The sequence below is a fragment of the Antrostomus carolinensis genome, unplaced genomic scaffold, assembly GCF_000700745.2.
Source record: "Antrostomus carolinensis isolate BGI_N321 unplaced genomic scaffold, ASM70074v2 scaffold2251, whole genome shotgun sequence".
Taxonomy (NCBI): domain Eukaryota; kingdom Metazoa; phylum Chordata; class Aves; order Caprimulgiformes; family Caprimulgidae; genus Antrostomus; species Antrostomus carolinensis.
The window spans coordinates 1-72,089 of NW_010294616.1; the positions used below are offsets into that span (position 1 = coordinate 1).

The 72,089-nt window shown below is 37.7% G+C and overlaps 1 protein-coding gene across 1 annotated transcript; it reads right to left on the bottom strand.

The window, feature by feature from the left end:
* Positions 1-733: 733 nt before the first annotated feature.
* LOC104517553 (diacylglycerol kinase eta) lies at positions 734-57,031 on the bottom strand. Its single transcript, XM_010177663.1, has 23 exons — positions 56,921-57,031; positions 55,084-55,164; positions 38,142-38,246; positions 37,691-37,823; positions 33,021-33,127; positions 31,809-31,934; positions 30,532-30,634; positions 28,660-28,822; positions 26,139-26,247; positions 25,694-25,833; positions 24,008-24,092; positions 20,682-20,767; positions 18,518-18,617; positions 16,967-17,243; positions 16,389-16,517; positions 11,687-11,821; positions 9,724-9,841; positions 8,694-8,804; positions 8,442-8,538; positions 5,939-6,046; positions 2,583-2,696; positions 2,159-2,293; positions 734-904 (listed from the first exon to the last, which is right to left on the bottom strand). Exons 3-23 carry the CDS (start codon positions 38,193-38,195, stop codon positions 734-736), a joined length of 2,601 nt encoding a protein of 866 aa, XP_010175965.1. The 5' UTR covers positions 38,196-38,246; positions 55,084-55,164; positions 56,921-57,031.
* Positions 57,032-72,089: the final 15,058 nt, after the last annotated feature.

Below are 72,089 nucleotides of genomic sequence, written 5' to 3' on the forward strand. Positions count from 1 at the left end.
AAACTGCAGCATAGGAAGTTCCACCTGAATAAAGGAAGAATTTCACTGTGAGGGTGACTGAGCACCGGAACAGGCTGCCCAGAGAGGTTGTGGAATCTCCCTCCCTGGAGATATTAAAAAACCATCTGGACAAAATCCTGGTTCATGTGCTCTGGGAGTCCCTGCTTGAGCCGAGTGGTTGGCCTAGATGACCTTCAGAGGTCCCTTCCAACCTCAACCACTCTGTGATTCTTTGAAAAGTGCTCATCTTTTTAAAAATGTGAGTAACAAGGCTTTAAGGAGAAATAAGGTCAGGAGAAGTTAAGGTCAGATGGATACATCTACACTGTTGGCTTCTAAAGTTAACTTTTAAGGGGTTTTTTTTTTTTTTTCAATAAATACATTTTTGCTTTTGCATTAAATGAGAAGTTTCAATCAAAAACATCTCTGCAAAGAAGCTTTTCAATTTTCCATTTCCCCTGCTCCTTCAGAAAGTCATTTTTCACATGAAAAAATATCCAGAAATATACAAAAATAAAATTACAGAAATAAATAAAACATACATAAACAAGTATTAAAAATAAAATAACATAAAATTAAATTAAATTTCAAAAATAAAATAAAAAAACTGATAAAGTAGCAACTAAACATTAATCAAAAACCAGAGAGAATACACATGCCTAAGTCTATGTATGCATTTGCATGAATTTAGTCCTGCTGTCTAGGTTTCCAATGCAAACTTATTAATTTTGTTCTACCTGGTAATAAGTTCTTCTGCAGCTTGTGAGCACAGTTGGATCTGTGCAACTTCTTCGTCTGTAGCCAACTCAACAGCCTGCTGAGGGTACAAGGGAGATCGAATGACAGGTTTACAGGAATCATACTTCTGTTTGTCTTCCCAAGACTTCAGGGTGTTTTCAAAGGCCTAATCAAAATGAAATATACATTCAGTTCACAGCACTTGGAGTATTCTTATTAATTTTAAAATTTAATTTCATATAATTTTTAATTTTTATACTATTTTAATTAAAATTAATTTAACAAATAACTTTTAAATTTCCTTTTAATTTTATATAAATAATACAAGCTCTATAAATAATGACATTAAATTTAATTTTTTAAAAACTCAGTATAGAGAATAAGTCACTTCTGAAAGCTCACTTTTTCCTTCTCCCTCTTTTATCCTCAGTAAACATCTTTCAAAACACAAAGACAGTGATAATACAAGCATGGATACTAAGATCCAAATTTGAAAGCAATACAAGACTCAAACCTAAAAAATGGTGTCAAAATTTACTAAACTATAGTTCAAATGTCATTAACTGCACCCTAAATTTGCCATCCAGTTAGTGGATGGAGAACTGAGGGGCAGTTACACCTTTCACACAGTAATCCTAGAAAAGTGTGAACTCTCCAGTGGCTTTCTGACAAGGTTCTCCAAGGAAGAGATGAATGAGAAGGAGGAGAAGAGAGGGGGAAAGAAAGAGAGGGGGAAAGAAAGAGAGGGGGAAAGAAAGAGAGGGGGAAAGAAAGAGAGGGGGAAAGAAAGAGAGGGGGAAAGAAAGAGAGGGGGAAAGAAAGAGAGGGGGAAAGAAAGAGAGGGGGAAAGAAAGAGAGGGGGAAAGAAAGAGAGGGGGAAAGAAAGAGAGGGGGAAAGAAAGAGAGGGGGAAAGAAAGAGAGGGGGATCACACAGTAATCCTAGAAAAGTGTGAACTCTCCAGTGGCTTTCTGACAAGGTTCTCCAAGGAAGAGATGAATGAGAAGGAGGAGAAGAGAGGGGGAAAGAAAGAGAGGGGGAAAGAAAGAGAGGGGGAAAGAAAGAGAGAGAAAGAGAGGGAGGGAGGGAAGAGAGAGAGGGGAGGGGGAGAGAGTGGAAGAGAAGAAAGAGAGAAAAAAAGACAAAAAAATTTGACCATTCTTCTTCTTACTATATATTAATAAGAATACAGGAATAGCACTAATAAAACTGATAAAGCTAACAAAGAACTGTCACACAAAATAACAATTCTCTAGCAGGCTTATTATAGAAATTATGCAACTGTAAGCAATCATATAAATTATATACACAGTTATAAAATATTTTTATAAGCACTGTTTTGTTCATGTTATAATGGAATTAAATTATGACAGGAACCAATCTTAGTAATGGTATCTCATAACACATTTTCTGCAACATACTCTGTCTCGTGTTAGCATCTGAGCTCTGTTTTTATGTATGATTTTAATAACACCCGGGGGCTGGATCCATGCCTCTCCATCGACTTGCACTGGAACCCCTTCATCACCAAGTATGGTGATCTTTACTGACCGACACTGGAAAAGAACAAACACGTTATTTTACAGAGCAATAAATACTAATGAAACTGATGGGCCACCTGAAATATGTTGATTACTAGGAGCTGTGGCTTCCCTCCAGGACTGTCTCAAGGATGAAGCACTTTTATACTTCATTCGTCATTGAAGACAATTTGTTACCCGTTAAAATTAAAACAATGTCAGCACTTTATTAATGTACAGGGTGGTGGTCATCAAGAGTACCGCTACTTGCCAGCGTCCCAAATTGCTGCCAACCATGTTGTGTGCTTTCAAGTATGAAACAAACCTGAGCTATCCTGTGGTGCTGCAGTTTGATGACTCTTGAAACTGCCATCTGCATGCTGCCAAATACCGCAACAACTTCTAAGATTTTATCATCAAATGATGGAGCCCCAAATATCTGAAAGGAAAATACAATATTCCAGTTTTGATGGTAAATCTAGTGCTCTGATTACATGTTCAATGAAACACAGATCCATTTACAGATTTGACGTTTAAATGCTCTAATTTATGTACTGTAGAATAACTACACTGTCTTTTAAAAGTCATAGGAGTGAGATAACATAGAGAGTAGGCAAATATTTTCAAACAGCAATGCTAATAGCATTTCAAATATCTGAATGAGGAGTTATATCCCTATATAGGAAGGATGGCATGTTTCAGCATGCAGACTAAGAAATGTTTTTCAAGGCAAGATGAAAGGCCAATTCAAATCTCTGCTTGGTATTTAATATCTAAGAGGTTCTTGAAGTTAAGAGGAGTAATGGTGTCTTTTTTCTCAAAAGTGCTTATCTTCTTATATTCTGAATTCTCTGGAAATCAACATCTGAGTCCACGCTCGGATTTGTCAAGCACAGCTTTCATACTGAAGAGAATCTTGTTTGTGCTGTATACAATTATCCACTATAAATATGAAAATCACTTCTGTATGGAACAAATGTCCTGATCCAGCCAAGATGTTGAATTGTCGTGAGTTTCCACAAAGCACAGGAAGACTCGCGTGTGCCATTGCCACCTGGTGTCCTGCAGGGGAATTCAGCCATGCCACAGGACAAGTCTTGGGCTGGAGTTCAACTGGATCTGGCAGGAGACACCATACTAAGGTCACCTGAAGCTTGACCTTTTCATCCCGATATGCAATAGGGAGCAACGAGGGAGAAAAATCATCAGGAGAAATCACTCCAGTAAGAGCTTAATTGGTAGAGAGATCACCTCTCTGAGACGTACTCAGTTGACACCTTGGGCAGTGTAAGCTCCATCAGAGAAACCTGATAACAGACCAGAGAAAATTCCTGAAATGAGCTCAAAAGCCACAAGTAGTTGGGTCCTGTCCCCTGATAGAGGACTTTCCTGGAGGTGAAGAATAAGAAGGTGCAGATCCAGGACTGTGTAATCCAGACAGTATCTGCAGCAATGGCTCAGGGAACGAGAGGATGGCGATCAGGGTGAGGGACTTTGGGCAGCTCTTGCTGCCCACCAAGCCAGCAGGAGCTTTCACGCCAGTGCAGTGAGCAGTAACTTTGGCCAGGAGGCTGAGGAGGGCTTCTCAGGGAAAGGGCTGCACAGCCTTGTTGCCATAGTTTAGTGTCACATTCTGGTGGCACTTCCCTTCAGAGCATCCCAGGATTGCACAGATAGGTCATGAGTAGATAAGTATCAAAGAATGAAAGTCCAATTTTACTGGGTCTAGAGTGTTTTGAAGCAAAAGGTTTCTCCATCTGAATTATTCCAATTTCTATGGAACATAGGGATGTGAATGTCTTGAAAAGAGTAAAGATGTTAATTCTATTATTCTAAGGTAAAAAGTCTGGAAAGTCCTTGATCCAGCTTTAACAAGAATAACTGACATCTACAGGGCTAGTTCTGCATGGGTTAAGAAAAAGTAGTTGTAAAATGTCATTTATTTTTTGCTTCCATTTTAGCAAAACAAAGGGCAAACCACAATCCAGTCTGCTGTGTGTCTCCACCAGTAAAACATATCTGTACTGAAAACCAAACAGATTTTTTTTTTTTTTTAATAAATGCAACCAAATCTCCACAGAACAACGTTCAAGAAACAATTCCCTCCTTTCCTGTTGCAGGTCATGTTTCCAGGCTGCCTTCTGGACTCCAAAAAAGCATGGCTAAACAAGCCTCCCACAAGTCAGTTGGTGTGCAGCTGCCCTGCTTGGCTCACCAATAATGTTTCAGGAATAGTCACAGCTGTCGAGGCGACATCTTTCTTTTGTCCAGAGAAGCAGAACTAGCAGCACTCCAGACCACCACCACCACCTCTAATGATCAGTCACTCAAGACTGCACTAAAGCAGCAAATTATGCTCCTAACTCTGTCCAGAACAAACATGTCACTTTGCTGGCACATCTGACCACCAGAAGACTAAGAGTATCAGTAAAACTGCTCCAAGACACACACATTTGCTGTATCCCAGCATGACAGCTAGGACAGATCTTCTCCCTCAGTGAGGCAGTCCTGGGAGAAAAGTAAACTCTTGAAGGGGATGTTAGAGATGCTTTCAAGTTATGAATATGAACATGGAGTATATAAAAACTTTAGATATCTACAGCCAAATATAAACACAACAGCCATCCTCTGACACGTACCAAAAATAAGAAAAGAATATTGAAACATGTTTATATATTTTTGTGACTTTAATGTATATGTGTGTATATATCTATCTATCTATATATATCTATATATATATATCTAAAAGCAAAGGATAATAACTGATGAGAAACCAAAAGCATTTTGGCAAAAAAAATCCTGGATTGTCTATATTAAAATCACAGACTAATTTGCAACTACAGTTTTAGTTGATGCAGACCTCATACACACTAAATCAGGACAGGCAGAAGCAGAATAATCTGGTAGCAATTACAATTGTTGCACTGTGCATGAAGTGGATGGCAGCAATAAGACTGCTCCAAGTTGTAAGACATTTAGGTATCCATATAGTGTAACGTTTCTTCAGAGATGCGAGGAAGAAGGGGAAAAAAGGTATCTTAAAATATTTTAGAAGCTCATTGAAAATAGTATTCAAAAACCAGATTACTACCCCCACTAAATTATCAGTCACTAAATGCATCAGTTCTCATTTTCCAAATCACAATCCCTTGGGCGAAAGCTGTTTGAAGAACAGGAGGAAAACAGAGGCATCTCTGGTTTGAGAAACCCTATTTACAGGAGTTTGTAAAACAATATAGAGATTCAGGTATAAACTGTGAGTGATTATCCTTGTCCACCTTGCTTATTGTTAGAATATAGGAAACAGAGGCATCTCTGGTTTGAGAAACCTTATTTACAGGAGTTTGTAAAACAATATAGAGAGAAACTATTTGTGTCTCTGTTTATAAAATTAGTTTCTAAAAACGTCATAGAGCCATTTAAAAAAAACCCCACTAAGCCTAATTATGAACATTTTCCTGGAATGGACACAACAGAAGGCAACAGACAGTGAAAAATCGTGGAATATATTTTCAATAGAAAAATCAATGCCACAATGCAGTTTAAATTGAAACGGTCTCCTTGAATAAGAATTGCTATCCAAACTATACATTACTACTATTAAGATTAAACGAGAAGAGCAGTTCATGGTACTTAGTGCTGGTTTCGCCCAGAAGGTTTCTTCTCTTTAATGTTACTCACATCATCTTCTTTGGTTCCACCCCAGAAATTAGTCCCACCAGCATAGCTGGGAATGTTTAGCACAGCTATGCCCTGCAGACTTGGAAGGGGGATGTACTGTCCGTCACACTGTAATGGATAAAAGTTCATTCAGTATATAAATAATGTGATAAAAGTAATCAGCCATTTTCAACACATGAAGCTTCAACAGAGTGGCAGGGGAAGACAGAGTCATTAATAGGTTTGACACAAGATACTTCCCTCCATGCTGTGAAGCATCTCTTAATACAAACCCCTCTTCCCCTATCATAGCACCAATTTTTGCAAGCTGAAAAAACACTAGTATCTACAGCAGAGGTGTGCCATGACTCTTCAAAGAAACATTTTTACAATTTCACATTTGGTTGAGTCTATTAAGCAGGGGAAAAAAAAAAATAAATTCCAAGAATATTTCTGGCATAGCCACAAATATGTAGTTAAATGTAAGTGTTGTTGGCACTTGTATACTTGCTTTTCTGTAAAAATAGCTCACTTTCCTCCCAAAATTGCAAAGGCAAATCTAGGACTGACCCCACAGCTGCTATCCTGGCCATGGCTAGGAGTTGTTGACTTCGCAGGTAAGAGATTGCTCCTATGACTGACCATTTATTCCCTCTTTCTTACCTCTTTATCTTCCAAAACCCATAAGCAACTCAACATGATCTTCAGGTCCTACTCAACACGATCATGGGATGACATAGGTCAGTCTTACCCTACTTATGGCCAAGAGTAAATTTGCAGACTTCAGTGAAATCACCTTTCACTGACAGCAGTACCACTGTCTGCAGAGGTGACCTCTGTGATCCCAAACCATTCAACTGGGAATCAAAAGTGCAGTCCTGCAGCAGTGCCACAAGTGTGGATTTGAAGTTGGAAATCAAAGGTCATAAATGCTGGATTCAGGTGTCACTTTGGGAATCATGAATTTGCAGGTAAAGTTGCCTTTGAAGAAGATTGCTAGATTACCTCAAGTTACCAGTCCCACAAAAGAACCTTAAAATTATACAAATGAAATAGAAATCCTCAGGAAGTAAGGAGAAAATCTGTACCAATTTTATTCGGAGGACAGATGAAAAATTATTTACAGAATGTGCTTAATGCTCTCTTTTTATGATTTAATTTCAGCAACAAGACAGAATTTAACATTTTAATCAAAATGTGACAGTATCCAAAATATGCTGTGATATTAATAGATGCTGCACAGCCATTTGTATTATAGTAGAGGTCTGCCTCCAATTCTTGAAATTGCTATTTTTAATTTTCCAGTGCCATGCATCTCATCACACATATTAGCATAAGACTAATATTATGCAAAGCAATACTAAATATGAAAATTCTACTTGCTGGTTTACTTCCAGAAATATTCAAAAATAATTACAAAAAGGTCACATTTGAATGCCTTATTGAATCTTATTTGAATCTTATTCGAATTTTATTCAAAAGATCCTTAAATTAGAATTATATCTGCAGCATACATAATGTTCTTTCCTGTCATTATATTCACTAACTCCTGCATAATTCCTTGATAATTACTCAGTTCTTTGAAAACAGCAATCTGCTGCTACCAGATAAAATCACCCTAAATCTCAGAGGAGTGAGAAAGAGTTCCAGTAACTTAAAATTATTCTTTCAACTTAGCAAGTTATCTTCATATAAATATCATGAACCTTCCTATGAAATGGTTACCATGAAGTAAAAAGAGAAATTATGTATGTTCTTGGTCAAAATCCAACCTAGATATTCTTTGGGTGAAAAAAACCTGTAACCATGCCATAGTCCTTTTTTCCATTTGGTATCATTTGTATCTCTTTTAAGTTCCCAGTAACATGAAGAAGACTTAGTTTTGGCATTAGAACTTAAAAGAAAAAAAATAACCATCTTTAGATAATTTATACTGCATTTGTTGTTGCTGTGATAATACCTTGCTTCTTTTGTATGGCAGTCTCAATCACATAAGTGAAGGTCTCTACTGGTGTAGCTGGGCTTCTTGGGATGCACATTTAGAACTTCCCCTCTTCTGTCAGGAATTTTTGACTAAGAACATCTGTGTGCTCTCTCTAGATGTGTAATCAAGCTTTCAGATAGTTTAAAATGAACCTAAGGGATTAAAGCTTCTTATCTCTTTCCTTCAGTTTAGTGCATGTTCATTTCTCTTATTGTCCTTAAAAACTGGTCTCCATCTCTGATGCAGTGAACACTAAGAATTATACCCTTTATATATTATATATGCAAGAAAATTTTTGAAAAAAAACCCCACAGTAATTACAGGAAATATTATACCAGGTATTTTGGGATATTCAGGCACTGACGTTTTACTCCAAGAAATCACCTGGGGAACCACCTCTTACATAGCGTTTTCACGGGGTCCCTTTGAGACCAGCTTGGGTTGACACAAGAACTCTAAGAGGTTTCAAGAGGAAGCCCAAATTATTCACTACACGTTGCAGAAGCAAAAATATTCATTCCACCCATAAATAAAATTTACCTCAAGTTGAACTTTTTGTTCTAAGTTCTTGTACGTTCTCTGCAGTAGCTCTTTTGTGCCAAGAACTCCATACCACATCATGTTTTTCGTCCGACTTCTGAAAACAGGTAAAGCAAGTTTCACATATTGAAATACACACATTTTTACATCTTGTATTTGTAGGATGAGAAAAACGTTAAGAAATTAAAATAAAGAGATAAGGGAAACAAAATAATGTCAATGTCTTGGCTCTGTCATTGACAATTATATTACCTGCACTTTTCAGGGTGTTCTTCTCGCTTGTTATTAAATTCTAGTGAAATTTTTGCATCTAACCCAATTCCAAAGTAGTTGTTCATGACACATTTTTCTGAATATCCCTCCCTGTTACAAGAAAAGAGATAATTAGGTGTACATTTGTACAGTACTTGGATACACAGAGCTTTGACCAAGACTGTGGTTGGTCTCAGAACAGGTGTATCAACCAAGAGACGTCAAGAGATGTCTCCTCTGAATCTCCCAAGGAAACTAAACAGCAGTCAAAGAGACAGACTGGCTGCTAGGTCCTTTGCAAAGTGCAGGTTACTTGCAAGTGCAGGGCAAAGAAGAAACTGTACTGCATCCCCATCCAGCACTATCTCCACCATACCCAAAATAACAGTGAGGTATGAGGAAAGAGTTGCCCTGGGCATGGCTCTGAGAGAGCAGCACGACTCCAGGCCAAGCACCCAGGCTGCGTTTAGGCATGCTGGTGCTAGATGTGTGGCTGATGCTGCTGGCACAGCAGTGCTTTATTTTAGGGGAGCCGTGGCCCACAAGCCAGATACCATCCATAAGTCTCTGCCAATCCTACACCCATTTCTGGGAAGCAGAGACAGCTTAGTACATAAAACTTCCATTTCACTGTTCCAGTCCTTAGGAGAACACTCTTCTTCCTCCAATATAAAGTACTCAGACTTGCTTCAACATCTTGCTGGCTGCTGAGCTTGTGTTCAGACCAGCGGTTTGGGGAGGAAAACCCAGCCCTGAGGGACTGCTGGCCTCCTCCTCCCAGAGCCAGTAGGCAAGGGTTAAATGAGCAAATGTCTCCTTTTAATTCTGCTGCTGCAAGACACTTTTCTACTACTCCTAACTAAAACAGCATGATCCAACCTGTCTTCAGACCTTGACATCTGCTGCCAAATGATAGCAAACAAGAATTTCACAATGAGAAAAAAAATTACAAAAAGGTTAAAAAAAAAAAAAAAGCTTAAGAAAAGCAAACTAAAGCAAAACAGTAAATTTGGAAAAAAAAATTTCTTACAGGGAATCTGGATCCGGGTCAATGAACGGCGTAGCACCAAATGGATCGATGTTTGCTAGCAACATTTTACTAATAATTGAACTTCCTGCAATAGAAGCAGCTAGACCAGCCCTCAAACCTGATTAAAAAAAAAAAAAACAGAAAAAAATAACAAAAACCAATTCATATTTGATAAACAGAGAAACTTATATTGTCATAATATAAGCCACATACTGAAAGACAAAGTTCATTAAGTCTGTATAAGGAATGATTGTGTTTCTATCTCATTTTTTACCTACATTGGTTATCTTTTCAGGTCTCTGGCTCTCTTGAGCAGAAAGGCAGCTATGCTGCTGTACAGTGGCTGACTAGCTGTCACCATTGAGAAAGAAAAAAAAATAAAATAAAAAAAATTAGGATTTCAGGCCAACACTCACTGGCTGGCATAGTAACCAAGTGGGTGACCTAACATCCTAAAAGGCTACTATTTATTTTTATTTAGTTTAATCTTCATCTCCAAATTGTCCATGATTTTCTTTTGGTCCTTTCCTTTCAAAATATTCCTAAGCAATATCCTTATCATTTTTACAACTGGTAGAGTTATAGTTTAACTTAATTTAATTTGTGGAAAGATCACAGCCTTCCCATGCCTACCTTGCTAACATTGATGCTACTCTACAAAACGCTGTGTAATGCATGTAAACAAAGAAAAGTACTTTCTAAAAGCTTTCACTTAAATTGACCTAAAGAAAAATGTAAGCACAGATCCATTATGTTCTAACTATACTACAGAAGTTAATTAAAACAATGTTTTACTGGTGCCCTATTGTATTAACTGCATCTGGATAAGAACAGATTTTTTTCAACTGTTAATTGCATTTAGTAAGAAGAGATTTTTTTTTTACAACTTTTTACTGCACAGCAGCTTTGTGTAGGTTCAGTTATCTGCCTCCAGAGAAGTATCTACAGGCATCTCTTATTCAGAGGGTTGAGCTTTATGTGGCTCTGTCCTTCAGCCCATTCATAGCCTCTATTGATTAGGATGAACAATAGAAGGACTTGGGGGTGCTGGCAGATGAAAAGCTGGACATGAGCCAATGATGTGCACTCGCAGCCCAGAAGGCCAACTGTATCCTGAGCTGCATCAAGAGAAGCGTGGCCAGCAGGTCGAGCGAGGTGATTCTGCCCCTCTACTCTGCTCTGGTGAGACCCCACCTGGAGTACTGTGTCCAGCTCTGCAGTCCTCAGCACAAGACATGGACCTGTCAGAGCAGGTCCAGAGAAGGACCACGAAAATGGTCAGAGGGTTGGAACACCTCTCCAATGGAGAAAAGCTGAGAGACTGTCCTGGTTTTTAGGGGTTGCTCAGCCTAGAGAAGAGAAGGCTCTGGGGACACCTTATTGTGGCTTTTCAAAATATAAAGGGGGCCTATAAAAAGATTGAGACATTTTTCGTGAGAGCCTGTAGTGACAGGACAAGGAGCAATGGATTTCAACTCAAATAAGGTAGGTTTATATTAGACATTCATTATGAGGGTGGGAGACACTGGAACAGGTTGCCGAAAGAACTTGTGGATGCCCCATCATTGGAAGTGTCCAAGGTCAGGTTGAATGGGGCTTTGAGCAACCTGATCTAGTGACAGATGTCCTTGCCCATGACAGAGGGTTGAACTAGATGATCTTTAGAGGTCACTTCCAACCCAAACCACTCTGTGATTCTATGATTCTAAGATCTTGAATTTAATTTTCCATCCTCCAGAATCAAATGCAACACTTCTGCTACATCTGGTGTTGTGCCAAATGATCAGGAACCTTCTACATTATTTTGCATTTCCTACTATATGATAGAACACAAAGATGTGTCAGTTCAAAGAAATTTAGGGTTCTTGGCATGAAGTAAAAATCTTTATTTGACAGCAAGCAGGGGAACAGAAGGCAATATTAAAGTAGTGTAAAGAACAACAGATTTCAAAATCATAATTACCTGGGCAGATAATCCTAGTGTTAAGCACTGGGAGGTTTTCCTTACTTGCAGCCAAAGCTGGAGCAGAGAAAGAGCCTGTCTGAGAATGGATACCTCGGCTTGTACGTCGATCGGGAGATCTCGGTGCAGTTTTAGCTGTGTAGAAGAAGTAAAAGTAAGAGCACTAATTAGACTTATTATGACATTACCAAATACATGTTTGTTACAGCTCTGAAAATATTTCAAAAGCATTAATTTAATCTGCTACATTCTATGACAAATGTCCTTCCCCCTCACACCACAGTTTTTCTCCTAAATACAAGGAAGAAAACTCAGAAACAGATCAAGTGACAAGCACAAATTAAAAAGAACAAGTGTACATGGCATTCAATATGACGAGTTCCCAACTTATGCTTCAAGCTACTAGCAAAAATTGAATTATATCTACTTTAAAATGCAATGGTATTTAATGCTCTAGTAAGCTTCTGATAAATATGTTAATGAAGCATTACAAATTTAAACTTAGATTCAATGTATATTTACTTATAAATATAGCTCATTATTATTTATAACAATTTTAATATAGGTAGCTATTCTAACCCATAGGGCCTGGAAATACCTGATCAACAGCCATGTTATTTGCTTCAAGCAGCTAAAATGGCCCCCCTACCTGCTTCAGGTTTCTGAAAACCTCAGACAAAACTCTGACATCTTTATCTATGGCTAACCTGAAAACTGTAGGGGAAGACAAAGCCACGTTCAGACATTCTTGCCTTCTGCAGTTAAAGAGATCATGAGGGAGATCGGCTCACCATCACCTTTTCTTTTTCACAAAAAACCAGAGCAATTCCCAAAATAACTTAAATAACTTATTTGTTAAAATTCTCCAGAAGATGGATCAATAAAAACTTGTGACAGATGATAGCAGTTTGGTAGCTGATCAAATTGTTGGTGGCAAAGGCAGGTAATAGCTCAGGAAAAAGAAGGAGAAGAAAATCAAGGGGAAAGAGAAAATTTTCACAAAGAGGAACTGGTAGCTCAGTGAGGCCAGTTATCCCTGGGGCTGCCTCTGGAGGTGATGAAGAAGAATAGGCTTTTCAGAGGGCAGACCTCAGGTGCTGTAATTTACTCTCCTAGCAGAACTTGTTTCATCCAGACTGAGAGAATATGCCAGTGCTTGCTTTAGCCTGAGGAAGTTAATATTTGTGAAATTCAGCCCCATCAGATGTAGCCAGAAATTGGTGCCCCAGGGAAGAAGTTTGGGTATTACTGAATGCTTTGCTATAGCATTTCCATCTGCACATAGAAAGCTTTTGCACACCAGATGATGATAAGATATTTCTTGGCTACCTCTGCTCCATATTATATCCATGTTAAAACTATTTCAGCTTAGAACAATTTCAACCTTGACTATCTGAAGAAGCTCAGAACAAAAAATCAAATAATTTCAAAGTGATCTGATACATACCTCTCAAAACCTGAAAACTAATTCAGCAAAAATAGAATGATTAGAACTGGCACCAAGAAAGCAGAAGAAAAACACCACCAGGAATGTGATGGGAAGGATAAAATACACCCTTTTTTGTGGCAGGAGGAGGACAGATCAGTTCACATCAATCATGATAACTCAGCCTGAGAGGAATGTGGGTGTACTGTATGAAGACATTAATGGAAAGAAAATGCAGAGTGGGAAAACCTAAAGACAAAGGTAATAACAAGAATCATGGTTTAGAAATTATTGTTAAAACCAATTCAGGCCAGGATTTGGGCATTCACTTTTTTTTAAGTGATGATAATCTAACACAGAACAGACAATGAAATAGCAAATTCTTCACCCTCTTGTATCTGAGCATTAAATTACACACCTTTCTGGATGACTTGCTTAAGTAAAATAGATATTATTAGATGCAGGACAGGGACAAGTGGGTGAAATTTTCTGGGCTGTTTTATATGAAAGGGCTGATTGAGTGGACTAACAGCTCCTTCTGACTTCAACATCTGTGTAATGGCCTTAGCAATTATCACAAAATGCTATAGTATTGCTTGATAACAATACAACACAATGATTTGTATCTGTGCATGACAAAACACTGTAATATGAAGTTAAAAGAAAGAAAAACTGCAAGTGATATCTATGAATTTATTAAATATTTAGATGAAGGTAATTAACATATGGAAAAATATTACCAATTACCAATCATCCAATGACCAGGAAGATTCTCAGAGGGTAAAATATAATATTCAGAACAAAATTAATAATTAATTTTTCATAATGCTACTGAAAAATTCACAATCCTGTTCACACAGTCTCTACTTGGGAACATGACAGTTACATTAAACAGGAAAATCAACAGAGCAGCTACTCTTTGACAGATGAGACTCATGGGGATAACTGCAATAAAGATAAACTTTTGCTGTTCATGCTCTGATAAAAACAACAGAGCCCTAATGAGTAAAACTGATGTTTCATTGCAGATAATTGAATTCATGTTTCATGCTTTGTCCCTAAACACCTATCTTCCACTGCCAGTATTAATATGCACTCTATTTCACACATATCAGATATATGAAGAGTAATACAGTTCCCCAATAAATACAGAAATTGTATCACCAAGAAACAATTTATATATATTTCTACATATGAATACACATATTTGTACATTTTCATTTTATTGTATATTTATAACAGTAGGATTGGGTCATCTGTAGGGCCAACATCCTCTATGAGCTACTACTGAAACTGGACAACCAAAAAGCATTGATTCCTGTAAACAAGGGAAAAGGGGAGGGGCCATTGAAGAGACAATCACTGAAGAAAGTCTGAAATCCTTTTCTGGAGAAAAGGAGTCTCCTTCTCTGGAGACATTCAAAACCCGCCTGGACACCTTCCTGTGTGATGTCATTTAGGTTCCTGCTCTGGCAGGGGGATTGGACTAGATGACCTTTCGAGGTCCCTTCCAATCCTTAACATTCTGTGATTCTGTGATTCTGAATCAAGAAAAGCCCCAACAGACTAATGCAGTAGCTACCAACACAGTCGCTAGCTTCAGTGCAGAGCCTCATGAGGACAACACGAGGGTGTTGGTGTCGATTAGGGTAACAGAAGGAGATGCGAATCCCAAACAACTTCGCTCATTTTGCCACAGGAAGTTGCTCACCAAATATCTCAAGGATGGCTTTTGCTGTCCACCAGCCACCACTGTTTTTCCACTACTTGTAGATCATCTGAAGACCTCACCTGCAGTGCATCACTGTCCACTTTGGTAACATAGCAAAGACTGAAACTTCCACATATAGTAAGAAGAAGCTTTTCTAAAATTGCTACACCGCTTGAGACTCTTGAACAACCCTGGCATATGAACTGCCAGTCAACGCAAAATGCAGTACTGACATCTGTGATGGAAAATGTCCAAATATGACCTCTGTCTGGATTGGCTTGGTGCCAAAACCAAGCAAGGGAGGAGGTAAGTGAGGGTCCCATATAGACAAATTGTCCTTCCTTCTTCCACTGCAGCCAATCACTGGCAGATTTCATGAAGGACATACAGAGAAGAGATTTTACCCCATCATTTGAATGTGGGAATTAGTACTACGCTATTTAAGGAAATGACTATTCTTTCAATATCATTTTACGCACAGTAACCAAACACTGAAAAGCCGAACGGAAAGCTTAGTGACAAAATGGGCTATTACTTTATGAAAATGCTACGTTTCAAGCAAGTTGCTTTAAACTCAGATCACTCAATATTCTGTTTGCTTTGTACAATTATTGATACAAATAATACAACTGGGTTCTTTTTGTTACATTCTACCTTTTTTTGGAACCTGCAAAGCCCCACAGTGAGGACAGAACGATGCTCCCACAGGAAAGCAGGACCACTCGGACAGCAGCAGCTGACAAAGAACATCTGACCAAGGAAAGAGCGGGTAGGGGGTTCTACAGCTTGGAAAGCAAGAACAGCTTGGTATAGTGGCTTGCCATATATATAGCTTGCTATAAAGCAGTAAGTAGCTGCATGGAACTAGCTGGTTCTGGGACAACAACACAAGAAATTTTTCATGGGAAGGAGCCCTAGGTTCTTGAAGACTTTGGTTCAAATTTCTGCTCTGGATTAGGCAAATAGAGGGGGTGATCTTAGTACTGCCACTTCTCAGAAGACTTCCATGCTCCAATGTCTGTTATTTTATTTCCTTCTTTATATTGTTCCACTTCATATAGTGGATACAAATATTCATTCTCTCTGTCTCCCAATAACTGTCTCAAGGTAAGTTCCCAGCAGAGACATCAGTTTGGTTGTCAATACAATGAATAAATACATCTGTTCCACACAATTTGAAACCCCTTCAACAGAAATGGTTGACAGAAATTCCTATAATGTACCCTAAAATGCCTACAACTGATACATGCTATTGCTAACATTACCCAGGCTCTAGTCCCTGCTCAGGGTCATGTAGAAAGGTGAGTGTAAACACTGGATTAAATGCAGGCATTTCTCTCCTCAACAAATATCTTCTCAGCTTTGCAAATCCTTTCCATAAGATTGTTGATCTCATCTCCCACATTTTTCCCACAAATTTTATTTATCCAAATCTATTAAAATCTGTGACTAGTTTTCAATGAAAAAGTATGCTAGTAATTTTAATTATCGAGCCAAATATGCTCCATAATGTAACTATAAGAAAACAGCATAATTTTAAATTATTTTATTCCTAATTTACTCACTTGATGGGGACTCAAGCTCCTTTGTATCCTCCTCTTTTTCCTCTTCTTTGCATTCATCCAGTTCTTTGCTATATTCTAGTGGAGACTGGTTCAGTTGTTCTTCACTATGAGCATTCTGCTCATCCACAACTGCTTATTAAAAAGAAGGACAGTGAAAGTGTCAAGATGTTTAAAGAAAAACTGGATACATGGAAAATTAGCTTATTTTTTTTCTGTAGCTTTAAGTTTAAAAATATTAACAAAAGACTTCTATTGCCAATTCAGTGAAAAAGAGTCTAGCAGTCCTTTGTCCATTGATAAAGATTTGCTGCCAGGAATTTTCATTTTGTGGAAGATAATAGTTAGAAAAGAAGTGCATTATTATATGTGCATACATGTACATAGATATGTATTCATATATGCAGTCTTCAACCTCCAAACAAGCTGCATTTCTTTTCCTTGCAGCTTGTAATAAGCATATAATTTTATCTGTGTAATAATGCAGAAACCAAACATTAATAATGAAACTTTATGCTAGTTTAAAGAAAAAAAAGTATCATTATTCTATCAGTAAGGATCAAAACGTTGCTGATACACACCTTTTTCTGCTTGTTCAATGATCTGCCTCACAGCCTTTTTCAAGCTGTTTGCCCGGAGCATTAACTGTTCCCTTGGTCTGAAAAGTTTCTGGGTGGAAGACTTTGAGACACACTCCACTAATTGCTCTTTACTTTCACACAAGGATTCTTCACTTGAAAACTCTTCTGCTTCTTCTTCTACAATAGGGGGAGTGATGCCTGGGAGAACGGGAGCAGCCTGGGCTTCTGTTTGAAGAGCCTGAAGCAATAGGTCTAATTTCTCATTTAACTCAGAGCACTAAGACAAAGTGGAAAAGAATACACACAAACAAAAAAAACCCAGTGAACATTTTCATGAAATTAAGTACCAGATTATATTTTAAATTGTCAGTGTCTTAAGGGGGATTGGACTAGATGATCTTTTGAGGTCCCTTCCAATCCCTAATATTCTGTGATTCTGTGAAGTGTCTATGTAATTGTTTAGGTAAAATCCAAATCTGGGTTCAACATTTTAAAATATCAGATTATGAGTAGGTCTGCATGGTTTAGAGCAATTATAACAAAAAATCCCTACAACTCAGATTAAAATAAGACACCATGCTAAACTCAGCCTGACACATAACTAGGGTACAGATTAGATCTTACTCCTCTCCCGATGGCCTGCAGCGCACCACGGACTTGCCCTTACCATGCATTGTAAGAAATTATGGGTGCTTAGTACTCCAGTTTGGAGATATAATCCATGGGGAAATGTCCAGCTGTTAGACTGAGACACATGGGGCTGGTTTTGCAAGACAGCTGTACATTTAAGCAAGTGAGCTGTCACAGAGCAAAGAGGCTCAAGCTAGAACCAAACACTGTCAAACACATCTACCCATCATTAAGCAGTTGGTCTCTCTAGGTACACTGGAAAATAGGTGATTTTCTGTGCTTAAGTGAAAAGAAACCAACACTGTCTGGCACTGGAACAGTAAAAAAGAAAAAAATCATTCTCTAAAATGCGCACTGAATAGAAATGTGAACCAGGAACTGCCACTCAGCAAGTACATTTCCTGTCTCTGGGGTTGTTAGTGATTTTGTTTTCTTCTTTTCTTTTCAGCTCATGTAAATTTTGTGCCTCATACCAAATCCTTCTGATTTTTGTTTCAATGCTTTTGCAACATGACCTCTACAATTTGCACCTTAAAGTATTATTTTTAACACTGTAGTCTCGCTTCCCTTCATTCTCCCAGCATCCTCTCTCTTCATTATCTCATTGTCTTTCTGTAGCCGACTTAATCCCTAAAAGTATAACTCCTAATGTAAAAATATTTCCTTTTATCTCTATGTACGTTACTGTGAACTTTATCCTTTATGAAGGAAAAAAGTGTAAACAGAGTTCACAGAGATCTTAGAGTTTAAAGATGGTTAGGAAATAATCATTCTATGCAATAAGAAGAGAAAAATTTTAAAGTCACTGATTGAAATAAAAGCCAAGCTGGGCAGCCTGCAACAATCTGAAAATTAAACACCCATGAGCTATAAACTTTAAAAAACCTGCAACTTTAAACCAGAATATAGTCATAGTCTTACTTTAATGGCCATGGCATCAGCTTCCTCTGCATTTTCCATTGCTTTTTCATAAGTCTTCCCTATTTTGGCAACAAAGTCCTTTACTGTTTCACATAAAATTCTTGAGATAAAAAAAGGAAAGGGGAGAAATCAAATTGAATTAAACAGATATGTTTTGAATATTAAATTCTTACAGCAAGTTATTTATATACATACTGCTACACATCGTTCTTGTTGCAAACTGAACTCTGTGACCATACTTGCAAAGCAGATGATATTCTTTTCTATGGCTTGCAATACAATTTGAAACAAAAACTCTTCCGCATTTTTATTTAAGCCTTTGCACACATTGTATCTAAATCTCTTTTTTCTAAGAACTGAAATTATCACAACTAACTTTATCCATTCCCTTGCTTGTATATCTTCCATACCAGAGGAGTTAGCAAACTTGCCTTCACTTTGAAAACTTCAAATACTGTCTTGCAAACTCCATGCAAAGGTGGAGCCTAAAAACCATGGAGAAAAATCTACTGACTTTAATGGAGTATATCATCACACACGTCCCATTGCACCGCTCCTGCTTTTCAACCACAGCCAAACCTGAGGTGTATGTATCTATGAAAACTACAGTGGCTGCAATGAATTTTCAGCATGTAAATCAGAGAAAGACTTAGTTTTTATTATTTGCATTGCAGACAGACAGCAAACTTAATAACAAGGTGTTGATAATTACTTAACACTGTTCATTTAGTTGGAATTTATTTGACAGAAATAAAATAGATTTAACAAGATACAGACCCAATTTAGAATGTGGAGTTATAATAATATCCTGCAGTTTAATTTTCAACATGTGCAATGAATACTTTAAAAATGAAATTTTATTAACTTGCTTTTAGCAGGAATAAAAAAAAAAGAGATGTAAAGATATTCAGCTGTTATTTTGAAGATTCTATGACTGGTCTTTTGCATATCACAAAATACAAGATGTTTTTTCCACAGAGAAGGTATACACAGAATACTTCTGACTTCAGATTATGTCCAAGATTTGCCAATGCTGATCCCTCATTTTTAAGTGTTTCTATTTGGGGAAAAAAAACCCTGTTGTCTGAGACTACTATTTATTGAACTGATACAGACAGAGCTATGACAAAGCTACCTAGCCTGAAGTTTGCCTTCACATTGGTGAAGTTTCTTGTCCTGTTAATGATATGGATATGAAAAAAACAAAACATAAAAAATGTAATGTGAATTAGATCACATATTGCATCAGTAATAGTAAGTTTCATATTTAAGCTGCATGTTAAAATCACTTTATATATTAATATTATTTGGTATATTTTTTAAATGGTGATCATTTAGAATTAAGCTATCCATTACAACTGTACCATAAAAAAATTTTGCAGAAAAAAACATCCCCTCTAAAATATATAAATTAAGGTATATCAAGCCAAGCAAGCCAGGCCAGCCATAAGAAAATCAGGCTCACACAGAAGGTTATTATGGTGATGATTTTACACACGGGATTTATCCCACAGGAGCCACCAATGTGTATCTGCAGCCCAGAAGGCCAAGCGCATCCTGGGCTGCATCAGAAGAAGTGTGGCCAGCAGGTAGAGAGAGGTGATTCTGTCCCTCTACTCTGCTCTTGTAAGGCCCCACCTGGAGTACTGTGCCCAGTTCTGGAAACCACAACACAAGACCTGTTGGAGCGTGTCTAGAGAAGGGCCACAAAAATGATCAGAGGGCTGGAGCACCTCTCCTATGAAGATAGGCTGAGAGAGTTGAGGTTGTTCAGCCTGGAGAAGAGAAGGCTCCAGGGGGACCTTATAGCAGCCTTCCAGTACCTGAAAGGTGTCTAGAAGAAAGCTGGGGAAGAACTGTTCACAAGGGCATATAGCAATACAATGAGGGGTAATTGTTTTAAACTAGAAAAGGGTAGATTTAGGTTGGATATTAGGGAAAAGTTCTTCAATATGAGGGTGGTAGATCATTGGAACAGGTTGCCCAAAGAGGTGGTGGAGGCCCCATCCCTGGAGATATTCAAGGTCAGGCTTGATGGGGTTCTGAGCAACCTGCTCTAGTAAAGATGTCCCTGCTTACTGCAGGGGGGTTGGACTAGATGACCTTTGAGGGTCCCTTCCAACCCAATGTATTCCATTATTCTAATTAAAAAGAATCAACTCACTTGGCAGATGATATGACAACTGAGTGCTGATCAGAATTGAGAATTTTTGCAAGATGAGCAGCAACTGAGTCCTCATAAGCAGATATCTGAAAACAGAGAAAAGAGACTTAAATTTCCACACATTTCAGCGTTTTAACACCTACTAGTGAGTTAAAACACCTCCAAAAATAGCAGGATTTCCATTTCAGATCTAAGGACAGGCAGCTAGCCATGCAGATGCTACCTGCATACTATATTTTATTGTGCCAGATTTTTAATATTCAAAGTAACACTGCATCTGAGAACTTGGTCCACAGCTCTTTTCTTCCTGTAGAGAAAACAGCAAGTTATTTCTAGGCTAAAAATAGTCCATGAGGGAGAAAAAAAAAAATCTACCTTATTTTTAGATTTATAACAACCTAAATTATTATAATCTAATATCATATTTCTAAAACAAGCGATGTTTCCCTCAAACTAAGCTGCTCAACTAAGAATAAATCAAAAGTTTGCAGTTATAATCCTGAATTTTCTTTTTACTGTCAGATGAGATCTTACTCCCCAAGTACCCCTACAGACAAAGGATGCTGAATCAAAACCAGTCCTTAAGGAGTTTAGTCTTTACAAGAAAGTCTGGGAGAATGAATGTGTGCACTGTCCATCTCTTCTTGCATAGAAAATACTGAAATACTCAGGCAAAGATTTGGAATAGATCAGATTCACATCTTCACGCACTGTATCCTGCCTTAAAATAGGCATGGATCCAGATCTCAGTTTTAAAAGAAAATTCTCACCAAATTTCAAATCTGAAGCTAAAAATAAATGCAGTTCTGAAGTTCTGAATTTTTTTTATGGCTTCTTTAAGAATCTCCTAAAACCTCTTAGTGTGTTTTTGCCCTTGATAAGGCACAGGTAGATATACCACCTTTTTTTTCTCCTAAAACCCAGCCTTAGTTGTAGGACTTGTACAGTGAATCAGTTTTCATGTCAAGGGAAAAAACAAGACATAATCATCTGATCTGTAAGAACGAGCTACTTCTGTTCAAACATCAGTATAAGATTTTGGAACCAAATCAAGTGAAATAAGTCTCCTGAAACTGGAGGAAAGAGAAAAAAAGAAGAAACAGATATGTACTTTTATTTACTTTTTGAACTGTGCTTTAATACATTACCTACTGTTAGGTTAATTATTATTTTTCTGAAATATCATAACTCAATAAAAGATGCAAAAAACCTTAAAACAGAGATTGAACAGGGTACTCAAAAGAAAACTTCTTTGTCCAACTCAGAGTAATGGCAGGGAACTACCCTACAGAACTGATTTTCCAAAAAAGAAGTTTTATATGAGCAGTTCCTTCCATTTTCAGGAGGGACTAAACATAATTTCAAAGCCAGGACTAACTAGAACAAAATGCTTTTTTTTTTTCCTTTACAAGATGAAAATACACTTGAAAATTGGTCTGCATTGCTGACACTGGAAACAGCTGTGTGCAAAGCAAGCCCATTAAAATCCCAGCCAGTGGAGCCCCAGCCTTTTTGCATCTCTATATTCAGCAAGCTGTCAAAGGTTATAACCTCCTTGCCAATTAAAACAGCCTGAATTATTAAATTATTCAAGAACCTGCTGATTAATTATTGCTTCTCAAGTACTTTTGAGCTGAAGCTGATATGCATTAACTTTCTCAGGAATATATTATTTTCTCATTTTTAGTCAGACTTTTCATGCCAATTAATTTGATTAAAGCATATCCCCCTCTCTCAAAATCGAAACCTCATCAGATAGTACAAGCACAAATCTAGTCTGAAAGTCAGACGAAGCTTTCCTTTGAGGTCACTTACGATTTCGAGCTCTCTGAAAGAACAAAGAGAAAGTTGGGAGGTATCACCTGACCTAACTCAAGCTGCAAAAAGCTTCTCTTCCAGAATAGAATCCTTACCTTCAAAATGTTGGGTTTTTTCCACGTTTTTTCCAAACTGAAGATACCAAACATTTTGCTTTTATACATATGGCCTTTGGCAATATAATTGTATTGGGTTTGTGTGGCAAGGTTTTGGTAGCAGGGGGGCTACAGGGGTGGCTTCTGTGAGAAGCTGCCAGAAGCTTCCCCTGTGTCCAACAGAGCCAATGCCAGCCAGCTCCAAGATGGACCTGCTGCTGGCCAAGGCCAAGCCTGTCAGTAATGGGGGTAGCACCTCTGTGATAACATATTTAAGAAGGGTGAAAAAGTTGCTGTGTGACAGCAACTGCAGAGAGAGGTGTGGTGTGACAATATGTGAGAACAACAACTCTGCAGACACCAAATTCAGTGAAGAAGGAGGGGGAGGAGGTGCTTCAGGTGCTGGAGCAGAGATTCCCCTGTAGACCACGGTGAAGACCATGGTGACGCAGGCTGTCCCTCTGCAGCCCATGGAGGTCCATCATGGAAGAGATTTCCATTTTGCAACCCATGGAGGACCCCACACTAGAGAAGGTGGCTGCACCCAAAGGTGGGTATGATTCCATGGGAAGTCCATGCTTGACCTGTCCATTCCTGAAGGACTGCATCTCATGGAAGGGACTCACACTGGAGCAGTTCATGAAGAACTGCAGCCCTTGGGAAGGACTAATGTTTGAGAAGTTCTATGGGAGGTGGTCCCCATGTTAGAGGAGAGGAAGAGTGTGAGGAATACTCCCCCTGAGGAGGAAGGAGTGACAGAGACAATGTGTGATGAACTGACCACAACCCCAATTCCTTATTCCTCTGGGCTGCTGGGGGGGAGGAGGTAGAGAAAAATTGGGAGTAAAGTTAAGCCTGGGAAGAAGGAAGGGGTGAGGGGGAAGGTGTTTTTAAGATTTGGTTTTATTTCTCATTATCATACTCCGATTTGATTGGTAATAACATAAATTAATTTCCCCAAGTCAAGTCTGCTTTGCTCATGATGGGTCATTTGTGAGTGATCTCTCCCTGTCCTTATCTCGACCCTTGAGCCTTTCATTGTATTTTCTCTCCCCTGTCCAGCTGAGAAGGGGAGTGACAGAGCACCGTTGGTGGGCACTTGGTGTCCAGCCAAGGTCAACCCACCACAAATAATATATATAAACTAATTTATATATTAAAATATGTATTTTTAGGAAGAAATTTTTCTGACTGTTCTGCTGAAGACTCCTTACCTTCACTCATTTTTGTCATATAATACAGAATCTGAAACCCTAATTATTTGAGATCCACGCCATTAACAGATGTTAACTCCGTTCAGTTAGCAGAAACATCTGTTTCTATTTTTCACACAAGTGCTTCAATTGTAAATATTGTCATCCCAGAAGCTCAAAGTTAAGTATATGAAAAAACAAAACAAAAGTAAAAATCCACCTGGCATTCCTCTGCCTCTTCTGCAGTCACTGGAAGAATAGAAGGCTTTGCTGGTAATTTCAGTTCATATGACATTATACTCCACCTGAGAGAAACAACAGCTTTTAAGTCTCCATATTGTTAGTTTTATCTTTTCTCCAACATACCAACAAAAAGAAAATTCCTTGTCACACCACAGAATAACTTGTTGGTTTTCAGGGTTTTTTTTAAAAAGAAGCTTATTTTTTAATTGTAAGCCAATTGCATATGGGTGAAATAATTGAGATTAATGATAATTTGTTTTATTGCTCAGATTATTTGTTAGCAATTTGATGATGAGCATTATCTGTGAACAAATCATGGGACACTCAAAGCAGGCAACACAGATTTTCCAGCAAAACATTCACAATATAAAAGAATTTGTGCAAACTAACTGCAGAAGTCAAAGGAAAATAGATGTGTTTCTAGAGAAAAAGCTCTAAGGTAACATTAGCTTTTCATGTCAACTAGGGGAGGCAGGCATGAGAACAAAGCAAATAGTGACATATCTTCATTGACATATATATATATTTTTCCCCTGGTAAAGGACAGTACTGTACAGCATAGATAGTATGAAACTGCTAATAGCAACATCCTTCAAAGCCTGCTGAAAAGAACAAGCAATCACTGCACATGGCTTTGGGAACAAGTCTACTGAATTTAGAGCAAAAGATGAAACTGAGCTTTTTTTCAGTACAGAAAAAGGCAAACACGATTTAATCTACAAATCCTTCAGAATGTCGAGGCTGAGAATTATTTCTAAGGATCAGTAAAAAGCATTTCTCTACATACTTTGCTGTAAAATGATCAAGTAGTCTGCAGAAAAGCTTAAAATAAAAAAGGCCTTGTTTCTCTCTTTCATTAAAAAACTCCTAAAATAAAATCCCCTTTAATGACATTCAAGTGTTTGTAACTAGAGCAAGAACAGAAACACCCATGACAAAGGAGCAGAGTAAGAAAAAATCCTCTCAAAACCATTGTGTTACACTTTCATTGGATCAATATGATCACCACCTTCTCCGATTGCTCCTTTGCTTTATAGATGGAAACACACAAAATAAGGAGTGGGAAGATCTCTTGGTTTTGACTAAGAAAATGACTCAAACAGAAATATTAGTAGTGCATCAAGCCAAAGATCCAGTTAGCACAGCATCTTGTCCACAGCTGATGCCTCAGGAAATTATATGAAGGGTGAAAGCACATGATGCGAGTTCTCTCCACATCCAAGGACAGAGAGCTCAGCTGTTTCCTAAATAAAGATGCCACCTTTTATAGCATTTAATAGCATGTACAGTGTCCATAAAACTGCCTAAAATGGTTTTGAATCTATACAGTTTCTTAATGCTTATATGCTTAATGCTTATAACTTCTTGTAACAGGCAGTTATGCAGCTTCACCACTTGTGCAATAAACTGTCACCTCTTGTTCCTCTTTGGACAACACGCTTCCTAGTTTCATCAACCACTCTCCCTTCAACTCTTCAGTTTAAAAAGGACATTGAAGTCCTGTCCCCATTATTGTCTCTGCTTCCCTTATGATTATGATCTGCATCCTAAAAACTAAAACCACTGAACACTAAGTCTCTAAGACGGATTTAGGCCAGCAGAAACCCAAACAGATACAATTTGAATCTCATGGTAAATGATGTATATGCACATTTAGGTTTACCTGTCTAACATTTTTGTGCTGGCTCGTTCTAGTTTCTCCAAAATCTGAGGAAGTTGCGTATCATCATCACAGGATCCTCCCCAGCCAAGGACACGAGCAAGGTCATTTCCAGTACCAAGGGGTAACACTCCTAACTGACACTGAAACACAACACAGGAGCAAATCTACTAGTGAAAACTAGAAAGAAAAAGTACAAACTATTAAAAATGCTTGTTATTTCAACCAACAAATGTCAATTATATAGCTGATGTATAAAGTTTGTAAATCTAATAGTGCAATCCCAATAGAACTTCTCCTGTTTACACCAGTGAAAATTTTAATTTAACGGTAACTATTGAGTTTGGTCTGTATACAGAGATATGACGAAGAACCAAGTCAAGGAAAAGTAAGCATACAAAATTAAGTCTAGTCAGTATAGTCAAAGAAAGTAAGTATGCACACTTGCCTGCTTGTGCAAGCTGAGCTTATCAATCTCTGACAAGACCCAACCCACGCTTCCATCTCCGCCACACACAAGAATCCGGAAGTTGTCAAACTTTTGAAATAACCGCAAACTGTAGAGAGAAAACAGCCTGTTAGAACAAGTTACGTCCATTAGTGAGAGAGCAGTTATATTAATCAGCAATTGTTATAAGAAAATATGGTGCACAGCACCTCTATGATCCTTCTCTTATTGTTCTGGGCTATGTGGATACAATGATCTACTTAACAAACCTATCTGCATCCCATCTGTTGCTGAATATTCCACGTTTCTGATAAATAACATGCCACGTTTTATACTTTAAAAAATTCCCTTGATATTGTTTTCAGGATTTCATTAACATTATTTTATTAATAGTCTAAAAAAAAATTTCTAAGCTATGAAATTGCAACTGCTCTTTGTTTCCCACTTCAGCCAGAAGCACGAGGCACCACTGGGGATTTTTCATGACAAGAGGTTAAGACACAATGACAAGATGCACTCCACAATACAGGTGGGTTTTTGCCAACACGTGACTAACCAAATGCAAGGCCAACTGGAGGCAATTATTACATGTAAGGTGATCACAATAATATAACACAAATAATACAAGTATTTCATATTAGGTCCTTAAAGCCGTATCCTGCTTTTGCTTCCTACGGCTCTTCCTTCTGTTTTCTGACTTTTCACACCTCCAGGATACAACACTTGGGCAGTGCAGAAAAGGAGGACAGGAGAGACAAAACAAATAGAAAGGTAAGACACATAGGAAAGGGGAATGAGGTGGAAAGAAACAGCCAAGAGGTAAAAACAACAGGGATTTAAACTTAAAAAACCCCAAAGAATAATGTATAAGCTCTTAAAAGAATAAAAATAAAGATGTTTATTTTTAACGCATGTTATTTTCCAGAGTATCTATAATCTCAAGACTATTTCTAAAAAGCAACATATTAAGATCACAATTTTTTGAAACATTTCTATTTTTTCTAAGGAAAAAAATGTCACTTGATATATGATAGGCAGATATCTATTCAGAACAAAAGATGCAAATATTTAAGGAAAAAATGTTGATACCAGAACAATTTCTCCTACCCTGAGGAAAGGGAGAAAACCCCTAGAAATAATACTGTCTCAAATAATACAGCTCTGCTTTTTAGATCAACTAGAAGAAAAAAGGCATCAGCATAACCTGACAGAATAACTATTGAGGACCTCCCTTTGGAAACTGTTTGGGAAAAATATTTAAAAGCAACCAACCTGACCTACAATTACTGTGCAAAACCAAAGTGGGCCTCGTGAACCATGCTGCTGTTACGTACAACTATACGAAGTAAGAGAACTTGCAGACAGACAGACATATTTTTCAGACTGTCCTCTCTCAAAAATTGGCTCTCCAGTTAATATGAGCTTTTATCTGCCATTACAATTACACGTACAAAATGTTAGCCAAAAGGAACTTAGATTAAATTCAGATTATCAGGGTTATAATTAAAATAATATTACAGCTTTAAAAGTTAATGTAACATGTTTATAACACAATATTAATTACAAAAGTCCACAGCTGTATTCCATTACATTTGTATTATTTGCCCACTGTTTGAACTGAAATGTTGTGCATTTGTTTCATCTACATTTTTATCATGCAAGCATAATTCTGCATCTTTAAGAGCAGAAAAATTAGTGTTTCTAGTTGCTGTAACTGATATTAATAGGCCATTTAACCACAATGCTACATCTGAGTGGAATTTAGTTAGGCAACGGAAAAATGTGCATGCATTTCATCTTTATGAAGGTGCAAAGTGCCTGGGTTGTGGCCACTGCTATGCAAATTTCATCCCTATCTCTCCCAACAATCAACCCTTAGATTTTTCAGAATGCCTGATGGTTTTAATTGTGCTTTTGTTCCAAATTTTGCAAGATGCTCATTTTCTTGACCATTTGCATATGTTGCCTAAACCATACTTTGAATATTATTTTCAGATGACAAAAGTTTTAGTGTACTAGTCCATCACCCACTGCAGACTCCCCCACTGGCATTTGCATTCAGAATTCAAAAAGATAGAGTACATTTAGACAATAGTTTTATTCCATAGCTGTTCACAATAAAGTCACAGGAATATCTGAATCGTGCATATGAAATGGAAGAAAAGCACCTGCGCAACTGTGCATAAAGGCCCTGATTCAGGAAAGCATCTAAACCTTTGTAATGGCTTTGAACCTTACTAGTTTAACAGAAATCAAAGGTAGCCAAAAAGCCACAAAACATTTGGGCTGATAGGTTTTAGTTTTGAATTTTTGAGTGAGTTTTTCTAAAAAGAAAACATTACCCTACAATCCCTTCACCCACCGGAATTCATCCTGAAATTCTGTTACCACTCAGATTTTAATTAGGAAGTCACAGTAGATATTGGTGATAGAATTATAGCAACGAGGGGACAACACAACACTATACTTTACACTAAATTCCCTTTTGGAAAGGATTGCTCAAGATTTCCAAGGTCATTACCCTAAGTGAGGTCCTCCATTCATTAAATCGAACACCTGAGCTGGATTTAACGACTGTTTGAATCGACGAAGAAACTTTACTCCCTGATTGTCTCCACTCTTTGAGTTAACAAAAACTAAAAGAGGACTGGCACAGGATGGCGGGCATGTGGCTTTCCAGAAACCTGTGAACACAGGTAGAAAGAATGAAATAAATAAGGTTTTCTAATATGAACAACACAAAAAGAAATCATGGTAAAGAGTAAGAAAGGGATGAAGGACAAAGGGAGTACATTTTATCATGCATAATGTAAATGCTAAACTGAATATTAGCCCTGCAAGCAAAACATGACTGCTCAGGATTTACCAGTTCATTTTTTTTCTTTCCAGTATTTTTAGTGCCTGGATTTAGGGATTTAGTAAAATCCTGAAGACAATAGCTTCATTCTTTTTCCACAGTGAAAAAGTTTATTAACTTTTTTAAATACTTCTCAAATCTGATCTTCATAGGTTATTGCCTAATTAAATATATATTTCAGTTACAAGTGTTTGGTATTTAATCTGATTTTTCTTTTAATGTTACTGGGTTGAACTGGATTATCCACGTTTGTATGAGCTTTCTAAAAGTATTCACAGATTTTAAAAGTTACTGTGCTCAGTTGCTCCCAGGTGAGACTTTGCATGAGAACCTTTTTCTCAGATTGAAGTTACACTATTAATTATAATAGACCCACTGAACAACAGACCTTCAGCTATGACTCAAAGCTTCTTAAAGTCAATGCAGGTCTTAACTAATTACAGCAGGCTTTCTGTAACACCCTTCCTAAACTGTAGTAATGGACGCTGTTGTCACTAAAATGACCAGTCCATGGAAGCAGTGGTTTCTCAGCAACACTTCAAAATCAGCTATCACAGGTATAGGTTTTGACTTTGTTTCAGGTAATATTAAAATGACTATGTTGTTTTGAAAAACTAAAAACATTACTAAAGCTGCAAGTAAAAATTGGCATTAAAGGATGCTAATTTAATTCCACAGTATCATGATGTATAATTTAAAAGAAGGTTTGTTTAATTTATTTAAATGCCAAGAAAAATAATTTCACATATGGAACAATCTTCCTAGCATGAATAATAAATAGCAGCATGACGCTGTGGTCTAAGACACCACACAGCAAGTAAACAGAGGGAATATATACAGTGTAAACAATCACTTTTACTAACTTCATACAATCAAATTAATTCAATTTTGTTAAAGTTGTCAGTCTACATTTGCCGTCAACACAAACTACAAAATTAAAGCAGTTAGATTTCATGATACTCCTTGTTAAACCCACTCCCTGCCTTCAAGCGCAGTCTCCCATTGCTCACGTCTCTATCCTGAGCCACCAAAGAGCAGCTCTGAGTTTTGAACATTTGCTGGGTTTTTATATTTGTGTTGCAGTATTCTTACACTGCTTACATTTAAAAGAAATTTAGAGAAGCTATGGAAGAAAGTCCTCTTTTTAGCCTGGTAAAGTAGTTGTTGGATCTGAGCTGTGCAGCAAGCTTATGTCTGCACAAAGCAAAGCTATCTAAAATCTAAGAACTCACAGAATGTCAGGCAGGTAGCAGCTCACGTCATCTGAGGACTCTGGTCATTCACTTGAAAACTTTCCAAGGGTCATAAATTAAGTGGGAGGAAATTTCTAGTGGGGGAAGCTTTCAAAAACATTTTTTAAATCATGTCGGTTTAATAATCCTCTAAAAAGCTTCATGGAAAATTATTCTTTTATTTATAATCTGAAGACTGCATTCACCTGCGCAGCAGAAGAATTTTAGCCTTCTTTAGTTATACAGATCTCACTAGGCACTGCAAGCCCAGAGCTACCACTGAACATACTACAATACTACGTACCATCGGAGTCTATACTGTTTAGTGCTGTTGGAGGTATGATCGATACCTTACATTGGCCAAGTGGACATTTACGTGGATATAGATCTTTACAGGCAGTGTGAACCTACAAAACAAACAAAAATTATTTCCCTACAGTGGCATTTCAGAGTGAAAGTATAACTGATACAGTATCTATGTAATAAAAATGGACTAATATATAACATTAAAAGTGGAGGGAAGAAGAGCATGACTGGAAAAAAAAAACCATCAGTGTTCAACCACAAAGGCTTGTTACTCATTCCACAAAACGTAAGTCGGGAGCACCCCTACAGCAGATATGAATTGTCCTTTCAAAATTATTGCTTACCTCCATCCACGAGCAAGGCAGGCCCGAGTTCCCAGCAGCCAGCATCTGTGCTGGGGGCAGCAGGCACACTGAGCACACGCAAAGCAATAGCTCTGTATGTGCTTGGTCCACCTGGCTGTTCTGGAAGACAGATCTGCACTAAAGGTAGCACACTGACCAAGCCAGACCAACCCACCAAAGGTGAGTCTCATAAACTATGCGCTGTAGAGGTCTCTTTCACGGTTACTGGAAAAACAGGCACGTGCAGAGGGTGCTACACTTCACCTGAATTCCAAATCACCTCTGGAGACGCCAATCATTTCCCACTGCCTAGACACAGAGCCTTGGACATCTATATGCCAAAAGCTTCAACAACAACAAAACCGACGACTTTCCACTTTTATACCCTAGCATATGAAACCCATCTTTTTAAACAAGTTTAAAAAATTAAGATAAAACTGTATTTTGGGGAAACAGCAATGGCATGTTACAGAATTTCAATCAGCAACCTACAGAGTGTCCTGAAAAAGAGAACTTTAAGATTTTGCAGTAATAAAAATATTACTACATTAATATTAATAAATAATATTACTAATATTATTAAAATATTATTACAGCAGTATCTACAATAAAAGAGACAAGAAAGTAACATGATCACAGGCATATGGAACAGGCATCTGAATCCTCAGTTATCAGTCAGGAGAAGGCAGAGAAAACACATTGGATGACAACACCTATTAAAGAAAAGCTGCATTTGTGGGCATATTAAAAATTAACTGAAGCAAGTAGCACAGTCTTGAGAAATTATTAATGTTAGAAAGACCTGAGTTTGCACAAGCTGCCTGCTCCTCCTTAATCTAAAAGCACAGTTATGAAATGACAAAATAGAAATAACGGTGAGTAATAAAGCTGGCAAAATCTTAGATGCTTGGACGTGGTTCATTGCACCTACCATAGCTTTACACCAAAGGCACTTCCAATCTTGCAGGCGTAACACACTGCCACAAGTCTTGTCGCAGACTGCGCATTTGGCACTGACGGGCAGATTACCCTCTAACCACTGGTGAGGCATAGCTATCTGTGAAGAAGTAGTCATAAAAGTTAAATACTCAGAAATAGAAATTAAAGGCTTTTGTCTCTCAAATATAGGTAGATCTAAACTATTTCCCACAGCTCTACCCTTTCATCAAAGAAGCAAGTATGGCTGACGCTGATGCTTGCAAACCAACAGCTATGAATATGGACTATGGTGGTGTTTCACAAGCTAGGCAGAAAATGTGACAACTGAAGAAGGGAGACACATCTCTCTCAACCATTTTTCATGGTACTATGGTAGCAACTAACCACAAAACAATGGGGCAGTTAAATCTAGCAACTCTATAACACAAATAAGTACCCATTCACTTAATGTTGACTACATGACACAAACCAATTAATATAACTAAAATTCAGAAGAATAGGCAGGACAGCAGAATACCTCTGTGGCTTTATGTGGCCCCTCACTACAGCTCGGAAGTCACAGCTCTATAAAGCAGTCCCTAAATGCCATGCAAAGCTTTACTCAGTGCACTCTGTCCCATTAATACCATGGGCAACTCAGGACACTCAAAGAGGCGTGCAACTTAGTACTAACCTTCTAGGCAGAAGTTTCACACCAGTGGCACATACATAGTTTTGTTTGTAAAAATAACCCATCTATCACAATAAATTTCTGAAAAGCTTTTGTCATTTCTCTTGCTAATTTTAAAATTCCTGCTTTCATCAGTAAAAAAACTCCTGACATGTCAGTGAATTCCAAATAGGCCTCCTGGGGAACAGCTATTGGTAAGGAGGACACAAAATAGATTGCCAAAACAGCATGGTAACAGTGTAAAATGCCACCTTTATTTAAGAGCAGTAGGAACTTCTGGGATCAGTTCTCCAGCTTCAGAGTTTCTCTGCATGTGGCCTTTACAATCTTGTAACACAGCTGCAATTGAGTGCCCACAGAAACTAAACTTTTCTTGTGAGATAGGAATATAACTTTTGTTTTGAACACCACATTAAACTTTGAAAAGCGTTCAGGAATATAGCCACCAACCATTAACTCCAATGGGTCACATGGCAACATTTCTATGCTTACACTTTTTTTTTGGAAAATACTTTAAATATGAATAGTACTTACACCATCTTCATCTTCAATGATGTCTTTTCCAATTGAGGCTAACGTAGTCCATTTGCAGTTATTTGTTGCTCGGACAGCACATCTTTTATGTGCTTTAAACTTACACACTGGAAAGCACATAAACATGTATACGATGTTATTTGCTATATTCTAGTGATACATATCTTCTTAAAAAAATTAAACACAAATATTCCATAAAGCAGCCAAGTAAATGTCACTTAGTGTTGCACACATGACACAAGCCAACTAAAAGAAAATTCAGTTCATAATCACTCCAGCTCTAACTTTCTAAGCTCGGTTTAACCACTCAGCTGTAGCCCATGATAAGTGTGTCCTCAAATCCACATCGGTCCCCATTTTTTTCAGTGCAATGCAAGGTACTAAGGCAGAAATATACGTTTAACTGTATTTTTGTCTTTTCTATTCCTCCACTGACACAACTTGGATACCTCATTTAAATTTGCAGGAGGTGACAGGAGAGGTACTTTCACAGAAGTATTTTGCTTCAGGAGTTCTGTTTCTTTGCTTAAAGGATCCCTTTTGGGCACCATACTTTGCTTGTTTTCCCAGAAGCTGAGAAAGTGAAGGGTTAGGTGGTGATATATTTTTCCAGAATACTGGTGGCTACAATATTTTCCAAGAAGTTACATTAAGTGAAGATGAGCCTGACTTCTTACTGGATTATTTATTAAAAATCTACTAATTGGAATACTCAGTACAAGTGTGTAGTACTGGCAGACATTTTGACAATCTAGTAACTACTTGCATTTTGTTCAACTCAATTAATATAACTAGTTAATGATATCATACTAGACCAAATAGACTGATTCACCCAACTGTGGGTGTTTCTGTTACTGGAAGTACATTACATCATTCTATTTACAGTGCATTATATAAATTATTTTGGCAAAGTCCATTAAAGGTTTATGAGAACTAGCCAGCAGACCAGAATTAGTAGTCTCTTTTCAAACAAACACTTGACAGGAAACTATCAAAAGCTTTGGCCCATTGCTTGTCCACCATTAAAAAACATTAAGCCATGGTACAAAAGGTCTTGTGAATCATAAATTTCTCATTTTAATTCCACTGATCCATTGCCAGATCAATTTAAAAAGTGAATTGAGACTATGTAAGCAACATCTGAGTGTGAGAGCTATCCTCACTGTTCTGGGAGATGTGTGAAAGTATGTGCTTAGCTCAAAGAAAGAGAAGGAAACAGAAAAAGTTTTGTTGCTTTTACAATAATACCTCTGGTCATTTCAAAAAGACCCAAAGTGTGCAAATATCCCATATTCCTCAACTAACAGGGAAGGCTCGCATTTTCAAAACAGCTCAGCATCATATTGTGTGTTTGCAAACCTGAGCTGGTTCCAAGCATCTAAAGAAGTCAGCTCTCACAGGACCACAGAAACAAAGGCTGCATTTCCAAGTGATGGGCCTTGAACAGCTTTACCACTTGAATGTTGTGGAGAAGATATGCCACTGAATTCAGTTTCCTACTCATAAATGATACGCATTTGTCTTTGCCACATAGATCAAAATACAACAAATCAGGGATGAGGGGCAATAGGAAATTCCAAATTACGAAGGCCTAACAAAGCAAGGGAATTTTCAAATTCTGTTGAGCTACAATTCAACTAGATTTCAGGACCCCGTATTCAACCTCTGCTCTCTCAACAAGGCATGGACAAATTCAAACCCAGGATCTGAAGAGCTGCAGCAAGCCACACCATGGATGGTAAGTGACAAGATTATTTTTTGAGAAGACACAAAAGAAGAAACTAGAGGAAGGAAATAGCATCGCATCTCAAAGGAGTGTATGATTAAATTTTTTAAAAGTCAATTGCTTTTTGAGCAGTAGAAAGAATGAAGCCCAGTTTTGTATGAATTTACGTCTTCAGTTTGATGTACATATTCATTCTTTGACTTCTAAAAAGACACAAGTTCACACTACAGTTATTTCCCTAGCAAAAGTATTAACATACCCTCTTTTCCTACACTGGCTGCCACAAAAATTACAGGAGTATCTTCAGGGTGGTCTGCAATTAATTTAGTCAACCATTGCTAAGGGCTATTGGGAGGGAAGGTGCCCTGAAAAAAGAAGGCATCAACCTTATCTCTAGAAGAAATGAGGATTGTTGTGCAGTCAAGTTGAAAAAAACAGTTGTGTAGCACTGCTGGAGACCACCAGGTCTAAGAGAATAAAATATTACAGGACTGATATTCTAAAGTATCATAAGTTGCAAAGTATCAGCAATGAGATTTATTTTTGTTTTTACCTACAGTTAACGGTCAAGAATCAGACCACAAAGAGTAAAAAGACTCTAAGCTGTTTTGAAGATAACTTGGTGTACCAGTAACCCAAACCACTGACAGGAGGAAGAGCTCTAGTATCTCTTGAGAAGAAGCCTCTCACACATCTCAATACTCATAATACTCATAATAGAGTAGCCCACGAACAGTGACCACACAAAAAATTGAATTTAGTATAGATATAAATTGATTTCCAGCGTAAAGCAGTGCTGGAGGTTTCAGATGCCAGGCATGAATATTTAAACATTTTTTTAAAGATGTAATGAGAAAAAGTAGCACAGAACACATCTGGGGAATCTTAAGACTCCATACTTCCTATATAATCTCCTCAAACAGTGTATATTGCTAATACAGGGCAAGTCAAAAAAATAGATGGTGAAATGCATTAGAAGTGAACATTGCAGAAGCAAGTAAATATGAACTCAGTCACATCAGAATTTCAGAGAAAATACAGTTCTTAGATGAAGAAATTAAAGATAGTTAACACAGGTTTTTGCAGGTATTCAGAATCAGGGACAAAGTATGAGTATTCCAGTAAGAGAGTCAACTGTCAAATGATTTAGATTAGATGCATAATTAAAGTTCTCCTTTTATTTTAAAAAATACTTGGGAAAAAATAAAGAAAATAGATATTAAGTAGTAGTTAAGAATTAAGAGGAGATAAACTTATTAACAGATAAAAGAACATCATAGTATATGAATATAAACCAATCCAGGTCATACATGTTTATAAAACTGTGGACCAGTGAAAGCAAATCCAAACTGCCTTCACAAGCCATTTGTAAAAACTAATCAAAGATCAACTGGCATCAGAAATGTGGATAAATTTAGTATTAGTTTGTAGTAAGTTATGCAGAAAGGTGTCAAAGTCCAGATCTGGAAATTAAGGGAAATTACATTTCCTTAATGTAAAGTTAACACCAACATCTTGGAAATTAAATCCATACTTAGAAGCAAAATAAGACACTGAAAAAAACAGAAAACAATGAACTACAACAATTAACATTGATAATCTTACAAGAATAATTCTTGCTAAACAGTCCTTTAAAATAGCTATAATACAAACTTATGAAAGGATAAATTCTTTATGAAAGAAGTCTTTCCTTGCCTTTGCCTGAGCAAATATAACTGTATCTGTACATAGAGGCAATACAACTGCATTTTAGTTAAGCACATGATACTTCCATCTGCCAATATCAGACACTGAAAATGCCATAATTGCCTTAAAACTGTCCAAACGACTTATACACAGTGGAAAACATACACCAGAGAAGCTGGAAGTAACTATGCTATTTCTAATTTCTATGAAACGTGTTCGTCCCGTTCCTTGGCAACTGCACCATTAGCTACATTAAAAGCCTGGACAATTCAGGACAGTGGGTTAATGTTTCCTTTTAAGATTTCCTCAATACACATTATTATGCCCAGACCTCAAGTATTATAACAGCATCAATAACAGAAATGCATTTGCAGTTGGATCACATGCATCCAAAAAATCAAGTTTTGAATGGTGTAACTGTAACTCTTTTCTGGACTTTTAGCTATTCTGGTAAGTAAATATCTATATGTGTCATATATAGCATAAGGTCACACAGATGTTTTATTTCCTGCTGGATTCTAACACAAGTAGACTTGCTGCCACTTTTTCACAGAACTTGCTGCAGAAAATAAATAAACTGTCTCAGGTTAATTATAAATATTTCTTTGCGGAATATTATTTCTCCAGATAAGCTTAATGCTCAAGTTCTAGCCACAACTCCTTTTTCTTTGTGCTGGATTTCATCTGTTGAACCACCAAAACGCAAAGGCATTTACCCCCTCACTGCATGAGAGAATTTTTAAGGCAGTAAATCTGGCCTCATGTGTCCTGCCCATACTGCAGGATTGGACAGCAGTGACAGAGCAAACAAGAACTGGAGGGGAAGAGGATGTAGTGCTGAACAAAGCGTTAAGAATTTTTATAGATGTTGGGCAGAGATTACCATTAGGATTTTTTTCCTGAGGAATGCTGATTCTGCAAACCAGTAAGATGATTTTGTTTCATATTTTTGACATGCAAATCAAATAAATCCTATCTTTTCTTGCAAACCATACACCCAACACATTCCAAACTGGTCGCTGCACCAGAAGGAACTGTTTTATTAAGATGAGTTAGAAAAAGGCACCTGGCGCATGAAGAGGGTGAGCCAGATCATCAGCAGTCCCTCTGCCCAGAAGAGAGTCACTCTAGTGAATATATTTGTCCCTTCAGGGTTTTTTTGTACTCATTATTTTCAGAATCATTACCCGCCTTAAACTTTCAGCCATGTGTTTACATATGCAGCATTAGGAACAGGGGAAGAAAGCGTTTATTTTACCTTCACAAGACAGGCCGTGAGAAGTGACTCCAGAGAGGCTCTCTCTACACACGTTGCAGAAGGTAGGTCGGGCATGGGAGCAGGCGTACCAGTTATGCATCCCTGAGAAATGTTCCACATTAAACTGTGCGGTCTAGTAAAGGAGAAGTTAAGACAAATTTGCAAGTACAGAACACAGCTGACTGAAATTACCTACGGTTCCATATTACAGGAGATGACAACGCAATGTTCACCAGAAGTATTTTCCAAAGGGTATTTAGCCTGCTCTCCCTCCAAACTTTTAGAAGTGTGATAATAAGCTCTCATTTTGCTAGTAAAGGTCTTAACCTGAAGCTTCACTCTGACATTAGACACACTTTTCACACCAAGGAGGGTGAATACCCAAGTTCTGTGTCCTGTAGTTTGATCTGCTGAGCTAGAACAGGTTGCACCAAGAGGGATGTCAACTTACCTCATAGTGTTCTCTGGACTGAACAGACTTCAGAGAGCTTATCCAGTCCTCCATTTCTTTTCTGTTCTCAGCACACAATATTAGCCTCCTAAATGGAGTGATTATCTGAAAAAGATAATGCATTCTGATTAATTCAGATAGCAAAAATCATGATAGACTATAATATTTAATACACTCTTTCCTGCGAGAGGATGCGAAAGGAAGACACACCCTTAATTGCAAGACATTAAACACTTAGAAATATTTTCTTTAATACACTACCAGCAACAAAGGAGTTTTCTTTTCCTTTTTCAGTTCCAAAGATTTGAATCAGGCTTCGGTATAGGTCTTTACAATCTATATTGATCATTCCTCTTTCTCAGCTTCTTGTCTATGCGCTGAGATTTAAATACTGAAATGGCAGGCACTGAAACTGCTAAAACAACCATTCTGGAAATTACTAATTGACTAAGATTGCAATATTTCATTATAGCAACTGCAAGGTCCATTCCAATTGCTAGAGACAAAAACATATCAAAATCAAAAGCCTGGAACTCTAAAACAACAACAAAAACTTTAATCATATTTCTCTGTCTTGTATATTGATATTAAATTTGCACCAATGTAAACAAACATAAATTTAAAGCAGAACTTCCTATATAAAACTCAGTATAAGAACACATATAAATCTTCATAAAAAGACACAGAGAACAAAAGCAAAGAGCTGAAATAATACCCTACTAGGATGGTTGAATGAATTCCTGGAACAAGCTGATGCTGGGGAGTTTTCAGTGGTCTGGAGCTGTATCTGTATCTGCTTTCAGATTCAGAAATCTGAAAATGCTGTATCTAGGAGGTTCAGAGTATAAGCTGTTTTCTCCTCTCCCTCATCAGTAGGAAAATAATTAAAATAACAGGAAGGCACCAGAAACCATCAGCTAACTCCCACTGAAATTATTTTGAGCACTGCACTAAAATAGACGAAGCAGTTACTTACACAGCAAAGAATTTAAAAAAAAAAAAGAAAAATAAGTACATGAAATTAAAAGAAAGTTATTTGTTTTGTTGTAGGAAGTCTCAAAAATAAAATTAAATCCTTTCTCAGTCTTATGCATAAATCTATTGCATAGTATGTACCCCCACACTTGCAAATTACTCAAGTGAAACAAAGAAAGGACCACCAAAAAATGATAGCTCTGAGTAGTATTTTAAATGCTACAGGCTTGATATTGTAACATTGCCACAATATTAGTAAACATATATCTACAGCTGCATTTACTTACCCAGTCTCTGTCGTAAATAGTCTCTAGCCCTGATTTGTCCTATCCACTTCTTCATTAAACTGAGCTGCACTTCAATGTATCTCAGAGGCAACGTAACTGAAGTGCAGCAAGCTGCAAGTCACATGGAGGGGAGGCAAAAACCCTGTGGGCTTGCTTTTTTTTTTTTTTTTTTTTTTTTTTTTTTTTTAATGTACTCACTTCACATGGAATGGAATAGTTTCTCTGTTTTCTATTTCCTTCAATCTTGCTTAAGCTTTTTAATAAGGTTTATTAGTAGCTCTCCGCAGCTATTCCTAAAGAACAGTTAATGCAAAGAGCAATGCTTCTCTCATTAGTTTGGAGCCAAACAGACGCTTTATTACTTCAAAATGTTTTTCTAGGCCAGGTCATCAAATGAAGCCCAGAAAGCCATTAAATCATAATATAACCCTGGCTCCAACAACAATCAGCATTCTGCTGGAATTTCCAGGTTTCAGTGGACTCAGGAATCTTATTTGGGCAAATACACTTGACAGTGTATTTGCATGGCATGGCATTATAATATGGATTAAGTAAGGACAAGTCAACTCAGAACTCTGACCTTCACATCCATCCTTCCCCCACGTTCATGACTGATGCTAACTTGTAACCAGATGTTGTGAAAAGCCATTAGCAACCACAGCTGCATTTCTTGTTGAAGGCTCCTGACAATCTTGATCTTTTCAAGTAATACTTATTTCTATTACTCAAATCTTTAATACTACTGATTTCAGAAATCACCTGTGCGTCCCTCCACTCTTCCCTCCCAAAATCAAGGCCTTAGTTTAGTTTTTATTGAGTGCCAATGGAGATGCCCTTTGGTATCCAAAGCACCGGCATGGGGCAGGTAAATATGACAGAGGACTATAGCACCCAGAAGAGCAGCTATAAACAAGCCAGGTGGGACACCAAAGGCCATGTCAAAAGGTACTACAGACCCACGTATTGGCAACCAAATCATGTCACCAAACAATGCTAACTAATGCATGTAAACATAACAGAAATTCCTACACCCTGACTTCTTATTAAATTCAGAGCATAATAAACTTAATAAAGTTCAAGGCATTTAAAACCTAAAAGTTAAATTATATACTGATAATCATATGAACATAGGACCAATTATTATCAGTGCTATAAAAATAAAGTGGAAAGATGAAGACATACGTATTTGTAAATATAGCATCTATAACATGATTAAACTACATATTCTCTTTGGTTTACATACTGTTAACAACTTCAAGAAGGCATATGATAACATGAAAAACAAAAATGCATTATAAGCAAAAAATATCAACAATTTTGGAATTTTTCTTAAAAAAAAATACACTAAGAACTCTGTTTAGATTCTCATCTATTTCAGTCTACAAAAACATAGAAAAGATCTACTCTCATTATTTATTTGATAATACATGTAACATAAGAACTCAGGGAAGCAAGGAAATTATGAGCAAACAATAAGAAGTGTTTTTTTCCTAAATATAATGCATTATTTAGACTTGAAAAGTATTCCCAAAGGATGCTGAGGAGACCAGAAGTATAAATATCTAAAAAGGTATTTGACAAATTCATCACAATTAGATGCATCAGATACGATAAAACATAACATCCGAAACCTTGAACTTAGCAAGTCCTCAAAATCCAACAAGGAGTGAACACTGGGAAGTTACACAAGAGGAAGAATCACTGTACATGCTCTGCTGCTTACACTCCTTTCTTGAGTACCAGCTATTGCTATGATACTCCTTTGATTCAGTACGGTTTTACTAACTCAGTATAGCTGTTATTGTTTGTCCTAAACTGAGAATGACACCTTCTTATTTCTATTTACACAGAAGGCATGCTTTTTTATGGATGCTTACAGAAAGTTATGATTCACCAGGTTGTTTAGAGTGTATTAATTAAATACAGTTCAACCTGTATGCAGACATAATCAAACTTAAAATGGATTTAATTGTCTTCAAAGCTATTTTTTAGCCATGTAAATTTAGATTATATGAGTAGTCTTATCTCATTGTATGCAGTCATATTCAAAGTTCTATGTCTCTTCTTTTACTAACCAAAGTCAGTACCTTCTATTACATATTACCTTGTTTTTTAAATTGATGTTCACTGTCCCAAATATTATTATTTAAATATCATTCTGAATATGCTAAACTCTCAACAGACAAGAAGAAATTGTATAATACAGTGACAAATGAAGTGTCACAGGAACCTCTGGAAGACCACTAAGGTAAGGCAAGAATAAGAAAACTCTTAAATCTTGGAGGAACTCAGGTGCTAATGGTTCACACGCTGACAAAGCAGAAGACAAATCAAGAAGGATGAAGACAGACAAAAGGCCTTAAAAATAAATAAATCAAGCAGATTTAATTTAGAAGATTAAGTTACTTCGAAAATTTTCACCATTGTCAAGTAGCCAAGAAGAAGTCATTGCTGATTTTGGAAGAGAGAGTTATCAAAGCCAGATACTGCAGTATATTTGAAAGTAATGAAATTGAGGTAGTGGGAATAAAAACGTTTTTAAGGCAGTAGGCATAGGGAAACAGTGAGCATATACAGTCTTAAAAGTTGAAGGCAAACAACACAAGTCCTAAACCATCATATGGAATAAAGAATGTCTGGATAGGAAGAAAAATGGCCCATTACTGCAAAAATGTTCCTGTTCTGTTTAGAAAATTACAGGGCTTTTTGAGTGGGGAATGAAGGAGAGAACAAGAGGACATTGTTCAGTCTGCTACCACATAGGTCTTGCCATAAACTGGGATTTTCACACGTGCTGACCCTATGTTAATTTGGATTCTAAAAATATACACAAACTCATATATGTGTACCTACACATCTGGAAATTACTTTGATGAAAATTACAAAGTCAAGTTTTGGGCCACTACTGAAAATTTTCTTTCAGACAGCAGCTATTAGGAATAAGCTGAACATCTGGAAAGGAAATAAAATTGCCATTAAATTCAGTGTAAATTTGAAAGCATCTTTCACTTTCAAAGTGGCTAACTTTACCAATAACATTCTATATGCCTTCAAAAAGTTTAGACTTATGATCTGTAAAATAAAATCAAATAAAATCATAGAGACTTCAGTTAAAGTCTATTGTCTATTTTTTTTTTTTTTTTTTTTTTTTTCATATAAGAAAATACAGTTCCCAAAGCTTGGTGGCTATATTTCTGGTTGCCTTTACCAATTTTAAGAAAAATGCAGACACGACATTTGGTAATCAAGAAAATAACAGCCTACATCTCAGCAGCAACACAGCAGCTATTGCAAAGCACGTTGCTTCCTGCAACATGATATCAGAAAAATGCAGACACGACGTTTGGTAATCAAGAAAATAACGGTCTACATCTCAGCAGCAACACAGCAGCTACTGCAAAGCACGTTGCTTCCTGCAACATGATATTTGCATTAAGGCACCTTCTGCTGCTCTAAACTATTATCAGGCATTACACTAATAGCACTTTGTATGGCTGATCTTGAATTGACTTAGTAATGTAGAAATACCACTTACAATCCAAAACAGGCAGGGAAATGGTTTTCTTGTTCTTTGAACAGATATTTTAAAAATATCTTTCAGGAACTAACGAAGAGAGGGTGATATAAAGAAAGGGAGCACTCATGCCTCTCCTCTTCGGGGCTGCACCCGGTACCTGGGACATGAACGTAACCGACTTAATGTTTTGCAGCTTCTCTGTGCTTCTAGATGTTGGTGAGAGAGTTCTGGCAAACACCAGGATAACACGTTATGCCTCTCTTGCTTTCTGTATGCCCCTCCATTTCCCTGTCCTCATGCAGGTGTGTCCATATGAATGCAACAGATGAATGCACCTCTGTCACAGGGGTGGGAGTAGACTGCTGGGGTCACTGATGCTCCCATACCTACCAGAATTTATCTGCAAAAATCACAGTGCTAACAGTTGGGCAGCTTTCTACAGTACTCTAATTTCTTGGATTCAGGATACTAAATAAATTATAACAGTACTGTCACTGTCAAAGGTGTAGCTGGTGATTTACAGTGAATCGTCACTATTATTTTTCAAGATGAGCCGAGTCAGGTAAAAGTATAAATTACAAAGGGAGTGCAGGATTTAAAAGCAAGGAGAATAATAAATGGCTATTATATTTGCCTGAGTACAATACAGAATTTATAATCAGAACAATTAGCTCTGTCTACTCCACTAAAACGTTGATTCCCTCTTTTTGTTGGCCTTCTCCTATTTCACTGTTGCCAAGCTCACAAGTAATGAAGTAATGTGTGGTTTTGGCCCCCACAATAAAAACTCTTAGGAAGGGGAAGAAATGGGTTAGTCCCATACAGCATCTCCTGCACCAGTACAAATGGGCTTAACCAAAAGGCAGGGCAAAAATGGTTACAACACAGAAACAGGTATAAGGTCTACTCTGACTTCACTCTGCAGTAGAATCCAGCCCAGGTAATTTAGGTGGCCTTGCCTTATACTACACCTAGCAATAATGAAGGAGCATCTCCCAGAATACATCCTGTCACATGAAGAACAAGAAAGTGATCTGGAGTAGTCAGCATGGATTCACCAAGGAGAAGTCATGCTTGAGCAATCTGATAACCTATGATGAAATGACTAGCTCGGTGGATGAAGAAACAGAAGTGGATATCCTCCATCTTGCCTTCAGTAAGACTTTCAGCACGATTCCTTAACATGCCCACAGAGAAGCTGATGAAGTATGGGCTGGATGAGCACACAGTGAGCTGGACTGAAAACTGGCTGAATGGCCAGGCCCAGAGGTTGGTAAACAGTGGCACAAAGTCTAGTTGGAGGCCAGTAACTAGCAGTGTATCCCAAAGTTCAGTGCTGGGTCCAGTCCTGTTTAAAATGTTAATTAATGATCTGGATGATGGGGCAGAGTGCTCCCTCAGCAGGTTTGCTGATGACACAAAACAGGGAGGAGTGGCTGATACACCAGAGGGTTGTGCTGCCATCCAGAGGGACCTCGGCAGACTCAAGAAATGGGCTGACAGGAATCTCATTAAATTCAACAAGAAGTCTGAAGTCCTGCACCTGGAGAGGAACAATCCCAGGCATCAGCATATGCTAGGGGCCACCCAGCTGGAGAGCAGCTTGGCAGAGAAGGACGTAGGGGTTCTGTTGGACAACAAATTGAATATGAACCAGCTATGTGCCCCTGGGGGCAAAGAAGGTAAATGGTATCCTGGGCTGTATTAGGACTGTTGCCAGCAGGTCGATGGAAGTGATCCTGCCCCTCTGCTCAGCACTGGTGAGGCCACACCTGGAGTACTGTGTCCAGTTCTGGGCTCCTCAGTACAAGAGAGACCTGGACATACAGGACACAGTCCAGGGAAGTGCCACAAGTGTGTCGAAGGGACTGGAGCATCTGACATATGAGGAGAGGCTGAGAGAGCTGGGACTGTTCAGCCTGAAGAAGAGAAGGCTCAGGAGTATCTTACTTATACATGTAACTACTTGAAGGGAGGGTGCAAAGAAGACAGAGCCAGACTCTTTCCAGTGGTGCCCAGTGACAAGCTAAGAGGCAATGGGCACAAACTGAAACACAGGAAGCTCTGTGTGAGCATCAGGAAATGCTTTTTTACTGTGAGGGTGACTGTGCACTGGAACAAGTTGCTAAAGGCAATTGTGGAGTCTCCATGCTTGAAAATATTGAAAAGCTGGCTGGACGTGGTCTTGGGCAGCCTGCTCTAGGTGTCCCTGCTTCAGCAGGGGGGTTGGACCAGATGACCTTCACAGGTCTCTTCCAACCCTCAAAATGCTCCATGATTCTGTGAAAACAGAATCCAGGTAAATAAAGTAATCCAATTACAAGATGTTCAGCTTTGAATTGCAAAACAGATGCAAACAGTAACCAGCAAAGGTCACTATGACAGAAAATCTACAGTTCCCCAGATTTGACCTCATGTATCCTACGTCAACCAACTGCTAACAAAAAAATATTATTCTTTCAGAACGATAACTTTATAATGAGACAGTTACAAGAAGCAGAGCAGGAAAGTTTCATTAATTTGGACTGCGGAATTAGAAATCTATCTTAAATCAGTGCTTAAATATAGCAAAAACAATAAACCATTCTTGTAAATGTAAACTGGAAACTGCTATATATAGTTCAAGGCCCGCACACTTCTTTAAAGTCCTTACATGAAGATTTGTTAAGCGCGTTATTTCGCACTGCTGCGCCCTTAGCTCCAGCTTCACCAGCTCATTACACATCGATCAGATGGGATGGCTTCTGTGCTTAAAGGAAAACATTTAGTTATATATTTAATGGTATTAGGTGCAATGTTACACAAAATAAACCAGCAAGTGACTATTTTTGTCATCTGTAATAACAGATGCCTGTTTAAACATGATCCAGCTGCTTGAAGCCAGGGATCCTTGTTCACTAGAAGCAGGAAATTTATTCAAAGTTTACACCAATGACTTTGTTTATAAAATTATTTGGTACACAGGAACTGCACTAAGGGATAGTTTTTAAGGTTTCTCCGGGTATTTTAACCACTTTTAAGGCAAGAAGAGAAAGAAACATCAGAGAATGGGTAAGTGTAAAACTGCAGGAAGAACAAAATCTGGCAGTCCACAGTGCTTGTTCTCCAAACATTCTCACTGCTTCACCAGTGCTGTGCCATGAGTTCAGACAATGAAATAAAATATATTTTTAATGCATTTACTTCTGTGCAAACCTTCTTATTGTGTTTCACAAACTAAAGAAATTCTTAGAAAACTAAAGGAAGAAAAAGAGACATTTTCTGTGCGCTATTTTTGAAAAATTTCTGCTTAAGCTCAAAATCTGTGGAAAACAAGCTCCAGGCAAATGTAACTACAACCAAAACGTACAATATAGCCCAGAATGGTCGCATTTTTAAGCATCTCCTTTTCCTCTTCTGAAAAGTGTTCAGCTTTCTTGTAATAGCTCAGTCCCAAGCGATTTATCTATGGATTTTAGCCTCACAGCTGAAATGCTTTATTGCTTCTCCATAATGAAACTTAAAGCTTCAACATCACTAGACACTCTAGGGAAAGGGAGACAGCGTATCAAGTCAGAGATAAGGAGCTTAAAAGTCACACCCAAAGCTACCCAAAGAGCTCTCAGCTTCATCACATTTTTTTGTCACTGTCAGAGGGCAGGGGAAAATGAACAAATGCTAAATGGAGGAAAAAAACCTAAGTGCATCACAAGTGCACACTAATTGCTTTTGTCTAATTTTTTTTTTCCTCAGCATATCAATTTGCTATTTCAGTTTTTGTTTTGTTTCTAAACTGCCTGAATATAGAAAAAAAAAAAAAAAAACCCAAACCAAAACCCAAACCACAAACCTAGTGGAAAATTGAACTAAATTGAATATAAAGCACTTCCCCTCTCTTTCTGTGGTTTGGGTAACACTTGGGCTGGGAGCATCAAAAAGCCTTCATCATTTAGAGGCTAATCAGCATCTGTATGAAACAGGAGATAGTTCACAACTAGGGAAAAACTACATCCATCCCAAGAGTTAGCTACGCGTGCAAAGCTGAGTCACGCTGGCAAGGCCAGCACAGGAACCTGAGTTGTTTCCAGCCATATTCTACCTCCCAGAGACAACAAGAGGACCCAAGATCGACACAGATGTCACTCCAGGATTTCTGTCAGCCCTGCACTAGATTGCAAGCAGGAAGGTACTTCAAGACATCTGAAAATATGTCTGAACTCCCCCCATCATCAGTATATACTGATAGCAACATTAACACTCAAATGAAATGCAAAGGAAATTTCAAAGTGTACCCAAACCCAGGAAATGATTACATCATATTTATCCTTTAGATGTGCAAAGTATGCTGAGAGGAATCCTAAGGATAGCACCACACACAGTACATAGCACTTCACTGATATTTCTTTTGTTTCCTTCACACAAATAATTTCTCAATGCTAATGTAAGCTTATTAACCATACCTGGATCACTATTATTATTAAAATTAGTATGGAATTGATTTAAGATACACCTAAAGCAGAGGTTCATGCAGACTAAAGAGTGTTCACACAAGACTCTGTTCAATTAAGTAAATTTAATGTGTAAACTATTTGAAACTTGGTTGATGTAAATTCATCAAGAAACAGAAACATGTTTCCAAACACAAATCCATTCCTCTTCTGTCCCTGTGGTTTATTAAAGGGAGAAGTCAAGTAAGAGAGTCTCCCTTCAAGGGAACATCAGCAGAGACCAGATGTAGAAATACTCAAATGAAAAAAAATTGCAGATAGCTGTGCCCCAGAGTATTCCTACAGAGCAAACCAGAAAGTTTAATCATCCAGGCTAAGAACAAGGCAGTGAAAAAAGTTTGCTTAGCAATAGCTGAAACCAGGAGAAACCACTCCAAGTCTGGAACAAGCCAAAGCCTTGAAAGTGGTTACTGACCTCATGATCCCAGGAGTCTCCTAACACAGGAGTAGCAAGATGATTTCACCAAACTACAGAAACAAGAAAGACAGTGGAAGAGAAGCAGTGAAAAGCCCAGAAAAGGTCAGTGGAACCTTTAGGTGAGTGGCCCTGGGGAAAAATAACCAGACTGAGGTAGAATAGTGTCTGTCTGCAAGAGGTTTGAGGCTATGAGCAAAGAAACCATCTCCAGATGCCCACTGAGACCGAACTGCAGCAAATTGGATTTTGTAAAGAACCGGGACAGCATCAGAGAAATACCTCCACTGGCATCCATAAGGTTTTCTGCATTTAAATAAAGCTTAAGACCCTCAAATTTGGGCAAATCAAGAGTCAGTAATAAAACTCAATTGATGTTAGATTATTTAAATAGGGAAAAAACAGTATTAGGATAATTATTCCCAGATTTGGGACTATCTCTCTTTGTCTCTGATATTCTAAAAGACAGAAGACTGCAGTGCCCAAACCCAAAGATGAAAGGTTTTAAACTCCTTCGGGAAAAGGCTCTTCTCATTTCCTCTTGATGTGGCTTGGGGAAGGTTAAGCAGTTCTCACATTCCCTGAAGTTCTTATAGTCCCTGAAGAAAAGTCTCAATAACAACTCTGAAAAAAAATCCGTGTGGCAAGAAAGGAAGCAAAATATGTCCAAGTCTAAGAAATTAACACTCTCTCTCCAACATACTGCAAAAGTCTGGCAGTGTATTCTGTTTTCCAAGCTGATTGTGAATATTAAAAGTTAATTTTCTAAAATCAATTAGAAGCAGATAATCTCAATGATGAGGAGAGAGCTGACCCATGTCAGAAGCAGCAGGGCTGAAGTAAACTGCTAAAAAGGAATACACCTTCAGGCCCGGCTGTAATATTCAATTTGAAGTTCTGACAAATTGCAAAAATTGAGTTTCCAGTACAACTGGGCAACTTCCCATTAAAAACAGCAGCTGTACAGGAGGATTCAAAGATTAAAGGAATTGATTTATGCTTTAAGATGGTTCCACATAAATTATATACCAGTAAACTTTATATCCCCAGCCAAGACATAGGATATGCTACATTCAGAAATATGGATAGGAAATAGGGTAATCAGAGTTCTAGAAGAAAGCAATATAAACTGGAAGAAAAAAACATAAATTTTAACCACAGCTGAAGCATAGTTGCTCCAATGGAGTATCTGGCTTCACTAACCTACAAAAAAATACCTAACCATCTCAAAATAATAGGTGGCAGGAAAATCAGCAAATATCAATGTTTAGTTTTTCAAAATGTATCCAAATTTACAGAATACCAAGGAAATCACAGACAACTGGTTAAAGATTTTTTGTTTAGCTACATATTAAGCAGAACCCTCTGCTTTCAGGTCACAGTGAACTGATAAGTCTGACCAAAAAAGTGGAAATCAGAGAAAAAACACTTCACTTTTTGTAACAAAATTACTTTCAGGGACTACCTTTAATGAAATGCCATTCATGTTTTGTTTTTTTCTTTACTTATATGAAAAAATACTTTAAAGCAAAATTTAACCCCTTTAATTTGAACTAAATTAAATACTTCTGCTCAAAAAAGTTAAAACATCAGATTGACTCATAATTATTTTTAGTTCAGTCACTGAACTGAAAAGACCAATTATTTTTACGTCCCAATCAGGCGATGAGATGAAAAGCTAAGAGACATCAAAAAAGTAAGATGGAGTAATAGAAATTTTTAACATGGGAAAAGATTAATAGACAATAAGCATCTTACTATTCTTTTACAAAATTTTGTAAAAAAAATTTTTGATTCTTAAACTGGAAGAGAATTGTAAAGTAATGATACGGGAACATTTACAGACAACATAAAATTTTGATTCCTTAGTTCCCCCCCTTGATTACCAAGGCACTTCAGACCAAGCCAAGCAACGTATTAAATAGACAGTACAATGACTTGAAAAAGTTCTGTGTTAGTAAAAACAAAAGAAATACACACCAGAGAAAAACCACAGAAGCATAGACGAATTATTTATGAACTACAGACAGCTCCAAATTAACAGGAAAAGGATCTTAGTATCATTATAGAGGATAAAAAAAATGCATAATGTGTTGCTGCTGCAGAAAACAGACAAAATGTGGGATCCATAACGAATGTAAATGAACATTAATATGGAAAATAGTCCCAAAGATCCATGACTTGAGCTCCCCGAGTGCCAAATTGGTTACTTCACTTACAAGATGATGCTGCAGAATAATAGTCAGAAGAACCACAAGAACAGGTAAGAGTATAGAAAAATGTTTACAACGATTATTTACCTTGGAAACAGTGAAATCAAAGGAAGTATAAAAAAAATAAAGAACAGAAGGTTTATAGGTTTTTGCTGCCTTTGCCTCACAACACTAGGTAGAGAATACTTAATTAAGAGTTCCCCAAGGAAGTATTTTTCCAGAGAATAAATAATTAGTCTTTATGGTCTACATGGTCTTTAGCATCACTAAAACCAAGAAATCAGCAAAAATTTATTATATTAGACATTTTTGCAAGCATATTCAGAATCCTAGTGATAAATGTTATTGGCTGGAATATAAAGTCTCATTTCCAGCCAATTTCTAATTACTAAGAATTGCAGTAGGCTTTCCAGGCTTTTCTTCCCTTTCGAAATGACCACTTTCAGAAGATGCACATTCAACAAAAAGTACTTGATTCAGCACCTGAATCGAGGTGATTTCAGAAAGCTGAAAGCAGGGGTCTATTATTTCAGGTGCCCCAGATAACAAAACTCCTACTGTAGCTAAGGGAAAGTTAGTTAATAATCAGAGGAGTCTATACTGAACTAAGCAATTACAGGAATCTACGCTATTAATCTTACCCTAGATACCTAAATTTAGGTGTCTATAAATCCATCACTGAGTTCCACCTGAAGTCAGGGCAAGCTGAATCCCCATCCTGAGTATCATCTAGTATGTTAATTCTCATATTCCTGGAGGACACCTTCCAGAATGACAGTTACTCTCAGACACAAGCAGATAATAGAATTAACCTAGCCAGGATTTTCACCCTTCTGAATATACGTATAGTAAGAAATTGAGCGTCCATGGCTTTGTATAATTCTTAGGTGCACTAGAAGTTGGCCTAAACCAAATCAAAAGTCTAAAGCCAGCTGTATTAAGTAAAACCTCAAAACCAGTATTTCTACCCTGAAATTATTATTTTCCATCACATTTATCCCCAAAAATCATAAGTTAATTAAATGTTTCAAACATCAGTTCAGATGGATTAAATACAGGTGCTGCCACATGATGCCCATGCATTTTACATGAGACTCTAGGATAGATTTATAATAACCCAGGGCATTTTATACACCTATGTGGCTCAATGACTGAAAGGCAGCATGCTTAACACCCACAGATTTTTTTTCTTTGTCAATGTGCATCAGTTCTTCATCATGAAAAGAAATGCAGAGGTAGAAACCTAAGCCAAAAGCTAAACTGTCAAAATCTCCCTTTAAATCATAATTCATAATCACCTTTGTTGCCCTGAGGAACTTAACTGAAGGCATGAATATGCCTGTTCAGGAATCATTTTAGTATTTAAAAATCCCATTCCTTACAACTATTAGAACAAAAGCATGCCATCAATGTTCCATGTGTCACAGAATCACAGAATCACAGAATCACAGAATGTTGGGGATTGGAAGGGACCTCGAAAGATCATCTAGTCCAATCCCCCTGCTGGAGCAGGAACCTAAATGAGAACCTACAAGGGTCCATGCTTGCACACTGGACAGCACTATTCAGACTCATTCAGTCTCAAGCCTTGTTTTGAGAACATTAAAGAGATTTTTCTAAATGCACTTGAGATATCAACAAGCCATCCTCTAGCCTTGCAAACCAAAACACATAAGGAATTACATCTCTCAGCAGAATTGGTCACTGCCCTATCTGCTTGCATGCAGTAAGGATGGGAGACTGATTCATCCCCAAAGTCTCTCCAAAGATGTAACATCCTGTGCAACTACACTGCCCAGGTTGTGCTGACACAACATAAACCACCCTGTGAGGCAGAAGCAAAGAACTGTGGAAAAAAACTTTTTAGCAGAGTACCCAACATCATTACGAGGACTCAGCACCCACCCACACCACTGAACCTTAGGCATGGAGTGAGCAAAAGCCCCCGTGAGCTCCTGATTTGGCTGGTGGAGAGAGTGATGCACGTCTTTGACAGGCTGATGGAGAGAGTGATGCACATCTTTGACAGGCTGAATTGGCTTCTTGAACCTCTTCTCTCTCTTCCCACATACTTAGGAGACTGGTATCTAACAAGTAAGTAAGAAGAATCTGGCTTGAGGGTCTCATATAAAGGCTCAGAAGTCAAGGGACAGCTTTTCCTCTATTTAATAGGCTCTAGATGAGGATGCTCCGAACTACAAAATGCCTATAATGTTTTACAAGGCACCCTAGTGCAAGCTTGTGCTCTAGGAACTATTTGCTAGAAAAAGTTGGTTGTTCACTGAAACTTAATATCAGCAATAAAGAAAAAAATGAAACAGATGAGCTGGTTTAAGTTTAGCAGTTTCTCATTTTAATTGGCATCTATTTATTCATCTCAACTTTCCCCTTAACCTCAATTTGTTTGTAGTAAGAAAGGAAAAGTAATTCTGGTGAATAAACATTGATATTTAGTTACATAAAATATTCTGCAAGCATGTGCATTACAAATAAACTCAACCTTAAATCTGTGTGTTATGACTAATTTTAGGACTTTAGGAGTTTTATCCAAAAAAAGAGCATGGAAAATTTTGACATGCACACCTCTGTCTCCAAACAGACAAACTAGAAAGGGCAAAAGAAGGAAAACCAATAACTTCTACAAGCTGAGGGTAGGGGGGGGAAATTAAGTGAAATTACAAAAGGATTCGAAAAAAAAAAACTATTAATTTTTAAAGGTGTCTTTTCCTGGAAAAATGGTAATTTGATGTATATTCCATCTACACAAGTTTGTGTTAAAAATACTCTCTGTTGGGACAAAGAAACAAGAGGAGAACATTAACTAGAGAGATCTAAAGTTAAGGATTTAATTTTTGGTTTTTTAACAAAGAGAATGGTAAGAGAACCCTTAGAACACAAAGGAAAAAAAAAAAAAGTAATTTTAAGAAAAGCTAGATTATCTTTTTTAAGATGGAAGGGGGGAAAAAGCAAAAAGAAATGTTTCTTTTTATTTACAAGGAGTATTGCTGGAAAGCCAACCACCCACCCCGCCCCCCTGACTCCAAACAAACGCAGGCAAGGCCAGAGATGTCTTACTTCACTGAGCTGTGTTGCTGGGAGACTAGGTTAGGCAAACACAAAGAAAGAAGCCAAAAGATTAAGCGGGATGACGACTGTTACCATATTTCACAGTCAAATCAGATGACATTTCAATCCAGGAGAGGTACAAATCCAAATAATTTTTCAAAATCTATTTGAAGACTCCTTAGAGAAAACACTGTTTGTCCTAAATTACCCAGGACATGAAAATAAATAGTGTCTGCAAAGCTGTTAGAGCTGGTTGCCCCCAATATTTCTTTTCTCACTACCGTCTTCCCCAGAAGTCTTGATACTAGATACAAAAGATGTCTTTGGTGAAGAATGAGATACTGAGTGGGCTTGAAAGATATAAAACCACCAAACATTGTAAGAAAAAGAAAAAAAAAACCCCAAACCCAAAAAAACCCCAACAAAACCAAAACATGGCACTTATCTCCTCCATACAAAATTACACCAAGATCATAGAACCACAGAATATCTCAAGTTGGAAAGGACCCATAAGGATCATCAGGTCCATCTTCCTGCTCCTCGCAGGACTACCTAAAAGTAAATCATATGACTAAGAGCATCATCCAGATGCTCCTTGAACTCTGACAGGCTTGGTGCCATGACTGCTTCTCTGGCGACCCTGTTCCACTGACCAACCACCCTCTCAGTGAAGAACTTTTTCCTGACTTCCAACCTGAACTTCCCCTCATGCAGCTTCATTGCATTCCCTCACATTGTATTGCTGGTTACAAGAGAGAGGATATCAGCATCTCTCCCTCCACTGCCCCCCTTGAGGAAGTTGTCGACTGCAGTGAGGGCACCCTCAGCCTTCTTTTCTCCAATCTGAACAAGTGTTGCCCTCAAGACCTTTCACCATCTTGGTTGCACTCATCTGGACATACTCTAATAGCCTGATGTCCTTCTTATATTGAAGCATCCAAAACTACACACAGTACTTGAGGTGGGGCTGCAACAGTGCAGAGTGGGACAACCACCTCCCTTGACCAGCCAGCTATGCTGTACTTGATGTACCCCAGGACAACACAATTGGCAGTCAGGCTACACTGTTGATTCATATTCAACTTGCCATCAACCCAAACCACCAGATCTCTTTTTGCTGGGCTGCTCTCCAGCCTCTTCTCCCAGCACTTGCTCTTGTTAAAATTCATACAGTTAGTGATTTCCCAGTTCTCTGGTCTATCTAGATCTCTAGATGAATGTCTTATTTCAAGATTCAGCGATCAGTAGTAACATGAAAGCCAGAGGTTTCTTAATTTTCTTTTTCCTGTAATGGCAGCTTACAGCGAAGGAAGTTTGGGTTTTTAAGAGATGCTGAGTCTTATATCCTATCTTGAACACTAAGTGACAGTCATGACTGCTGGGATCTTCAACTCATCATCTTTGTATGCCTCATTACTCCTCAGCTATCCTGATGCCTGCATGACAGCTTTAATTCTCCACAGGAGCAAGACAGAAGCAGAACTTGTAAAGAAACTTAGATTGACAAACACGCTGGACTATCCAGGCCAACACGAACACGTTTGAAGTGCTCCGATTATTTCAGTAGGTATCTGGGAGGCACCACAGCAAGGAAGACGACCTGATGAAGCTTTCAGGAGGCTTGCATTGGACTGCCTTGGAGAAGAACAACCAACACGAGTAACATGGATCACCTGTGAAATTAAAATCCTCAGGAAAATGGAAAATCAACATTTCAATATAGAATAATGGTATTTGCAGGTTAAGAAAAATCATGCCATTGCAGTCAGCAGGAGAACTTAAGACCTTCGGGGGGACAACTTTAGACATTTAGGAGGACAACTTTATCCACAGTCTTCCTCATAGCTAGTTCTACACTATACCATCTCCAAATAAAGGACATTTTATTTCCAAATAGAGAAAAAAAAGAAGCATTTCAGAGGATTCTTGATTTTCTTAGTCTATCCACAGCTTTCAAGACCAGTATTATAATGGTTCCATACCGTGAAGCTGTTGTTGACATTTTTTGTGCTTGATTCAGCTACGCTGGCATCTGACAGGTCAACTTCATCAAATATTAGAGACTGTGAAGGGAAAAGAACATAAAAACATTAAATATAGTCTGAGTCCACTTTCAGGCATGCTTACAGTCTGTGCTTTCATTTCCTTGTGTCTATTCCGATTGGAAAATAAAAAAAAGAAAACAAAAGCAGTGAAAAAAAATAGAAAACGCTTATGATGTGATAAAACTTCCTATTTGACCCCGAAACACAGTCCTATTTTCTGTCTAAGTGGTACATGAGAGCACAAAAAAGTGGCTGCAAAAATATATATTGTTTTAAAATCTATTTTAAAAATTTATTTTTTAAATAGATGTAGCTTTGGAGTGTCTACTGTGTAGCATAAATGTGGTGTCAGATGAAACAGATTCACATTTGGTAAAATATAAATTAATCAGTCAGCTTTAGGATGGAACTCTAAATTCATGAAGGGGAATCTATGATACAGTATTCGTATGAGAAAATGGAGCTCAAAGGTCTGAAGGGATCTCTTCCACTCCTTTGTGTGATGTTCCAGCAAGAGAAATGTATGTCTTCCCTAAACACCTCAGCCTCGGGCAAAAGAATTATTAGGTTCTGTTGAACTCATGATGGGTTTTGAAGCACACCAGGGAAGACCAACAGAAATGTCTCCCCCTTTTTTCAGCCATGCTTTGTTCTTCCTCTTCCATGCCATGGGAAGGAGAATCAATGTTGGGGGAGTTTCAGTATGTCTGGACTCAACATCACAGGGCATTTGTACAATTGCCTACTCACTACATCTCCTTGTCTCATCTTTATGGCACAGATGACGTTGTTATTTTCAGAGCTCTTATCTTCCACGTTTATTAAGTCTTTATATAAACTGCTCGTGGTAGCACCATGTGCAGAGAAGTGTTACAACAGAGGTACATCAGTGCTGAGCTCCCTGGAGAGACAATGTTTTCCTTGATTCATCACAGCCACACAACTGTGCACCATTCAATTATAGTCATATAGTCCTAAAAAGAGAGGTCTCCATGCCTTAGTAGTTTTATTGAGATGATCAGGCTATACAAGATGACGGAGACCTGAAGCACCTCACCTACAGCTCCCACAAGTCACTGCGACCCCACAGGGTAAAGAAACATCATGCCCACCGCTACGGAACAGCACAGGCTGAGCCAGCCCAACAAGGCAAAAGGCTCTCGGTCCTGGCCCTGAAGGGGAGGGAGGAAATGCCTTTCAGAAAGAAGGTAAGTACTCCCCTCTGCCCACTCCCAATTTTCCCACCAAAAACTTCAATTGATGGGAAACAGCTTTTTCCCTTATGTATCAATTTTGGCAGAAAGTCTTCCTATCTTGATTTCGCATAACCATTTCCACCTCTGTAATGGCAATATGGGCATCAGACTAGAAGAGCTTTAATGGAATTCAGTTTGACAAATAACTTCTCAGCATTATCCAATTTTTACACTTTTTTTTTTTTAATGTTAAATTTGACTGCCTGAGAGCCATGCCCTAAAAAATGCCCCACAACTCCTTAAAATGAATCCATTATTTGTCTGAAGAGTCAAAAAGGTTAAAATAACTGTGATAACCTTCATTTAAAAAAAATTAAGAGACATCACTGGTCTTCCTTTGTTAAAGTTAATTTAGCACACTACATCTTATATACAGCAGTTTTAAAATAAAACAATCACTAACAAATCATTAAATAATAATAATAACAACAACAACAACAATAATTATTACACTTATAAATCTAAACAAAATTGAAGTTACAAGTTTATGGTATTAGACACTAACAGCACAGAATTACCTTTGAATCCTTAGCATAGTAAAGGGTACGACCTCGAAGTTTGAAATAACGCTTTTTCCACCTCTGAAAAGAACTGGTTTGCTTCAGTAGTAATCCTTCTTTTATACTTGTCTGAAAAATATTAAAATAGAGAAGAGAATGTAAATACATATCTAAATAGCTATGCATATAGATGAAAGTTACACTTTTTAAAATTTATGTTAGACCTCATATAACTGCCAATTTAAATTTGTATCCACATTAAATTGAGACTAATTTTCTGGACAACTAGACTTTGCATTGCTATTTTTTAAACATTGGCAAGATGCTAATTTTACATGTATACTGGAAAGGCAGTCGAGAGGCATATAATTATTGTGAAGATGAACACAAAACAATTCAATTGTCTGGATAGCTACAAGCCCACAGATATTAAAGCAACAACTGATAGAGGCACAATTCAGGAAAAAAAATGCTAAAAACCATCTACACAAGGTCATTTCCAGTTCCAAATTTGATTATGTTGAGAAGAAAAAAAAATTTCTATATAGGCACTAATTCAACAAGGTACTTAAACGTGTGTCTGATTCAAGCACATGAATTATGCCTTTAAAATAGAGGGAATGATCCAGTACGATGCAGGTCATGCATGACTTGAAGTGTGTTGCTGAACTGAAGCCTTCAGTGTGAAATCAGCTTACCATTAGGAATAATTCTTATATGGGAAGTGTGAAAACAGTAACAGTTAGGGATATTTTTACCAGGCAAATATTTTTGGTCAAAAAACGATTCACCTACCCAAACCTTTCCAATGCAGGCTGAACCCAGCCTACATAAACCCCATTTTTTGAAATGAGTAAGACACAAATTGGTATATTTTAAACGTGCACGCTGCTTTTGCCAGTGTGTGTGGGATTCATCCAACTGATTACAGAAATTCTCCACTTAATCAGATGAAATGACATGACATAGCATACTAATGCATGAATCTCGCAATTAATATTCTTCAGCTTTGAAGCACACAAAGGGTATGAGAAAAAGCAAGTACATTTGGATATTATATTTTAAAATGGTCTCCACTATTTCCAGAATATTTCCAATATGTAGTGTAATAACATGATGTGTATCTTATAATACAATTTCTGCATAATGTGATATAAACATCATGTGAAGTTATTCTATCAGAGACTCTCTATTCTTTTAGAGACTTAACCAAGACCTAAAGTTCATAAACACCTTCTTCTGTTATCAGATGTCAAATTCTCCTTAACTTTAATGTAAGTAATAAAAATACAGAAAAAGCAGAAAGCACTTTAATGTTCCTACAATTTCCTTGAAATGAGAAACATTGCTGTCACTTACACGTATCCCACCCTTCATTTAGATACTCCTAATGTCACAAACTAAGAATATGGCCCAACAATTACAAAGCAATTGAATTAATTCTCTTGAAAAAGCAACTCTCTCAGATGAAACATCACAGCTGAAAGTTTGGATTTATCTCACTTCACATGGCAACAACCTAGACCAACTCATTCAGTCAGCTCTCCTGCTCTAGCTAAGGGGCAGCAATACCCAGGTGAAAGGCTCTGCTCACCACACACCATTTTAAGATTGCTTGCAATTTTCTGACCAGACCCTAAGATAAGCTAGCTTTACATGATATAAATGGATTTAATCAGTTAATGAATACAAGCACTTATTCAAAGCTGTTTGTCGTAGCTGTGCTGCACTTCTGTTTCATATTGTGCTCCGAGATTTCAGAAGCTTATCACATGGGATGAGAGTAGGTGACTTGTGTGTTTATCAAAGGTTGGAAGATGTAAGACCAGAGAAATTCAGTCCCAAGGAAACAGTACTCCACACACACGGCAGGCACTGACTTACTGAAAAATTTCCAAAATGGAAGAAAATTTACGTTCCCTAAAATGCACTCTGCACTAGGAGACACAGAACACACATTATACTGAATATTCTCAGGAATTTTAAAATCTGTCCAAAGAATATAAATCTCCTTACACCTTGAGCTATTACTCAGTACAGAATTAACTAACTCTTTCATGTCATTTTTATGCCTACATAAGCCATTTCCCCCTATTTCTACCCACCCCTTAAAACACCAGTACCCCTGAAAACAAACCAATAACTTAAAATTTAAATCTATTTTGTAAATCAGCCATTTAAAATTAACTCCCTAAAGCTGGCAGTAAATAACCATGCAGGTGCTACAGAATGTATTTTTGTATCAAAACGGTAAAAAAATACCAGACTGGTAAGCATTTAGCTAAGAAATGTAAGCACTTCATAAAGTATAACTCTGAAGTTTACATTTTACCACCAGTAGATATACTGGGCTGAGGTCTGAGCATCTTAAATAGACAATTCCATGGCTGCGGGCATCAAAATTGAGCAGAAAGCTTTGGCCCAATATCCTTAATTAACTTCATTAAGCCGTTAAAATGCACCAAAAAAACCTTTCAGCTGCCAACTGAGTCATTAGGTAATCTGCTAATAATGCTTTCCTCAATCAAGTCACAGCACTTACAGTAATTTGAGATGGGAAGGGACCTCTCAGGTTGTTGAATTTGGGTCTACATTATTGCCTACAACCAGGTCACGTAAAGTTTTTCAAAAGCATTGACCAGGCTATAGCCACACCTTAAGAAAGCGATTGGTACTTTTTCCTCTCCCGATGGCAATTAAGACAGTGCTCCAAGATCTTGCTGTTCTGAGAAACCTTCTTCTAATTAATCTCAGCTGGACATTAAATCTGATGCATAAGCAATAATCACTGCCAGTTATATTAACCACTTTCCTTCTGTAATTTAGGAGAAACAAGAAGTGCACATCCCACACTACTCCTCATTTTTGCAGAATCACCTCTCATCTGCTGGCCAAAACCTCTGACTTTCCCATACAGCATCTTGTATCATCTCATAATAAAACACCTCTCCAGAAGTATGGGGCTATAATAAGAATAGAATAGACTAGACTAGAACCACTATTATAGAATCACTGACAATCTTTACTACTTTAGCCTTTAACAATCAGGAAAATAATTCACAATACTACAGTCACAATATTACATCACAGTGCTCCCCAGTGGTATATTTTCCTGAAGAAATCTTATTATAAAAATCATAGCCACATTTCATAAAATTAAAAGGTGTATCTATGTGTTCAATTATCCAACAATGTTGAAAGCAACTCTATATCACCATAATATAAATTGCAAAAGTAAATGAGTATTTTGATTACTGAAAAATGAGAGATGTCTTCTTTTATATCAGCAGATTTTTAAATATTCAGTATAAAACACTTGAAGATCGAAAACTAACAGTTTTCATTTCAAAGACAACCAACCACATTGCCTTACTTGTAATTAACTCAGTTTGTAAAGTCCCACATTTGTGCAAAAGTCAATTTTTTTACTTCTGCTGCTGCTAGAAAGACCCAAATAAAGGAGAAAATATTCTAAACTAGTCTGTAAACTGACTATGGATGCATTATTGGCAACTGCAAACTTAAACACTGAATTATTAAAGATAAAACTCTGCCCTCTACTACTTTTCAGGTACATAAATGGATGTGTTGCTCAACTGTGTCAGAAGAGTGAAGAAAAGAACTTCAGGAAATTTCTGAAAGTGAGGAGAATGAAAATGAGAACAGGAAAGGCCATAAAACAGGTCAGGTCAAATGTAAACAGGAAATTAAAAGAGTGAAGAAGAATTTTAAGATCACCTTGCAACAGATGCTCATGCTGAGACTAAAATGTTCCTTAAATACTTTGAAAGATGAAAGTCAGTTAGGGGGTTGGCAGGATCATTTTTCAACATAGGTATGAAAAGGATACTTAAGGATTAGAAGATCACAGCAAAGCAGCTCATCAAATTCTTGGCACCTGTCTTTACCAATGAAGATGATGAGATGGTATCTCACATAACATGTCCTTCATAACATGAGAACAGCTACGTCAACATGAAGCACACATACAGGAAGTATGAGACCAGCCAAATCTCTAAGGACCAGATGGCATCAGCCTTGAGAGCCTTGAAAGTCCTGAAAGGACCACTGATACTAGCTTCCAATCCTGGTAAGACAGTAGAGTCCATACAAAAGAATAATATTGCTGAGCTCATACACATCTGATGGGAAAAATTAAACAGAACTTTTGTAAAGGAAAATACGGCCTTGCTACCTGCAGGGAGTTCAGGGGGTGGAGAGGGAAGCATGCAGATAAATGAAGATCGAGTGGACTTGGATTTTCATAAAGCCTTTGACAAGGCTTCCTACCAAAGCCTTTTGAAGAAATTAAGTTAGAATAGAATTGGGAAAAGGGACTTTTTGTGGACTGAAAGTTGCTTGAGGGATAGGAAGCACAAGTAGGGTTTAACAGTCACTCTCCCTTCTGAATGTGCAAGGAATCAGGTTTATTCAAATTCAGTGACCCAAAGAAGGATTACACAATGAAATCTTCAGATTTGCAGAAAATACTAAACTCTTTTGAGTAGTCAAATTCCATGCCAATAGTGAGGAACTCAAAGGATGTTATAAAACTAAGCAAGAGGGTAAAGAGGCAGAAGGTGAGCTTGAGCCCAAGTCAATGTAAGAGGCTCTGCTATGGGGAAAAAAAAATAATCTAAATTTCACTAACATTCTCACATCAACCTGAGTGAAGAAGAGATCTGAGAGTTGCAGTTCACAGCTCTCCATGCTCAACCACAGCCAGAAAAGCCAAAAATCTTTGGCTGTCACCAAGTAACAAAACCAGGACAGATGATGTCATTTTGCTTCTATATAAAAAACTGCTGTACCAGACAGTTCTAGTTTCTCCAACTCAAGAAACAGGGTTAAGAGAAGGTACCGAAAAGGGCAAATCAGGTGATTCAGAGGATGGAGCAGCTGCTTTTAGAAAGACTAAAAAAGCTGGAACTCTCTAGTTTGAAGAGCAGAAGACTGAGGGGGTAATATGATAAAAGTTTATAAAAGCCTTAGAACAGATTATGGTGAATGCAGAACTATTGCTCACCAAATGTCAAAATATTGTAGCAATGAGGAATGTGATGAAACTATATTGAGATCAGCTTAACAAAGATAAAAAGCAGCACATCTTTACATAGCAGGTAGTGATTTTATGAAGCTTGCTGTCACAAGAGATTGTAGAGGCAGACAGCATCAGTAAGCACAAAAAAAGGATTAAACAAATTCAAGAACACCACCTCTGTATGTGGTCCCTTTAATACGCCATGGGAAGTACCAGGGGAATGGATTGCAGCCAAGCTCGTGTGCTGCTCCTGAATAGCCTTTCCTATTCCACTGCTGAAGACAGATTACTGTCTGACCCAGCAAAAAATTCTGCAGGTTGGATCTTTCCCATGATGTTGACAGTATCTCTTTTGCTTCAAAGTCTGATGTTTGTGTTTTTAAGTGGACCTAGGCCCTCATTTACCAAAATAATTAGTATTGGGATTGTTGACAGACCAAGCCATTAAAGAAAAAAAAAAAAAAAAGACAACAGTATTTGATATTGTTTAACGCCCTCCTGTGACGCTTCCTATTCACAAGACTTTGCAAAGTTGAGGATTGAAATAAACCCTGCCCTCTTCTTTTTAGTACTGAGGAGAGTTTGGTACATTTTCACCATCTGTACAGGTACGGTTTTAGGCAGACAGAGCTTTCATTATGGTACAAGGTAAAGTCTCACAGCTCATATCGACTCAGAGACCCTTAAAATATTTCATGTGTTCAGTAGATAAAGAATTACTTTTATTATTAAAAAATGTGACATTCAAACTCTTGATTTTGATTAAAATTATGATCCAGGAATTCCAAGGTGCAGATTTTCTTGACAATCTCTGTACAGCACCTTCCGTTACTGTCACTTATGCTGACAGATTTTTTATTAGTTATGTCAAAATAAAAATAAAATTTTTATCTACCAAGAATAAAAACTCCATCAGCTGCTCAGTGAAAAGTTACATTTTTATTGAAGTTTCCTGATCATAGTGAAAATTGGAAAATTAAAACCAAACCAAGGACTCTATTATATCTATGAATTTATACAGCTAAAAATGAACAAAATAAAATTGAAAAGCAATATAATCATGTTGACTATATAACACTGGTTTCATTTCAAGAAAAACTTAATAAAAAGAAGTACCATCAAGAACTGATCACTCCGTGGAACATGTGGAGCTATATCACAGGGTACCTAAAAGACCATGCCCACCTTAACTGAGATGCCCCAGAGTGCTGCTGCTAATGCATTCTCCAGGTTACATTAGCAACAGAGAAATCACAAAAAGTGGCAAGTTGCATATGCTCAGTCTGTCATTGCTGATGATGGCTATCCCTGTGCCATTAAAGAAAAAAACAGTCCAGCTAGCTTTAAGAAAACAACTTTCCAAAAGCTCAGAATGAAAGCCAGTCACACTCCCCCCACTTTCCATCATGGCACTAACCTGTGATTAAGCATCATCAATTTTTAATAATAAAACAGTATGTTCTTCCAAAGTTATTCTTACATTCCATATTTTTTAGGTCCTTTATGTGGATGAACTCTAGCCTAAGTGAAACTGTAATAAAAATAAATGCAATTATACAGCTTATGCACCGCACTTTTTCCTCAACCTTGCTCTCCCTACATGTTCCCTTCCAGCCTACGCTGAGGAAACAGATTTTGCATTACTGTTGTTAAAATTTTTTAAAAAAAGCAACCAAACAGACAAAAAAAACCCAACAGATTTCAGCTTCCTCTGCTTATGGTTCTGTAGTAAAACATGAAGTAAATATGAAATTGCAGCGAAATTGCCATAATAAAAATATCTTGGTAGCAAGGTGAAGTTCAATAACCACACTTATTTAAAAATAGATGTTATAGTACATATCAAAAAAGATTAGGATCTTGCCATATTTGAATGAAATTTTAAACTGGGATTAAAAAACAAAACAAAACAAAACAAACAAAAATACTATTTTAGATATAAACTTCATCCTAGCTTGAGAATCAGAGAAGAAACTTTATCTGCAGTTCAAGTATTTAAACTCCTAACTTCCACCCATGTACAACGTGTTGATCTCACTCTGTGTTCTCATTAATCAGGGTATGGAACAGCTGTAATACACTAAAAAGGATAAACCACAGTCCTATGGCACTTCATAGGACTGTGACTTAGTGCCAAAGATTTAAGGGTCTTGGTGTTATTACGTAACTCAACTAACTTAGTCTTACAGTAGTATTTTACAGCTACCTTTTGGAGCTTCAATAGATGTTCTTAAACTACATATGTTCTGAGCAGAGAGATGGAAAACAGCTAAGTTTAACTGGTTTTGATACAGAAGAATAAAAATGGTACATATCTCTAGGAAGAAAACTAATTGCAAAAAAATACAACCCTCAATAAACAGTCAAAGCACTCAGCTGGCAAGATTTTTTCCTTTACCAGAGTTATTTAGGTCTTGGGCTCAACTAAACAGGAGGGGCACTCAACCCACTTGCCAGTTTGTAAAGTATATGCAGTATAGGTCCAAAATAAACCATTTTGCCACCTCATACAGCAAAACAACAACAAAAAAATCCTGTTATGTTTCCACAGAAGAGAGCAAACTTTTCCTGTAGTTCTCTCCAGTGTTAATATGCAAATAACAGTTGATCAATTACTTGAGGAAATTACAAAAGCAACATATAACAAAAATATATGAAACATTACTACAAACTTTTAAGTGATTCTTTCTTGAAAACAAATCATAAGTTAAACTTGTCATAACAAACCTTCTGCGTTTTACTTCTTGCAGTTTTAATTTTTGCCCCTCCAAGAATGTTTAAACAAATTCCAGGGATGCTGTCAGACTTCCTAGGAGCTATGCTGGGTGGAAAGGAGCCCTCAAAGAGCCACTTAGAGCTTCTGACTCTCCAAGAAAAGCTGGAGAACAACTCATTTCCTTCTTGCAAGCTTTTTCCACACATCTATCTAACTTTCCAGAACCAATTCAGGAAAAATAAAAAGCATTTAACAACATAATTCACACAAGGCAAAGAAGAGTTGTAGAATAGAATAGAATAATTCAGTTGGAAGGTACCTACAACCATATCTAGTCCAAAACATACACATTGCAAACACACAATTTCAGGAAATCTCAGTATCACACAAATGTGTTTAAAAAGAGCAAGTTCTTAGAAGCTTTAGATTTATTCACTTCTTCGAAGAGATCAAAAACGTAAAAATACCATCCCATCCATTCACCCCTTAACCTCTTCTAAATTACCAGTCACTGTTAGCAAGTGATGGGTCATTACAGTTGATACCTTACTCAGTACCCAAGCCTATAGAAACAGACAGACACCAATTTCAGAGATGCTGTAGCCCTGTGATCTGCAGATTCCTGGTACGTTTAGAATTACAAACACAGAAGTTTATTAACTGAATACCCAAGCATTCCTGAATTTTTATAGTGTTTCTGATTGCTGCAGATACAGAGCTTTAATCTAATTCAGTGGCTGCACTCCATGGCAAGTTTATATTGGCCTGAATTTTGTTTTACTGGATGGCATATAAAATCCTGGATGCACATTAATCATTTTTTGAATTACATTTTCTAGTATTTTTCCATGAACAGTCTTAACTTACTACTCTACTTCTAGAATAGTTAAGTCAAAAAACCTTTTAATTCCACAATAACTCAAAAGCAAGGATCTCTCACTTACCTATGCAACTTTTCAGGCATGGGGAGATAAATAATAATATATTTCCTACTACTGAGAAATTCCTTTTTAAGTGAGAAACTCCTATTTTCCTTCCCAGTCTTTAGCAGCAACCTCGTTGGAAGCAGAATGCTCATATTACAAAGAGAGGAGGAAATTCTCTCTTTTGAGATGACCAGACTGGAAAGCAGAAGAACAACATAGATTGGACCCTCCCTTCCCCTCTGTTTACTGACAGGAAATAAGAGCCTGCAATTACTTTTGAATTCACATTCCCTTTGTGACCAGGCTCATTCATGTACATGCTATTTTCTCTCATTCAGAAAACACAGTAAAACTTCTTGTCCCAACACGCATGTCTCTGACCGGAACGAGGCAGATCAGTAATTCTGAGTTTTATACAGTGTAGCTCATGCTTGTCTATTTGTCAAGGAACCTCCTCTCCAGATCTATATAGGCTCTGGCTCTTACTCTGTATCCAAACCCATGAGTTGCGGAATACAACGCAATGCCTCACTTCAGTCCGTGGGAAAATCAGGGAGTGGATCCTCTTGAAACATATTTCTGGGCACAAGAAGGAGAAGGAGGTATCTGGACACAGTTAGCATGGACTCAGCAAAGGTAAACCATGCCTGAATGCCAGGGAATCTTTTCTAAGACCCCTGCATCAGACAATAGCATAGCACCTCCCATTCCACTTGCTGTTCAACAGCTTGTGTTGCTAAAGTACAACAAATGTAGTAGTCACTCACTTCCCTCTTTCGATGAGTTGAACAGTTATGTATGGACTTTTCCTTTTCAGTTTTAAACACTTCGATGGTATTTTTTTCCATTTAAACAATTTAAATTGTTATCAACAAAACAGCCATAGTATAAAACCAAGTAAAACTAGAAACATGGAAAGCAATGTGCTAGAATAAAACTTCACTATAGTTGTCATTGTGGGTTTTTTTATTGAGGAAAGTACTTCCGTACAAATAAATTTTCAGTTATATAAAACCTGTCACTTTACATACCCATTGTGTAAGAGAATTTGGCACCTTAAAAATAAGAGCATTTATGTGCTTTACAGTGTGCTTGCATTTAGATTGTAATGCAAAAGCTACTTTCCAGGAGAGCTAAAAAAGGTAAATTCTATCTCAGCCTCAATAAAACCTCAAAAATATTCTGAAATCTTTGTTTAACAATGTATCCTCCATACCCACTAACAAAATCAGAGACTCATAAAGGACCTAGAAGAGGCATAAAAAGATCTTTTACTCCACACTCTCCTCCAAAGTAATTACTTACTATATACAGATTTGCAGAAACAGGTTATCTATCATCTTATTTAGATGCCCTTTTATTTCACCTGAAATCTTTTTCTGGACTATTTGTTGGCAAAAAGGCCACTACCATCCAACATCTGCAACAGAAAACAGAAACACATGAGCAGTAGAGGTTCTGCATCTCCTAAGCCTGCATTCATTGCTTCTGTAATCTCCACATGTCCAGCTCCCAATCACAGAATCCCTAGACAGAACGATGAGGGGTCTAAAATCTGGCTTTTCACATGACCTGACTGTCATTACAAAAATACACCATCCTTCTTTCCTTTCTATTTAAATGAGGTCTGCATCTGCCTTTGTCAGTCATCCTTAGACTATTCCCATCAGACGTTTGCCCAAGATGTTCTTAAAGCCTCCAGTTACAGAGATCATCTACCACTAAAATATTTTCCCTTGTGTAAACCTCCCTTGTTGCACTTTAAACTCGAAGTGCAGTGTAGGACAATAACACAAATGTAAAATGTCAATAAATGAACTCAAAAGGCCGCTCCTAATTCACAGTACTTTATAAGGAGAAAAACAGGCAGAATAGCAATCACTTGATAGGACAACTGTTACTGCTCTTCACTTGGAATGCCCCAACTTTCTTTTGTTCAAATCACACTAACTTTTCATCAGAGGAGAATATTATTATGAACACGCAGATATTATTATGAACATGCAGTTATTAAATGAGTCATAAGGTTGCTCTGCTTTTTGACCAAACTAGTAAGTTTACATCTAGAAGTATTCTTAAACAGAACAATGATGAAGAATTGCAGATGTTTTTCCACAGAGGATACAGGTTATGAAAGTCTTAGAACCTGCCATGTACTAAAATGAGGTTTAGTATACAGCCCTTGAGATAGAGATGATTATGCTGTGTGAAACCTCTCAATTAAGTACCATATTCAAGAACATTCATGAGCGAGAAGCTCTACTCTCCTCTGGGATGCAGATCAAGTGTCCTATTTATTTCACTGGCCTTTCACATAAAAGTGGAAAGCATGGAAAAAAAACATTTTAAATAAATGCAGTTAATCAGATTTCCTCTTATGTTTCCTGATTATGCTTCTTTGGTATCTACTCTCTTCTGTTTAAAATACTTTTATTCTCATAATGGCTTACTTGTGTTCATGTATGGGGTTTGTGTGGCAAGGTTTTGGTAGCTGGGGGGCTACAGGGGTGGCTTCTGTGAGAAGCTGCCAGAAGCTTCCCCGTGTCTGACAGAGCCAATGCCAGCCGGCTCCAAGACAGACGCACCACTGGCCAAGGCCGAGCCCATCAGCAACAGCTTTAGTGCCCCTGTGATAACATAATTAAGAAGGGGAAGAAAAAACATTTGGAGAATTGTAGCAAGAGAAAGAAGTGAGAATATGTGAGAGAAACAGCTTTGCAAACACCAAGGTCAGTGAAGAAGGAGAGGGGGAAGAGATGCTCCAGGCAACAGAGAAGAGATTCCCCTGCAGCCCGTGGTGAAGACCATGGTGAGGCAGGCTGTCCCTCTGCAGTCCATGGAGATGTCCACCTGTAGCCCATGGAGTACCCCACGTCAGAGTGGGTGGAATTGCCTGAAAGAGGCTGTGACCCCATGGGAAGCCCCGGCTGGATCAGTGTGTTCCTGAAGGACTGCACCCCATGGAAGGGACTGACGCGGGGGCAGTTTGTGAAGAACTGCAGCCCATGGGAAGGATTCACATTGGAGAAGTTTGTGGAGGTCTGTCTCCTGTGACAGGGTTCCCATGCTGAAGCAGGGGAAGAGTGTGAGGATTCCTCTCCCTGAGGAGGAAGGAGCTGCAGAGACAATGTGTGATGAAATGACCAAAACCCCCATTCTCCATCCCCCTGTGCCACTGGTGGGGAGGAGGTAAAGAAAACTGGGAGTAAAGTTAAGCCCAGGAAGAAGGGAGGGGTGGGGGGAAGGTGTTTTAAGATTTCATTTTATTTCTCATGACTCTACTCTGATTTGATTTGTAATAACTTAAATTAATTTCCCCAAGTTGAGTCTGTTTTGCCCGTGATGATAATTGGTGAATGATCTCTCCCTGTCCTTACCTCAGCCCATGAGCCTCTTCTCTGCCCTGGCCAGATGAGGAGAAGAGTGCCAGAGCAGATTTTGTGGGCACCTGGCATCCAGCCAGGGCCAAATCACCACAGTTTAATACAGTTACTATAAACTTTTGAGATTCATCCAATTTCTAAGCATTAAGTACTTAGGGAATATCTGCAGTTGCTATATTTTCCCTGTGATAACAGGTGGAGGACTTTGGCAGAAAAACCCTAGAAAATATTGCCCATGCTGTCTCCCGTGCTGTGACAGTCACAGAAGGGAAGATGCAGACACTGTGCAATGTTTCAGGTTAATTAACCAACAAAGTCTATGTCGAGTCAACATTATTGGGAGCTTCAGTGACTGAGGCACAAGCAAGCATGTTTCAGGACCAGTAATTTGGAGCAGAAAGGCAGGGCAGGTGATCCTTAGCACTAAATCCACCAAAACTTCTGAGCCAGAGAATCTTAATTTTGTTGCACACTTGCAGTGGAGGCTGAGTTATGTTAGAACTTCCTCCACACAAAGATAAAGCAATGAAAGCCAAGCTAAAATAATTAAAAATATATTAATCAGATCTAAGCTGTATGATGAAAATTTTAAATCTATGGGATGATCTTCAATCTACTTTCAAACTAGCTAAGCTTCAGAGAAAAGGCTAGGTAATTGTAGGCTTATGCTATCTCAATTCCAAGAAAAATAATTCCAGCTATTTGTTATAATGCTTTTCTTGTTAAAAAAATAAAAACCCCTTTAGATAGAATATCTTAAGAAAAAATTATTTGTCCAAAATCTCATTTGCATAAAGATACTGTGAGTTTATTATTTGGTTCCAGACAGTAGTTTAGAGGTGCTGATCACAAGGACCTAGATGAGAGGAAGGTGACAACAAAATCAAAACACCCACATCAAGAGTCATTTCTGAGTCACCTGAACTTATCACTTTCACTTCCTCCAACCAGATTCCTGATATGGTCTTATACAATCAAGAAGTCTGGGAATAAATGTGATTGATATTCCTCTTTTTTCTTTTTTTTTCCTTCCCCCTCTCTCTCCTTTTTTTTTTTTTTTTTTCCACCAAAGAGATGCTTCTCAAATGGTTAAACCATCTGTGCACTTGCTGATTCATCTGGGGAAACAGAAGAAAAACTGCACTTGCCTATTTATATGTATGCTACTCTGGCTTTATATATCTGGGCTGAAACTACCATCACTAGCAGTTCTAGAGACACAGCAGTTAACATCACAAAAAAAATGGATGTTTCCTACAATCTAAGACAAGTTTCAAATCAGCAGTGCTGCTTTTAAAGCTGTTCCATCGATTTATCCCATCAGCTGCAGAGACTGCAAGTGTTTTCCTTCACCACCACAGCTACTAGCCAATTGTCAGGTTGCCAATTGAAAGGTGATCAATCAGTGAAAATGGTTAACAGCAGCCAGAGATTTCAAGAGGGCATTTGATCAAGCTTCATTGAGCAGCAAACCTCTAAGGGTGCTCATTTGCTCTACAGTTACCCAAACTGATAGAGAATTATTCATCTAATGACATTGTAGCTGTTGCTTTCAGACTATCGTTCAAGACATTGAATAGGTTTTCCATACGCAATATGAGCGTACAGCAAAAATATAAGCTATCTTAATTACAAAAGAGAAAATACTCCTCACCACACTTTTCTCTCTAAACTACAAATCAAAACTGCTAAACCCTCTGGGACTTTCAGTTGCACTTCAAAATGCGGCTCCATAGCCAGGGAAGGGGCAGAATATATCAAGGTCTAGGTGTACCTAGACCCTTCCATTAACTGGCATGGTAAATGGCCTGTCAACACAACACCATGGGCATCATTGCCAACAACAGCCTAAAACCTCTTTATTCTCCACTGGAAGTCATGGTTTAATTTATATACCTCTTAGTTAATGAAGGTCTTAAACTCACAAGAGAAGCCCGTGGGGGAAAACGCACAGACAGGCACCGACAAGCTAATGGATGATGAGAACGGTAGGAGGCCTTGAGGTAGGCTGGTTATTGAAGGCTAATGGGATCCTCCATCTTCCTTGTGCCCACCTCATCTATCTGGAACGCAGCACCAAGCCAGCCACAGAAACCTATTTAATTAATGGGTCCTGCTAGGCACCAGGCTTTTTGCTTTTTACCTGCATTAGAAACTGTTTGGGTTGTAATTCTGAACGAGAAGGTTGCAGGTTTCTTCATGTGTTTTTCTAATATACCTTAACGTTGATAGAGTGAAAATACAAATTTTGTATATGTAAAAAATAATGAGACAAAGATCCAAAGATCAGAGATGTTGTATGTTTTTCATTTCCAATACAGAACACCTTTTTTTTTTTTTAATTATTTATGATCCACAATCTATTTTAAGACTTGACTTGAATGGGGTAGGAGGTTGATGAAAAACGTAACTAAAAATAAATATTCTGACGCATAAAGCACAGTGACTAGAGGGGCAGAAGTGTTTTCTTTGCAGGTTGGTGGAGGTGGGTTTTGGTTTTTTTTAAGAAGTTTTACAGCAGTTTTACTTTCTGCTGCCTTAATCACCAAAGATTAATGCAGTCTGCTGTGCCTTGGAGCATCCTTTTGGTGCCATTTATATTTGGATCAAATATAGTCTGAATCTGGTCCAGGGCACAAAACAAGGAGTCACTGCCCCAAAGAGCCTGCAGCTTTGAACAATCAAGATACAAAAAGGACACAATAAGACACCCTGAGGAAGGAATATGTCAGTTTTTAACTAAGGAGCAACAAAATTCATATTACCTTTGGAATACCAAAAGGAGATGAAGGCATTTAAATGGAAAGAGAAAAGTGGTGTGATACGTGTGAAAGGAGAAAGAGGATCCTTAAAGCAGCACTAGCACAAAAAAAGGACAGGGAAGAAAAAAGACTGAATTTTTAAGTCTAGCACCATTGCCAATGATGGGAAAAGCCACAGACAAGTCACCAAGGGTGTCTTGCAATGTGAGCTTACATCCTCTGATTTACACTAACCACTCATATATGCTATGAATAATCAAGAATTATTCATATAAATAATCATATTCATTATGAATAATCAGCAACTGATAAATACTACACTTTGGAGTCTCTGCTTAAGTTTGTTAACATTTGTTATC

Bases quoted from the DNA above. Each gene is read 5' to 3' on its own strand.
- LOC104517553 (XM_010177663.1), bottom strand. From the start codon at position 38,195: ATGGAGGACTGGATAAGCTCTCTGAAGTCTGTTCAGTCCAGAGAACAC. The intron at 33,128-37,690 runs GTAAAATAAACG...TGTGCTTTCCAG, and splicing joins TCACGGCCTGTCTTGTGAAG to TGTGTAAGTTTAAAGCACAT. The intron at 6,047-8,441 runs GTAAATTTTATT...TATCCATTACAG, and splicing joins AACAAAAAGTTCAACTTGAG to TGTGACGGACAGTACATCCC.